Source organism: Apis laboriosa, unplaced genomic scaffold (genome assembly GCF_014066325.1).
Source record: "Apis laboriosa isolate Shangri-la unplaced genomic scaffold, ASM1406632v1 scaffold128_cov155, whole genome shotgun sequence".
NCBI lineage: Eukaryota > Metazoa > Arthropoda > Insecta > Hymenoptera > Apidae > Apis > Apis laboriosa.
In genome coordinates, this window is record NW_025221189.1 from 377,634 (window position 1) to 436,787 (window position 59,154).

The 59,154-nt window shown below is 30.3% G+C and overlaps 3 protein-coding genes across 5 annotated transcripts; 2 read left to right on the forward strand and 1 right to left on the reverse strand.

Moving 5' to 3' along the window:
- Positions 1-10,791: 10,791 nt before the first annotated feature.
- On the forward strand, positions 10,792-46,036 carry LOC122720353 (sodium/hydrogen exchanger 3). 3 transcript variants are annotated; one of them, XR_006347753.1, is made up of 20 exons: positions 10,792-12,042; positions 12,265-12,363; positions 12,460-13,829; positions 17,345-17,608; positions 21,306-21,502; positions 22,165-22,421; positions 25,962-26,179; positions 28,600-28,802; positions 34,684-34,773; positions 35,324-35,394; positions 36,295-36,510; positions 37,652-37,787; positions 38,797-38,958; positions 39,084-39,153; positions 39,242-39,346; positions 39,637-39,738; positions 40,103-40,264; positions 42,038-42,214; positions 43,174-43,237; positions 43,472-43,610. XR_006347753.1 is itself a non-coding variant. In XM_043946995.1 (19 exons), exons 3-19 carry the CDS (start codon positions 13,370-13,372, stop codon positions 43,708-43,710), a joined length of 3,129 nt encoding a protein of 1,042 aa, XP_043802930.1. In that variant the 5' UTR covers positions 10,794-12,042; positions 12,265-12,363; positions 12,460-13,369; the 3' UTR covers positions 43,711-46,036. The 3 variants fall into 3 exon arrangements, 2 of the variants coding, with proteins under 2 accessions (XP_043802930.1, XP_043802931.1); XM_043946995.1 differs by lacking the exon at positions 43,174-43,237 and having other exon boundaries at positions 10,794-12,042; positions 43,472-46,036; XM_043946996.1 differs by lacking the exon at positions 43,174-43,237 and having other exon boundaries at positions 10,795-12,042; positions 38,818-38,958; positions 43,472-46,036.
- A 3,016-nt stretch (positions 46,037-49,052) lies between these two features.
- LOC122720354 lies at positions 49,053-53,364 on the forward strand. The gene is made up of 12 exons (XM_043946998.1): positions 49,053-49,590; positions 50,149-50,226; positions 50,290-50,384; positions 50,466-50,543; positions 50,636-50,782; positions 50,869-50,944; positions 51,018-51,205; positions 51,324-51,468; positions 51,814-52,029; positions 52,451-52,569; positions 52,787-52,922; positions 52,995-53,364. Exons 1-12 carry the CDS (start codon positions 49,285-49,287, stop codon positions 53,295-53,297), a joined length of 1,887 nt encoding a protein of 628 aa, XP_043802933.1. The 5' UTR covers positions 49,053-49,284; the 3' UTR covers positions 53,298-53,364.
- Positions 53,362-56,474, reverse strand: LOC122720355 (uridine-cytidine kinase-like 1). Its single transcript, XM_043946999.1, has 10 exons — positions 56,105-56,474; positions 55,911-56,038; positions 55,380-55,550; positions 55,190-55,296; positions 54,946-55,116; positions 54,767-54,838; positions 54,410-54,661; positions 54,129-54,338; positions 53,862-54,047; positions 53,362-53,788 (listed from the first exon to the last, which is right to left on the reverse strand). Exons 1-10 carry the CDS (start codon positions 56,155-56,157, stop codon positions 53,471-53,473), a joined length of 1,668 nt encoding a protein of 555 aa, XP_043802934.1. The 5' UTR covers positions 56,158-56,474; the 3' UTR covers positions 53,362-53,470.
- Positions 56,475-59,154: the final 2,680 nt, after the last annotated feature.

The following is a 59,154-nucleotide window of genomic DNA, read 5'->3' on the forward strand; positions in this document are numbered from 1 at the left end:
GGAAACATTCCCATCTAGATTTCGAAGGCAACGCTTGCGAATTCCTGTTCCTCCTCCTCCTGTTGTCGAAGGAATTTCGACGTGTCGGCACGCGCGGGGATGGCCACCATCTTGGAAAAATAAGCCTAACAACAGTCCAAGGCTGCACGCCTTGCCTAACGCGAAATCGATATCGGTGGAAACACGGCCACGCGGCTCCTCCTCGGACACTTTTTATCGCCCGCTTGCTCCGATTTGTCTGCACCCCCCCGATAACGAGGATGTAAGCGGCGAGACCGTACCCTTCAGCGTCATTCGCTGAAAAATCCACCACCGGAGAGAGGATCGTCCGTCGTCCATCTCCGGTTTTTCCTTATCGTACCCGATGTCGCTTACAAGAGGATCAAGGATCATCTTGGAATGGTTGAACATCGGATGTCTGGTTTTTTTTTTAACGATCCGTGAGGAATCGAGGATCTTTGAGTAGATTTATTTTTTATATCTATAAATATTGACGTATTAAAAGATATATTTGAATATACAAGATATGAATACAAGAATGTATAAGATATTTTTGAAGAGTGGATTTTAGAGATTTTGCAAAATAAATGTAAAAAGTGATGTACAAAAAATTTATTTATTAAGTTATGAATAATTTGAGAGGGAGAAGAGATATTGAGTTAAATAGATAATTTTAAAAGTCCTGTTATAAATGAATCAGTCCTTTTATTTTTATAAGATCCTCAATTAAGATTGCAGAAACATGCTGAGAAATTGGATGAATGGAGATCTGGAAGTTTGAAAAGATTTTGATATTTGAAGATAGAAAGAATTAAAAGAAGTTAGTTTAAATTAGTTGAAGATAAAATTTGAAGAATCGAATGAATGAAAGTTTGAAAAGGTAATGATAAAAGTAGATTTATTTCTTCTGGAGAATTGGAAACGTTTAGTAAAAATTTAAAAATGGAAAAATATTAAAGGATAGAAATATTAAAGAGATAAAGAATATTAAATTTTAATTAATCATAAAAAAATTTAGAAATATTTGAATAGATAAAAATATAAAAGACTGGATATTTTTAATAAAATTCTTAAAACGAGAGAATTAGAACCTCAATAATTGCAGACAAATAACAATAAATTTAATGTACAAAATACATTAATAGAAATTGATTAGTAGAAATGAACAATTTTGAATTAGTAGCGATGAAAAAAATAGAAAATTTCGATGCTAAAGTTCAATAAAATCTCAGGATGGAAAGTTTACGAAATGGAAGAATCATATTCTTATTAATCACAAAAGAGAAAATAGAAATTAATAAAAATATGAAGAATCGAATTGTTTAGCAAAATGAAAAAATTCAGGGGTGAAAAGAATTGAGTTTGAACGAAGAAAATGTAGAGCATTTAATAGATGAAGATTTCAAAGGCTGGGAATGTTTGATAAAATTCGAAGGAAGCAAGAATTAAGGGGTAGAGACGTTACGGAATGAGAATGTTCAGTTTGAGTTAGTCGAAGAGGAAATTTGGAGAAATGAAATGGATGAAAATTTGAGAAGCTGGGGGTTCTAATACCAAAGGCGAGCAAAATTTAGAAATGGAAACATAGTGGAATGGAAGGATTGGAATTTTATTAAACATGAAGAAAATTGGAAAATCGAATGGATTCACATTTAAAAGATGAGGACATAGTATAGTATACAATTCAAAGATAAAAAATATAAGATGGAGAGAAAGGGAATATAAGAAAATTAAAAAAAAAAGAAGTTATATCTTTAGAGAAAATGATATAACTATATAATGAATATATTATTAGAGAAAATTAAATTCTTTTTTTTCTTTTTTTTAATAAATTTTCTTTTTTTTATTACAATATTTTAAATATAGATATCAATAATATTTCGATTAATCTTGAAATATTTCTAGAGAATAGTATAAATAAATATCTATATAGGAAAAAGAAATGAGAATTCAAAAAAATATTCGATTTTTAATTTCTGTATTGTTTTCTGCTAAACAATCAATCAGATAATAACACCATTACGTTTGAATTATCTTGTGCTATATTTTTATTAAATCTGTACCCTTTGTAACTCGAATGACAGTACAATGGAATCGATATACACCTATTTCGGTTTCGATGTTTTCCCTCTGTTACCAACGAACTCTGTAACATTTCCCGGACGAAATTAAGGCTGTGTCGCAATATCGATTGGTTTACAATTGGCGCAACGTGTCCGCAAGATATACGAGGAATTATCTTTCTAACTGCTTTATCGTTACCTTTAAATTCGAGAAAAAAAATATATATGTATCGCATTATAAATATCTTAAAGTTCTTTTCCAATTAAAAATAAAATTAATAACGTAAAAATCATAATTCCATTATTATTTTTGTTACGTTAAGAAATTTAAAATGAAGTATCTACGATTTGTATGCATACACAGACTTATATAATTGAGGTGAGGGAGAGACACTCTATGACATCAGAGCTTCCATTTCTCAAATTCTATCAGCGACAGCAAGAATCACCTGTCGCGTAATACAAGAACTCTTCTGCATTTCCATATGTACATCCCGTAGAGAAATAGCACAGGCGTGTTTTAGGTACGTTCCACTTGCTCCACGAAAGAATATTAAATAATCTCAACGTTGATTTTCAATAGAAGATTATATTTAACAATAGAAAGCTTAGAAGAAAAGAATTATATATGTTTCAAACTATTCGAATTTAATCAGATATTCGATCTATATTCTTTATCTGTTTAATTTAATTATAAATATAAATATTACATAAAGAAATATTTTAGATATTGAAAAAGAAAAGAGAGATAGTTAGATACAGTTAGATCGATTAAAATAAAATTCAATTAAATAATTAAAGTTAAATTAATCGTAGAATAATAAACAATTGCAATAAATAATGTAATAATTGAAAAAAGATAAAGAAAAATAAATGAAAAATGGAATGGAATTTAATAATAAAACTAAATTAAATAATATTTAATGCACGTTCAATGAAAAAGACAGCCGAAAAGATAAATCAAATCAAATCAAATGATACAATAAATAGGAAGAGATTCTTATCATTATGAATTTCAATCCGTCAATTGATAACCAATAAATGACACCAAGTCTTCTTTTATCTCGATGCAATTAGCACTTGTCGATTGGAAACTGTATCTATCTGATTGGTGTTTCTCCGATTCGATCAAATTTAAAGGTATTGTTATGTAATCTCGATTGATCCATAATGGTTTTTCACGAAGTTTAAATTTCCTTCTGCAGTATTTCATGCAATCCACCCATTGTCTCACTGAATTGTCTCGAATGGAGAATTAAATAGCATCTGACTTAAGATTTATCGTTATTCATCCAGGTGAATCCATTTCTCTCTCTTCGATTCGATTTCATTCCTCATCCCCATCTCTTTGCCCGATCTATAAGGATTGAAAAAATATTACTGTCTCTTATTTTTTACTATTAATATATTTATAATTAATAAACAAAATTAACATCAATATTTTCGATTTATTATTAAATTCCTGACGATAAAATATTTGAAATATATAAATCGATAAGAAACGTGATAACTGAATCCAGTATCCATTTGAAAATCTTTTGAAGGAAGGAAAATGATAAATTTTTTAATTTTACGTTAATCATAAGTATAAAGGAAAAGATATATCTTTTTCGAATCGATTTTACTTCTCCATCTATAACAATCGAAGAAATATTATTTCTCACTATTAATATTTATAACTATATGGAATTAAATAATATCTGATTTCAAGATTTATCCTTATTTTCCCAGGTGTATTCTCATTTTTCCTCTCCTCGAATCGATTTCATCCTTCACCTCTTCATCCTGTCCAATCCATAAAGATCGAAGGAATATTATCGTTTGTTATTTGTTATTATTCCACAAAGACGAATCGAAGTTGGTCGGAAAGTTTGCCAGGTGGTACAACGTCCCAACGTGCTCGAAGCAAAAACCTTTTGATAAACGCGGTTCCGCGAACTTCTTGCCTCCAAAATAACCCTTATCAGTTCCGTCATGAATCATACATCACGTACCGCAATACGAGTATAGTACTTTAAGCCACACAGAGCTCAAATTATTCCCGTCCCTGTGTACATCTGTGTCGGACAGATTAAATAAACATCGGCGTAAATCATCGTAATTGTTACATGTATAATTTCGAGAGGATTTCTCGAGCGGTGTCCCATTAATATTAAAAGTATCACGATATTTGATCGTTTCGATGAAACGACAATGTATCGATCTGTTTCTGCGGATAAATCGGCAGATAAGCCTCGCATTAAGGCTTTGTTTAGACGTGGATCGATTGATATCACGGGCATCCTTTGTATCGGGACAAAGGAAATTTTCGAGGGAGGATGAAATATAAAATTAAGCAGGGAAATTTTTGATTAATAAATTTTATAAAATTTAATATCGCGCGTGTAACAATTTAGAACGAAGTTGGGAATGAATATTATTTCTTTCATCTTTTGAAATTAAATTTTTCTTTTTTCTTTTTTCTCTTTTCTTTTCCACTTAATAATGAACCACGTCCGATTTCCATTGTTCGGAATTATTGTACTTGTCTGTATGTAGGGGGGATGTTATTTATCGCATCGTTGACCGTGCGCAAAATGATAAAATCGATAACAGACATAACGTTTTCTATTTATTATTTACAAACGGAATGACGATCATTAATTTATAATAATCACAGTTTGTAATGAAGGGTGTGGAGGGGTGTGATGAAAGCAACGTTAACAAAATGAGAAAGCACAAAGAGGGTTGGAAACGCATTACAGAAGGTACAAAGGGCAGAAGAATATGCAAATAAAATTATACAGCTGCTCGAGTGAATTTCAAATAAACTGTAAATCAACTTTCATTATTGGATAAACTGTTGCCTCCGATTTTACATAGAAAATATCGATTTTCGAGGATTGATACTTCGTAATTAGGATTTCTTTAACTTAGCGAAGTCTTTTTATTTAATTGCTGCAACTTTAAAGAATTTGTTACATTAAGAATTAATAGAATTTACACCTTACAAATATTCTCTTTCCAATGTAAAATTACAATCTCTCGATAGAAGAAAATTTTTTTTAAAGCTATTCGATTAATTTTAAGATTTTAGAGGAATATATTTTTTAAAAAAGTTCAAAATTCTTTAAAATCTTTTGAAATTTCAAATTCCTTTCAGATCTGTATGAATATAGGGTTTCACTGAAAAATATTATTATCAAGAATATTCCTATTCCTATCATATTAAAAAAAGAAAAAGAATTTAATATAATTGGTAGAATCGCTTCGTATAACTGATCCTTACAATTTTTACAAAAATCTAATTTAAATTTCAAAACTTTTAAACTTTTAAACTTTATTATCGCAAAAATTAGCTTACGAAATTTTTTATCGTGCAGAATGTTATGTATGTATTAAATTTAAAAAAAAAAAAGAGATTTGTTAGTTAGATCTTTAATCACAGCAAATCTTTAAAATCTCTCGAAAGTCCAAGTTCAATTGGCAAAAGGCAATGAACGAAACAAGGTTCAAACCTTTTGGCCATATCTCACCCCTTCGACTTTTCCACATGCAACATAGAAGAACACCCTTATGATGGAACGTTTCGTTGCTTAAGCAACGCCGCTCCTGGCAAAGGCAGAATTATTTACGAGCGGGAGGAGCCGGTTCGAAATCGAAACGGTCTCGTTTACCGCATGTGCGCCGTTCAAATTGCCGCCATCAATAGCCACCCAGCACGATCCAATGGCTCCAAGAAGAAATACCATCCCCCTGCACACCTTCCCTTGTAAATAAAACGCGTCAATCGAATCCCTGGTAACCGGTTTTTCTCGTTGATAATAGATTCGAGTTTGCAAGTGGCTCGAATAAGCCTTTATCCGGAATCTCTCCGCCCTCGAAACGATTTGGATGTGTGCGTATCTCGACGTATCTTGATGGAATCGATCATAAAATTCGAGTTGATGCGTGTTACGCAACGCGTTATCAATGAACAGTTGGTGGAACCGGTCGATTCAACCGGATAGAATTAGATTTCGTGCTAGGCCGATTATCAATAGGCTTATTATCTGGATAGATATCGACCGATCCCATGTTCTATGGTGATAAGGGAAGATTATGTGGTATTGATATTTCTTCCAGATTGTGTATTTTGTTCTTTTGGATTTGATCGAGAACTTCTATAGATTTTGATTATACATTTATAGATTTGAATTGGATATATAGGGTGACTATAATTGTTCTATCGTTTGTATTTTTTTGGAATTTAAAATAAAAATTAAATTTTTTTTTACAAATATTATATAAGAATATACACATATAGAATATTATGTGTAAAATTATGTGTTAAATCTTATGCATATCTTAAAGACAAAAACTGCAAGAAGAAAAGGATTCGATATTGGAACAAATTAGTCGTTCAGAGTTTGATTTGAAAAATTCATTAAACGGATTCTGCGGCAAAGTGCATCTCCCCGAAGAAAAAAATTTGCAATAAAGATAGTCTCATCAAATAAATTGATAATTTGTACCGATCTTTATGAAATTATATTTTCAGAAAAAATTCAATACAGAAAATCAAATTATTTCAATACGAAGAAACATTGAAAGAATATTTTAATAACAGGAATGAAAAATTTTACAGCTATGGAATAATTAACTCGTGAAGCTTTCTGAAAAAAGTACCTAGTATGATAGAATAGCGAATTGAGTAAATTGCCTTTGAAGCTTTTCAGCTCTTCCATTATAAAATAGAGAAATCATATAATAAAAATTATAATAGATATATATTGTAATTAAATATATGACAGTTAATTAAAAATGATTTCTCAAAAAAAATTCTTCATTTCTTCTAAAAATTACTCGATTGAAAATAATTCTTGTTAAGAAAAATTTCAATGCAAAGTGATACCAGATTGAAAGAATTTTTAACAAAATGGAAAATTCTACAAGAACGGAATAAATAAATTGCAGTCATGTGACAGTCATAAGTAACATTTTGGATTTTACATTGCTAGGTAATTAATAACAATTTTGTTCAAAAATAGTAATTCCTTTTTTTTTTCTTTAAAGAGGAAAAAACGATAAAATGTAACATTTTTCGTTCTCTTATGTATTTAACTTACTTACGAAGGAAAAATGGTATATCGTGTCTTAATGGTAATGGAACTTTGAATCCTTGACTGTTCACGAGGTGAAGAAAAGAATGATTTATTACATTTTATTTTCTGCTTTAAATAATCGATGATTAATTATGTCTCACATGTAATAAATAATGCGGAGAAAAGTGGAGCAAAGTTTTTATTAAAAATTCAAAATAAATACGATATGAACTTGACAACCTAATGGATACGATAAACTAAAGAAAAATAGCTTTGGAATGTATTGTATCGATTTGTAACATTGTACGTTTCACGTGTATATTTATATAACGACTATATGATTCCGGATTATTGAATCATTCTGTAAACTCGGCCAATGAAATTTACGACAATTTAATTTTACATGAATCGAATACAAGAACAATACAGTTTTATTTAGATGTATAACGATATTCACAAATGCGATCGAGATGGTAATGGTAATAAAATGAATTCTTTCAATTGAGAGATTCACAATCAAAACGATCCTCTTTCAATTTTAATAGCTACGACTCTAATTGCATATATTATAGTTTATTATAGTTAATGTAATTAACTATAATAAAGGATTCTTTTTTGATAAATTATCTTTAATTAACTATTATTTTTTAAATATAATATATAATTATTTTTTGAATAATAATAATAATAATAATAATAATAATGAGAAAGAAAATTTTAATATTTGAAGTTTTCAATTAAAACAACTCTAATCTTAATTATAAGATCCATTATTTCTTATGCGATTAGATTGCAATTTATTCAGATTAATAATATGCAATTAATATGCATTAGATATTTCGTTAAAGAAAATTTTAATCTATCAAACAAAAATTGAAGATTCCAGATTAATTTCTTTCTTCCTCGAAAAAAAAAAACAAAAACTGATAACTCTCGTAACCACCGCAATTGCAACAGCTTGTTAAAACAGATACGATTAGCTCGAACGAAGTTCAAGACGTTGGTATTTTTAAGATTTCACGTAAAACACGGGGTGTAATTAATCAAAACCGTTGACGTCGGTTTTCTACGGTATACGGACACACGTGTGTCCCCATTTTCATCGTTTCGAGATTTCGAGCGCCACGGGTTGAAATGAGAATTAATAGCTGCAGAAATAATTCGAATACCGAGATTTAATATCAAATTTATTACCGCACGTTCTACACCCCGCGACGCAAACTTGTCCGTGCCACCTTTCGAAAAACAGAGAAAGGAACATATGTAACGAAAAATCGTTATATCATGATCCCCTTGACATAGCCAGCGGACAATATTCGTTTAATCATTCATTCGCCAAGTATTTTATCCGGTTAACCGACACGCGAAACGAAGCGTGAAATCAATTATAAAGAAATTATATTACCTTCCCCCGATACGTTCATAAGGGAAACGTGATTATCCCCCTTTTCAATCGTTCGAAATCCAAGAAGAAAAAAACAAAGAAAAGTCGAAGTTGGAAAAAAAAGGGAGGGAGGAGAGAGGAAGGGAAGAGATTATCGCGAATTCCTCGATACGCGGAGGAATAATTGAAATGGCAGCTTACATCCGGTAATTACGGTCGTTCGTTATACCGTTCCTCCATTTTTCCAACGAAAGAAGCTACACACGGTAACGTAGCAACCAATTTCCATTTTCGTTTCAACCGGACGAAACGTTGTTACGAATAGCCGGGTCCGTTTAATTATCGCGTTGTTATCGACCGTAAAGGGAACGGTATAGTTTACGATTTTCCATTTGTAACAAGAGGGAGGGAAAAAAGCTCGATACCCACGGTGCACAGTTTCGTCGAGTGGAATACACCCCGAACTGATCGTGCATCCTTCTCCTCTGTCTCTGTCGGATCGACACACGTGGAAACCGTGGTATATAAGTAGGCTAGAACGAGCACTGGGTCGCGGGTATGATCGAAAAGGTTGGCAAGTAGCGAGCTTGAATGTCGAGGCAGCCGAACATTTTGCTAGCGCAACAGCGACAAGGTCAAGGTTAAAGGTGTCTCCAAGATCCGGCGACGTGACGGGGCTGGTTTAAGGTCGCTCTCACTTGGATCCTCCTCGTTGTGTACGTAGGCGGTCGATTTGAGCGTCGTGTGCACTTACTTATCTCTATCTAAGGCAATTTTGGAAGTATCGAATATTTTTTTAGAAAATAGAGAGGGAGTACATGTTCGATCGAACATATTATTTTTTTATTGGTATAGGATTTAATAATATCGAATTTGGTAGCGAATGATATCAAATTTGTTGATTCAATATTGAATGACGTTAAATTATTATATAAATGATAATTGATAATATTAAATTTTGCTTTTTAATGATGTATATTGTTAAATTTGTATTATCTTGTATTGATCACTTGTAATTGAAATTGTACAATTTTTGGTTTTAATTTAAACTTATGAAATGATATTTTATTTTATTGTAAATATCTATAATAATTTATTTAGATTGATTTAAGTTACGAGAAGAGATAATAACCGATACGAAACTTTTTTCTTCATTGAATAATGATTTTTTAATATAGAAGTACGATAGATATTATGTTATATATTATATATTATTTATTATATATTATAATTTATTATATATTATTAAAATTTTAATGATTGAGGAATTTTTTTTTCTATAAAGCAAATGTATTAATTAATTAAATATCAATTATATCAATTAATTAAATATCCTAGATAAAAATTTTTAATTGAATATTGGCGCAATTGATGAAATTATTATTAATATATTTATCGTATCATTCGATATATTATACTTTGATATTTAAATTTCGTTCAAGATTTTTTTATATTCAAATATCTAAAAATATCTACTTGTCATGAGATAAAATTAAATATAAATTTATCCCGGTGACCTAGTTTGAAATTTAATCTGCAGCAATATTAAAAAATGAAGATGCGCAACGCGAAACATGGAGAAACAAAGACTGTTCTCTGCTTAATGTAATCGAAAGAAACATTAAAGTGACCCTTTGAATCGTGCAATTCCCTATAGACGTACTGTTTCGTGCCCGATTCTCATTGGGGAGAAACGCGATGCATTTCATTAAATATTCTTGAGAGAATTTCCCCTGCAAAGCATGTCGCAAAAAAAAGTCACAGGAATAAAAACAAAAGCGTGGAAATCTACATATACGTTCCCTCCTCTAAAAATCGGATTTCGATCGGATTCCATAACGTTGGTTTACATAGCTGACCTATATCTATCTATATGCAACTACACGTGGAAACTCTCAACATCCCATAATTGGCTTGTAATCCAATTGCATCGATAAATACAGCATTTCTCGCCTGAATTGCCTAAAATTAATATCAGAGGTAATGTAAAATTTTGTTAATTTTTAGATATTTGTTTAAATTAAGATACTTTAATGATGATTATTTAAATAATCATGTTTTTTTTTATATAGTTTTCGATTTTATTATTCTTCATATTACAAGATTATTTTACTCGAATGAAATTTAAGTATAAATTTATTTTTCTTATTACTAAAAAAAGAGACAATAAAATAATCGAAGTAATCTATTATTCGAAATTGTTATCTTTTATCCGTATTTCAAATAAAATTTGTTCAATTTGTTACAATTAAAGGGACGACAAACAGTGAAAAGTATAACTATTTCGTCATTTCGTATAATCAACAATTTTAAACCACTTAACTCTTCGATCAATATTCCTATCTATACGGAGATTGATATCTGCGGCATTAATTTTGAATTAATATCAAAATGAGGTACAGATCGAACACAGACACACATTCAAACACGGATCAATAATCGTTAATCATCAGTCGCGCGTATGATTCCAATCATAAAAACGTGAAACCTCTCGTCAAAATTATCACTCTCGTCCAATATCCAGTTTCAAATCTCATGAATTCGAAGATCAGACGCCGCACTTTAACATCGTCGAGAAACAAATCCGCGCGGAAGGAAGGCAAAGCACGATCTCCAATCTCCCTCCATCCGCTTCTCCAATTCCCGCCATCTGCAAACAAAGCTGCAAACCCGCCGCTGCAATTCAATATCCCATTCCGTCTATCTATCCCTTTATCCATACACCCTTTATCCATCCCTGATTATCGATCATTCTGTGTCATGCACAATTCCAGTAATCCCCTTTTCGCACGCAACATTGCCCGATCTCGAGAGCGGTGTCCACGACAACAAAACGATTCGCGTCGAGGCGGCGTGCGAAGCACACCCAGCAGCGACGTCTCTATATCGGAGCGTCGCGACGCCTGCGCGGGTTCCGCAACGATCAGCTGGCTGGAGGCGCTTCGACGAGGGGCAAAGGAGAGACGGAGCGCGAGAGAACGCGATAGAACGCGGTAGAGGGAGCGAGAGAGGGAGGTGGAGAGGCGGTGGAGGGAGCGAGAGGGGCGATGCCGAGGCGACGAGAGTTAGAGAAGGAAGGGCTGCGCACACGTCCATCGGGTATCAGTAGCGACGTCGAGGGTGGCCTCGTCGCCAGCTACACGCACGTTTTTGGCAACGTTCGTGGCTGCCCTTAGCCGCTGGTGTCCCACTCGTCGCAATGGTGTTGATCGTGTGCACGACGTGGACGTGAGCTCTTTCGAGAGCCGGCGCGCGGCCCCACGATCACTCCTCGCGCAGTGCTGCCGTGACGGTCGATCGAAGCGCACCGTTGAAACCTGGGAACGAGGAAACCTTCCATTTTAACGACACCACGATGTATCTGGCCGGCCGCCACTGCGTCGTATTCGCCCTGTGTCCACCAGCGTCCTCGCCGAACGATCCTCAAGGGGACAAGAGGGTGGTGCATCGTCAGGTGCCAGCGTGAACAAGGTTCCTGGAGAAGGTCTGGACCAGCGATTGACCCGCTGCCTCCTTTCCTCAGCCGTGAATAGTACGTTCGTGTAGTTCCATGTCTTTTTTCGGAGATTGTTTTCGACTGGGCTGTGAGAGATCTCTGAGTGGATGTTGAACACAAGGGTGTATATAAAAATCCGTTGGGGGAGCGTTCGTAATGGCGAGACCATCTAGAGAAACATAAACGCGATGGTTATAATGTATAAGGATAAGAGTTGTACGAAAGGCTGATTCCTCTTGGTCTGGTTCTGTGTTGCAGCTGCGTACCGACGACGAGGAGACTCTCTGTCGTCGATAACCGGCCAATAAACGGCGCGTAGAGAGCACGCTCGCGAGAGAGAAGCAGCGTCGAACGTGGGTGAGTAAGCAAAACAAATATGCCGTCGTGGATACCTCTCACCCCTTTTTTTTCACTCTGGAACGAATATGGATCTCGATTTTGCCCGTCGTCTAGGTCACCTCCCACTCTCTCTCTTGCTCCCCCCAAGCGTATCGAAGGGTTCGTTGACATCACGACTGGAAAATTGGCTAGAGAACTCGTGGCCGAGAAAGGTCAGCGAGGATACAAATATAGAAGCACTCGGGCCGACACAATCGAGAGAAGGATGGAAAATTGCTAGCTGTTTCTCGCCACCAGGATCCCAGCTGCGTCTCGTGGAATCGATATATATATACACACACACATATATATATATACGCGAAATATTCCGGGCCGCTATTAACAAATCCAAATCCAACGTTATAATCTGGATCTCAGAAGAGGAAGAATATCGAGAATATCGAGTGCATACATACTGTTCAAACAAAAACTCGTAGTTCCTATCGCGAATCGTGTGTGTATTTTCTCCGTCTCTATGTTATGATTAAATCAGTGACAGAAAACAGACCGGCTAATCCGTGAGCCGTAAAATACCTGCCGTAAAAGCAATAAACATTGGCTCGTCTTAATCTCGAACTTCGTTGAACAAAAAGTGTATAAACAAATCGTATTGTCGTATTTAGTGAAACGATCGTCTTCCACGTGTGATACAATAAAAACTCAACTTCTTAAACGATCAATATTAGTCAAATTAATAATAATAATAATAATAATAATAATAATAATTTTCGACGTTGAATAACTCGTAGAAATCTTGGGAACGTGTCGCGAGCGAAATAGTCGTGCGTTGAAGGGAGTTGAAGGGTGAGCTCGAGAGCATAGGAGGGTCCCGACTCTCTGAACAGCGGGAGCCTTTCAAGGTGTAGGTTCCTCGTGGTTGGAGGTCTCTTCTGATGGTACTGAGGGTGACTCAGCACCGGTGGACGAGCGCGAACGAGCAGCGCGGTCCCCGCGATCAGCACCACAGTCGCCGTGTCACGTCGTCATGGCTACACGTGTTGTCACCTCGACGATGATCGCGTTTGTTCTCATCCTACTCGTCGCTGGTTGGCCAACAGGCGGACGGACAGGCTTGGTCAAGTTCTACGAATCTGTGCCCGATCATCTGCAACCGAACAGGCGAATACCCATCAATGATTATGCGATGCACGGGCCCATCGTCGACGACCACGACTTCCCCAGGGATCTCAGGAAGCCGTATCCAGGCAAGAGCTTTGGACCAATGGGTCCTATCGATGGCTCCCTCCCGGATGACGTCTCTTTTCGAAGTCTGTCGTCTGGACAGGAGAAAGGGGAGAACTCGATCGAACTTCTGTCGCCTCACGCTGTCGAAAAAATCGAAAAACATAAGCCGGAGTATAAGATCATGTCCGTGGAGTTTCATCGCGTGGAGACACCGTTTGTCATTGGAATATGGATCTTCTTTGCCAGCATCGCGAAAATAGGTATGGAATCTTGAACTTGGAACTTGGTTCTGGTTCAGGGACTCTGATGGTTGTTTGTTGATGTTGTTGGATGGTTGACGCGCGAGGGAGGATCGATGAACCTTTATGGATTTTAACTTTGGATCGAGAAATCGTTCGAAAGGGTTAGAATTTGATTTGCAAATAATATTTCGCGTTTTTTTTTGTTTTTTTTTTTTTATAATATGGGAACTTGATAAATATATTCTAAGAGATGATACTTGAAAGATAGAAAAATTATTGTTGTTTGCTCGAACAAGTTTTCTTTTCATTCCTTATGATAATATTGAGATTTGTTGGATGGAAGATAGAATAATATTTAATTTACAATTGAGGTTTCGTTATTACCTGATATGGATTTTCTTTTATTCCTTGCGATAATATTGGGATTCGTGAATACGGTATAATTAAAAAGTGATAAATAATTGGGATTGATGTTTTGTAAAAGCTAATAATTAAAAGAAATGAAATCGTTTGCTTGGAACAACGTGGATTTTCTTCTCTTTTAATTGATGACAATATTGAAATTTTATTAAACGGAACATAAAAGATAATATTTGATTTACGACTTAGCTTTTATTATTGTTTCCCATCGATGATATAGATTTTCTTTTATGTTCTTTCTATACGATAATATTGAAATTTATGAAAGATATATTTGAAAAATAAATTTCTAAAATAATTGAGATTAGCTAAATATTTTATAAAAGAGAATAGTTAGAAGACAGAAGATAGATTTCATTGTTTGGTTGAAATAACTTCTCTATAATTTCCGGAACACGATATATAGTTGATAGATAATTTTTTATAAAAACATTGAAACAAAATTGCAGCAAATATTGAAAATTATCGAAGTGGAAACGTACGACCGAATTTTAATCCGATTTGTTCGAATATATATTTCTCTGTATGTTTATTCGTATATTTATAAAACAATGATAAAATCGTAGCGTGTTTTCTATTGTTTGAAAAATTCAAACGAATGCAAATAAATTTCACGGATAAATCCTATAAATTATTCAAATATTCTTTTATTTTTCTCTTTTTAACAAATAATTTATAGAAAGTACTTATCCGTTTTTATTATTTGGAATAATTTTAACTATTTAACTTTGTTAAATAGATCAATTGTCTCATGATTTGTATAAAGTCCACTCATGAATGTTACCATTGATTATATAAATGATTATTGGATATTAGATTCATATTAAACTCTATAAATAGAGGTACATTGTGTTACATTCTACTATATTTCGAATCGGTGTAAAGCATCCCCATTGCGAAATAGGAGAGAATAATACAACAGTATCGATAATACACTGTTCAGAGACCTTAATAGAACATCCACAAACTGGAGATTCAAATAACAGAGGTTCTACTTGTTTCTCAATCGATCGTGTTTGTAACGTGCACGTGAACTACTATACTCATACACTATGGCTTTTTATAGATTCTATATATTTTGCAAGAATAAAAACCAATAATTCTACCTTGTATTTGACATTAATGTCTGTAAGATATCACGTATGCACTTTAAAAATGCATTTAAATATTATTTTTTAATTGCTTAATTTAAAATGTTCAAAAATAAATATTATAGTGGGAAAATATACGTCACATTTTTTTAATTTTTATAAGAAATGAAAAAATTTAAGTTTATCGATCAATTTCATTATCAAAATTGTATTTGCCATGTAGATATATTTATTTGATTTTTAACATTATATAAATATTGTTTGTTATAGCAGTAATTATATGATTATATGTCTTCTTCAAAAGTTTAGACTTAATTTATTGAAGACTTGTATCTTTGACCCTAAAAGAATGTTCCCATTTCCAACTAGGTCATATTAACCTTTTCACGCTTGATGTTGCGTACACGCAACATTATACACTACAAATATTTATTAGTCAAACGACGAGAGCATTTATTTTTTTATTATTAATATAGATTCAGTGAAATGAGATTCAGAAATAATGCATTTTTAAAGTTAATAAATAATAAAAAAACGATTCTTTTTAAAGATGGAAAAGAATTCAATTTTAAAAAGATTAAAGCATTAAATTTTTTTAATTAAAATGGCATACGAAAATGAAAAAATTGACAAAAATAAAATCAATAAAATATATCATGCTTTTTTTCACGTGGTCTTGAAATTAAAATTCAAATAAACGAAACAAACCAAACACAACAACAAAAATAACGAAAAATCGAATATCTTTTGCACTACAATTACGCAAGTTATTGATTAATAATTTAATTTTTTAATGCAAATGTTTTTTGTATCATATATCAAACGAATTCGTGATCTAAATTTTTATAAAAATTTTAAACAAATAATAGAATAATTCATAATTGGAATAATACAAATAACGAACGTTGTAAACACTAATTACGTCGTAAATTGATTAAATTATAAAAATATTCAATATCCCAGTTGCAAAGAAAATTCATTTGAAATACATTCATTTTTTCAAAATAGATTTGATTGAAAACTCATTCAAATCATTCCAATTGATATATAGTGTCATCTCATTGAATATTTATCAGTTTAATAATCATTAATATAGGTAATTTTAAAATAGACTTATACGATTTTCAAAATTTAAACCATTTATAAATTAATCAATTAATCCTATAAATCAAACATCTCTGAAAAGAGTAATTGATTAATTTGACTTTTGAAATTGACTAGTTTAATACAAGCACTTAATCTTTTATTCGCTATATTTAAAATTTCACTCAACTGGTTTATATTATTATTTCAACAAGCTACTTTTCAAAGTTATTTATAACTTGGATGAATTTTCATATTTTCGCAATCAATAATGGAACTATGTAGAAATATTCGTATCAAATTAACATTTTCAATATGTGAGAAATATAATTTCAGTAAAACTTTAATCGAATGAAATTAAATTTCAAATTAGTTCGGCATACAATGAATAATAATAATACATATACCTCATAAATCAAGAGAATAAATTTGATATAATGTATATAAACATTCGCATAGATTCACGGTAGCCATAACACATTTGATTGAATATTCATACTTTCATAATCAATAACACATCTATGCTCAAATATTTCTATTAAATTAATATCTCTAATTATTTTACACGTTGAAACGTTCGATCGACTGAAATCAAATTTCAAATTTAACTCTCCATGGTGTAAATAATAACAGATGCAATATACAACAATATAACAAATATTTGCAACCACACTCAACACCATCCAACGAAATTTCCACTACCCCAAACCATCGAAAAAGGGGTGCACCAAAAACCAGAGACAAGGAAACCAATTTCCCCGCAACAGGCGGTTTAAAAAGTAGCTTGAGCCTCGCTGTTCTCCAAACGAGGGTTAATAACGGAACCATTGTTTGCATCCTACCACTATGCCCAACCACCAAAAGGGTTCTCCACCGTTCTTCCCTTTCTTTCCATTTTCCATCGGGCCGCTGAACGAGTGTTAAATCATGTGTTTACAGGCTTCCACATGACGTCGAAGCTCAGCAAGATCTTTCCGGAATCCTGTTTGCTGATCGTTGTCGGCGTGGTGGTTGGTGTCCTACTGTTCCAGGCGAGCAGTGTCCACGTGTCGCCTCTCACTCCTGACACATTCTTCCTCTACATGCTGCCGCCTATTATCCTGGATGCTGGATACTTCATGCCGAACCGACTGTTCTTCGACCATCTGGGAACTATACTTCTGTTCGCCGTCATTGGGACTATATTTAATACTTTGTCGATAGGTTGGTAAAAATGGATTCTATACACTTTGAAAGTATGTGCATGATTTTATTTTAATATTTGCGAGGAATGGAATGCGTTTAATTTTAACAATAATATTTAGATTACCATAAGAGAAGGAATTATTTTTATTTTAAAATAAATATGGGTATAAATTTTATTTTTACCCGATAATTTCTTTATTCTTCATTTATGTTTCATATTTGAAAATTAAAATAAGCTATTCTAAAATTAAGCAACGTCATCTGAATTGGTTCATCAATGATTCAATATTAATTATCAGGTAACGAAGAATTATCAGGTGCGAGAATAAATCTTCTCTTCTTTTAAATAAGGAGTAATAATTTTAGTTGAATTGATCTTTTTTTTTTTATTTTCAATCTCCACTTTGGAAAACGAGAGGATGAGTTAAAAAGATCATGGATGTGAATGTTCTTTTCGAATATAAATCGAGAAATTATATATAATACTTTTTTAAAAAGTAATAGTCAGATTTTTTTTTTTAAAGAACTCTCATTGAAATGAGTAAATTTTCTCATTTTCTTTACTTTGTATTTAGCTTCATAGTAATATTTCCCTTTTGGATACTTTTATAACTTCTATTTTATTTAGCTTTTCTGTCCTTCATGTTACTTTGGTAGAAATGCATGATAAAGAATGATTCTGAAAACTGCTTGTGAAATTATTGATGCTGGTCCAGGAACACTTCTTTCTCGAACATAAGCGGCTTTTGATGCGATAAAATCGTGCAAGTGCACTTTACAGAGCTAATTAGTTCTCGTAATGGAATAAAAGATTCGTTCTTGATTAAATGGTAAAGTCTGTCAACACTTCACTAACAGCATCGTGTATTTTCACGTCATCTGAATGATTTACAGGAATTTTAACAAAATCAGTAGCAATTTTATCAGTAGCAATTCTTTTATATTCACGCTCTTCTTATCCACATCAAAAATTCACTTGATATTATAAAAATAGTTCGATGCAATTAAATCATACAATTCGGTAAATCCTTTCAATATCAAATTATTTTATTATTATTATTTTTGTTAGCTCGTCTCTCACAATGACTCGATAAAATAATTCTCACTTTCGATCAATTATTATTGTGTATGCATCTTGTACAAATATACACATATTTGTTTATATTTATATATATTTTTTTTTAATTTACGATCTTCTTGAACCCCCTTCAGGAAAATTATGTAGGAAATTTTAGGGTATATTTGACTAATCATTGATTATTTTAAAGTTTAAACATATCAATATCAAGGGGTTAAATCATAATTAACTTCGCTTTTTTAATAAAAAAAATCAACCATCATTTCGTTTAATATATATTTTACATATGTTATATAATATTTTATATTAAATATATTTATCCATTCAGCTATGATTTTTACAATAAGAATAAAAAGAAGACTTCTTAATAAAAATTTACAAATTTTCGTTTAAAAAATCAAATTTATACTATTAAATTAATTGACATGAAGTCTTAATTTTTTTTTTTAAATTAATCCTCTCTTTGTTCTATTATTATTCCATCATAAATATCTGTAACAAATTACAAAAACAGTATACAGTACAGTATACAAAAACTCGTAATCCACACGATACTCGTGGTTCGACTTAATATCCGATTATTTTCTGTATTTCAAGCTACTTAAATCGATCACTTTCGTACGTCAATATCTTTGCAAAGTTTAGTCGGTCGGTGTTTCGTAATCACCCAATGTACAGAGAGTCCCACATCTAGATCTGTATCGAGAGTGAAAAGCGGACGTCGAACCGCCCACGCAATTTCTGTTTGTGGCACGTGTCGTTCACGAAACGGCGCTTCATCGTTACGAAACGTTCTCTTACACGAGAGGACGATGATGTCCGCGATAATTAAAGACTCCACGTAATTGGTGAGATTTCTTACGGTATTATTATCATCGGTGAATTAACCATCGAAATATTTTACAGTGACGATTTTTATTCTGTCGATTTACTGATTCATCGATTCAATGAAATCGATACGTGGATATCTTGTTTAGAATTCGTTATATTATATAGAGTCTAATATGATTCATGAATAGAATTGAGGAAGGATGATTGGTAGGTTAAGAATATGATGAGGAAATATTTAATATAGAAAAAGAAGAACACTCGCGTTTGATATGTTTTGTTATAAATTAAAATATAAATCACTATTGGAATTTATTTCATCATTTGTTCGCTGAAACTTCGTCAAAGATAAAATAGAAAGTTTTAATCATTGAGGAATTAAAATCATTGGATTAAGAATAGAAATGAGAAAATACTATTCGCTTATTATAAATTAGAATATTCATACTATATATCGTATCATATTCATCGTTACAGAATTCATTCTGTTATTGATAGACAGGAAAAACCCAATCAAAGAAAAAATTGGAAACAAATCATCGAATCAAATCGAAAAAATAAATATAACAATATTCTGAAACTGATATGAGAATCGAAATAGAAACATATCTTCATAACTATTTTAATAATTAAAAAAGAACTAGTTTATGAGAATAAAATTTTATTCTATTTTTGTGATTATCGCGTAACATTTTGCTAGTAATTTGTGTTTCAGTCATTAAAATCGCTATTTTTAGAAAAGATAGTAGATTGCACGCCCTCTTACATGTCAAAAATAATATGAAGATATAACGATAATATAACACGACAGTTTACGAAGTATGTACGTAAATTTACAACATGTATATAATATTTCTAGTCATGCTGAAAATTAAAATATAAATTAAAGAAAAACAAAAAAAGACTCGATCAAACGATAAATAATTAAAATAAAAATTTCGATTTTTAGTTTGATGAATATTAATAGACCTGATAAAGTCTCATTTAGATTAATCAAATTCTTCGAATTCAATAGATTAGTGAACTGAAGTGAACTGAATACAAGTTTTAATTCAAGTTTGAATTCGTACAAATCAAGTTATTCGATTGAAGTCGTTTCGAATAGAGATAACCTAGTAACTTCAAATAATGAATATGTATAATGTGTATAATAATACCATTAAAAAAAGTATTCAATACTAATATAAACTCTATTATAATGAGAAACATTGTTAAACATAATAAACTTTTAACAATTAACGAATGAACTATTAAAAGTTTGAAATAACTTTTTGTATCAATTTGTTGTTCAACAACAATTTTATGATACAGTTATTCTTTGTGTATTATAATATGTTGAACGAATATCTCTTCCTATTCGGAATTATCGTGTTCTCTACAATTTTAATTCCGTTTAAAAAGAGAGAATAATACGTCCATTAAATAATTTTTTCCAAAAAAAAAAAAAAAATAAAATACATATATTTAAAACGCAAACATATGAACATCTGTTATTGGCTCAAATCCAATTTTATCGAAAATTAATGGAATAATCTATAAAGTACTTAACATTCATAATTTAAAGCGGTTAAACGAGCTTACGAATGAAATATTTAACCAAATTATTGAAAATCCAACAACTTGCGTTTTGATCTTTTAATGAACTGTTTCTAAAATTTCAATAACTGTATTTCAATCGCATTTAATCGCATTTAATTTCAATTAAGCTAAATATTGAACGGATAAATATTGATTAATCAAAAATTTTAATATTTTTCTTTACTTTTCTTTTTTTTTTTATTTATAAGTATTCTTTTAAATTGTTCATAGGTGCTTCGTTGTGGGTGTTGGGTAAGAGTGGTCTTTTCGGATTCGAAACACCACTTTTACAAATGTTCCTGTTCTCCGCGTTGATCAGCGCAGTTGATCCTGTCGCCGTGTTAGCTGTCTTCGAAGAAATCCACGTGAATGAAATCTTGTACATCGTTGTTTTTGGGGAGAGCTTATTGAACGACGCTGTCACTGTGGTAAGTATTGTTTAAGCACGATTTAAACAATTTAAACCCTCTCAATGTGTTCTAATAAACTCTAGATTTTTTTTAAATATAGTTCAGTGATTATTCAAAAAAAAAAAATTATTCAAAGAAAAAAAGGAAAACAAGGAAGTAGAAACGTAATATTTATATAATAATTCATTATAAAATAATTCATAAATGAACAAAAATACTTAAAATATTATATTCTAAATGATGCTTCTCTTAACGCTCGAATAATTTCGATTGAATCATTCTGTCGTTCGATCATTTATATTTACAGTTCGCTTAAAATTAACCCAAAATAAATGGATTCGTAGAATCTGAAAGAGCTGGGATAAATAATACGCTTAAATAGATACAGAAAATGATACGGTAGAGAGCATGAATTCTAATCAAATTACTCGACTTACTCGAATAAAAGTTAAAATTGTTATTAGAACGAATTCAAATTTAATCTCAGTCCAAATTAGATAATCCTCGATCTGCCAATAACGATTATTATATTATATTAAATTGTACGATTTCCTTATCCATGAGACACGTTTTCATGACCCAATTGCAATCTGAAAAATTTCTAATTAATTAATTAACTTCGCGGAATCTCTTAATCATTGGAACAGCTTAATAAGTTACGGTTGTTTAATGACACACAGGTGCTGTACCATATGTTCGAGGCTTACAACGAGATAGGGCCGACGGAAATACTTTACACGGACGTTCTCTCGGGATTGGCTTCGTTCTTCGTGGTGGCGATCGGTGGCACGATAATAGGGGTGATATGGGGCTTTGCTACCGGTTTTGTTACAAGGTTCACCCACCAGGTTCGCGTGATCGAGCCCATCTTCATATTCGTCATGGCCTACCTGGCCTACCTGAACGCCGAGATCTTTCATATGTCCAGCATACTGGCGTGAGTAAACTAATCCTCTTCTGGTGAATACTTTTTAGAGATCGTGAAAGTTTAATGATCATTCGTAATTGGTATATTTTGAATGGGTTTAAGAGTGTGGTTTCTAATGAAATGAAATCTTAAAAGAATTTGCAAAGTGGGAATCATTGTTTCTATGGTTGGAAACTTTCGAAATTCTTTTAATTCTATCAAAAAGATGATTGTTATTAATATTGATTGACTAGGAAATCTCTTTGAATTCTAGAGATTAAAATATTTTATATTTTAATTTTTTACGAAATAATGTTTCTTAGAAAAAAGAAAAAGAAAAGGAAAAAATAATAATAGTTTTGAATTTCGAAAGTTTTGGATTGGAAGAAAATTAAATTAAGAGTCTAAATTATACATGTACATTATTTTAAAATTGTTATTTTACAAGAGGATGATCCTCTTAATTAATTAATTCAAAAGCAAGAGGAATTTTACGATGTATTTGAATATTACAAAAGAGGGTTGGAAATCAAAACAAATTGAGAAACACTTGTTTAAAGGAATAAGTAATAAATATTTATAAATTTTATTTTAGTTAATTTTTTTAATAATTTAAGATTTTCAAATTGAATTATTTCCATTTCCATATTTTAATTTTTGAGAATAATGATCATAAATTCTTTCAAAGAATTTCTCATTCAGTTTACAAATTTCCAACTTCATACTTGAATATTTTTTATAACGAAAGCTTGTAATTAGTATTGTTTGGAAACTTTGGTGACACTTGCAGATTATTTAGAGAAAACTACACGAACAAACAAGTATAACTTTCGTAATAACTATTAAATACAATTAAGAGAGAATCTAATAAGTAGTTATTTCTATATTAAAATTTTCGAAACTTCCTCGTGTAAAAAAAGAATATTTCTTGAGATTTTTAAACACGAAATATTTTTAATAAAACATTTCATGTTTTAAAATTATATATTTCTGAATATATATCTGAATATAATATATTCAGACCATTTCATTATTATTTCGCTTAATTTTTAATTTATATTTTCGTGAATTTTGACGACATATATATATATACTCCCCATTTATATAAAAAATCTGTTCGATTCTATCATCAATTATAACAATATTCTTCGTAATTTAAATAATAGAAATAAAATATAAAATATAAAAATATAAAAATAATAATATATCTCGAAATACTAGTTGGTAAACTTATATACCAGTCAAAGTTAATTGTACGGTCAATCTCGTACAGGTAATAAAACACAAAACTCGAGAAAACCAGTTCATCAACGAAACAACCCTGTAACATATGCAAATTTCCCTTGTTTACATCGATAAACCGAAAATGCCCTGCACGTGGCCATCGCGACCTAGAAATGTGCAACACGAGTGTGCCAACTCACTTCTCTCGACACGCTCTCGGCCGGCAATAAATTCCAAAAAGGACCTCCCAGCTCTCACGCGAATCGTTACATACATATATATAGCATATTCGATGAAACCTCGCCATGTTACCTCGCCATCCAAGGGCGAAATTCATCGATAGGCTTTTAATCAATCCCTTGGAACTGTTCTTTAAACGAAACTTCGAAATTTTTTTCTCATATTTTTTTCCTTTTTTCTTTCTCTTCTATTTTTTTTTTTTTTTTCATTATCAAATCGAACCGTGTCGTGGAAGGAAGAAAAAGGTTAAAGGGAAGCCTGACTCTTTTCGTGATCGTCGATTTACTCGATAACTCGCCCAAGGCTAAGTCTTTATTAAAAAGGAGAAAAAAAAAAGAAGGAGAAGGATGGAAAGTAACAGATCGTCGTTATAAATGCTCGAAAACCTTACGATAGCAGCACGATTCTCGTTAAGTCTATTATTTACACGTTTCCTGGGGAAGTTGGTAGCGATGATCGATCCCGATGCAAAGTACGCCCTGTGTAATAACTGTTCAAATATGCTTAACCCGTAATCGCTGCTTCTTGCTCGGCTATCGTGATTTTTTTTTTCTTTTTATATGATTAAACGGTGTCATGTGTTCGATTGACGAACAAAAGGATTTTAAATAAACGAAGGATGAGTGTGATGTAGTTATAGTGGAACGATGATTTATTTGTTTAAAGAGCTTGATATGTGCAATATTTGGACAACGAAGAGAAATAGATCGTTAAATGGAAGATATTGTACTTTTAATTTGCTTTATACATGTATTTACAGTTGCTCTTAAAAGTAAAGTAGAACACAGTAAAACGCGACACTTCTATAATACGAAGAATTGAGTTACCATTTTATAACGAGATTAAGGAAAATTTGGAAAATGAAGAATAGGCAAATTCTAAAACTGAAGAAAATTCGATTTGATGAAGAAATGAGACTAACATCCCAAAAAATGAAATATAATATATAATCTTATATTAAATTTAATAATATGCTCGAATAATTTCGCGAATTCAAACTGAATGAACTGTTTTCAAATAATCTTGTACCAATATTTTTAGAAGTGGCTGGAAATTTTGGAATTAATTTCATCAGAAATTTTTGAGAATATTAATTCAGAAATATATGATACAAAATCGAAAAGAATTCAATTATTTGTTATTATTTCTAGAAGGATCGAAAATTGGAATAAATATTAAAAGATATAAATGTAAGATATTTTTTTTATGATGGAGATATTTAACCCAAGTCACGTTTCATATTTTATCCCTACTCTACTTGGAGTTCTTACTTACTTAGTTATTTTAGAAACTGTTCAAAATTTGACTACATCTTCATATCTTCATTAAGATTTACGTGTATATTATACATGTTCCTATGAAATAAATTAATGAGCTTTATTTTAAAAGATTGTATTTTATATATTAACGAAAGTAGAGAGTTCAGCTTGATGTAAAATTTAAAAAACAAAAAATTAATGTTAAATTCTTTTATTCCATTCTTTATTTTATCTTTCTCTAATAATAATTTTATCCTAGTTTTATTCATTTAAAAGTTCGCAGATTATATTTATTTAATGTCCATATTTTTATTAATTCATGTTAACATCTACGAGAACGAAGAAGAATTAGTTCCATCTTTGAATAACAAAAATTATTCTAAATATAATTCATTATATACTCAACATTAAACACACAATTTCATTAAGTCAGAATTAAATTTCCTTGCAAGATAATGTAAGACATTCACAACTGACTAGACACATGTACGCCAATTTCCAAGAGGTTAAATCCCTATCAAATTTCCTCTCGCCACACATTAACAAGTGAATCATGGATGGATCTAAACTTGGATCCAAATAGTAGTCTCCAGTCAGACGTACGCACAAATTTCCAGTACGTATGTGTACAACGGTCGCATCCATATCGTAAATCGAATAGACGCCTCTAGCCGCCGATTTCGTAAACCCTCGGATCGTACGTTCGAATTAATTTCAACGACGTTTACGAAACGTACCGACTACGATCGATACGCGAACTCGAATCCACCCTCGCGCCATATTCGTCCCCTTCGTGTCGTCCACTTCTCCCCCCATCGATTAACCGTGACCTCTCCTTTGTCACCAGGATCACCTTCTGCGGCATCACCATGAAGAATTACGTGGAGGCGAATATATCGCACAAGTCGCACACCACGGTCAAATACACGATGAAAATGCTGTCAAGCAGCTCGGAAACCATCATATTTATGTTCCTCGGGGTGGCGACCGTGAACAACCACCACGATTGGAACACGTGGTTCGTCGTCATGACCATCGTCTTCTGCTCGATCTATCGCATCGTCGGTGAGTATACGAGCCACCCCATCAAGGTTGGGGGTGTGAAATCATCAATTGTCCCGCAGTTTGTCATACAAAGAACTCGTGACAGTAAAGTGGTTTCACGTGGATGCAATCGATGCGTCAAACTGGACGATACGAAACTGGATTAAGTGGGGTAGGTCTTGTTAATGGTATCAAGAGATAAGGGGGGAGTCTTAAGGTTTAAACCGATTCATGGCTTATCGCGTGTCACTTACTTAGCAAAACGGTTACGCGATCGTGCCAAGAATAGGCGTTTCTTGCGCTTTGGTATTTGCCTTTTTGCCGGATAACGAGGCGGGATGATGCCGGGAAACTTGGCACGTGCCACCCCTGGGCATTGTTTCGTATCGTTTCGGATAATTTGGATAAGCAGAAGGGGTGAAGATTAAGTAGTTCGGTTGGGATAGAGTTGTGTTTTGCGAGGATGATTGCTTTACCGTTTTGGCGATATTAGCTTCTTAATTCTGTGAAGTTGAAGTTGAGAGATTTATTTTGAGAGACGATGGTAATTTCTGAGGTGGTTTTTGTGAAGAGTATTGGTGATAATTTGGTCAATGAGTATTCGCCCATGATGTATAAATTTGTCATCAATATTCTATTAATAAATTTATACAGGATGGCTAATTTCCATTTAGATGGTCTACTATATAATATGATCTTGAAATATTGATGGAATAATGATTTTCAAGACGAAAATTTTTTAAAAATTGTTGAATTTATCGTAATTTTTTTGTGAATTTGTATATATAGAATAGATCTTCACAATTCCATTATAAATAGAACTTACACTATTTTTTTCAATAACTATCTTTAAAATTTAAGTAAATTTATACATATTATACATAATATAATATCATAATTACAATAAGTTTATTATTGTAAAGAATTGCTTTACAAAATACAATAATTAATTATAAAAAAGATAGCATAAAAATTTATAACATTGTATCCAACTTACTTTTTGAAAAGAATTTTTATTTTTATATTTATAACGAGAGATTAAACATATAAAATCAAACTTAATATTACAAAGGTAAAATTTTATGTTACTTTGCAACAAAAGAATTAAAAAATAAAGTGAATGAAACAATGAAAAAACAAAGAAGAAGAAAAACTTTTTGAAATATTAAATTTTTACATTAATATAGATCTTTTGATGGACATTTCAATTGTACTTTTCTATTTCTATTCTAAATAATTTAATTATTTAAGTAGTCAATATCGAGATTGACATTCGTCATTAAAATAAACGAAAAGAATAGTCTTGAGAAAACTCGAACTTTTCTAATCTATCTTCTCGGTTAAATCGTGAAATATCTGGAAATACTCTTAACAAGATTCGTCTAGCTTCTTCCGCAACCACCAGTTTACATCAGGGCTTACTGTCACGGGCTTATGGCTTCCTGTTCCATCGACGGTTTATCGCTAAATCGCTGGCCACTAGCTGCACTTAAAAAATTCATCGTCATCCCTATGCAGTCTGAAAATATCCTACTTTTTTCAAATCCAGATATTTCATTTTTTTTCTTATTTTTTTTTCTTTTTTTTGCGAAATAGGAGTCGCGATTAACTATAGCCTTTCGTTGTCAGATTAAAACAACGATTAACTTCAATTTTTCACTGTCACGTAAAGAATAAAAGCTGACATTTTTCGTGAATAAAAAAATTTCCTCTTTTTACAAAAGAAAATTATTTTTCTTTATGATAAAAGATAAACGATAGATTTTTTATCATTTGTCGTTGTAACATAAAAAAAAATGTAATGAAAAAGTTATTGGGAGTGGATTTCTTACAAATGAATCAATTTCTATAAAAAAAAATCTTTTCTATTTCATAAAATTGAAAATATTAATTATCAAAATATCTTTTTCTTTACAAGAAAGTTTACAACAATTTTTTCACTATCAATTAGAAATTAAAATTATCAATTATTATAAACAGAAATGTTTCTTTTTACAGAAGAACAATTTACAATCAATCACAGTTTTCCAATTTTACACGTAAAAGAGGAAACCTAATAATATTTATTGCAAACAGAGGTAGAACCTAGAAATAAATCTGTGGTCAGATGACAAAGCCTGATATGTCATGTTTTGCTAACTTTACAGTACAGTAACTTTAAAGTTTGTTCAGCTATGAAAAATCACAATGTTTCTCAAATATAGAATTTGTCCTTTTTCCTTTTTTTTTTTTTTTAAACTACGTGCTATCTTTGACAAACTAACATATATTATAGATATACATGGAAATGTATATCTCAATTAAAAAAAAAAAAAAATAAGATAGATACATGTATATCAAATTTTGGCATTTGACCGCGGAAATAATGGCTAGATTTCATGTAATTTCATGCTGTTTGTAGAGGGTTGAATGCGCTGACTTGGATTGAAATGGATTTTCAGGCGTGATCTTCTTGACAGCGTTGGCTAATCAATTCCGACTGCACAAGCTGAACAAGGTAGAGAAATTCGTGATGTCTTACGGTGGTTTGCGAGGTGCCGTAGCATTTGCTCTGGTCTTACTAATCGATCCGAAACACGTGTCTTTACAACCGATGTTCGTCACTACCACGATCGCAGTCATTTATTTCACAGTATTCATACAGGTAAGGATTCAATAATATTTGTAAATTGTTTAATTAACTAATTTCGAAGCATGATAACAAAAGAGATTGAAGAAAATTAAATATTACGTTTTCTATTTCCTATCAGTTAACTTTTAATTATGAAAACTATTGTTGAATCAGTTGAAGAATATCAATATTACTTTTAATAGAATATAATTTGATTTTCGATCAATTTCTTTTTACTTTTTTCTTCATATATTTTCCAAAAGATTTCTAATATATTTAGAAATGTTAAACTAATAATCTTCGATATTTTATAAATTACGAATAGTTAAATAAAAAAGTCATCATTTTGATAAGTTTCCTAATGCCACTATATCTTGTACTAATATTTTTAATATTTTTAAATATACTTCGATTCAATGATTCTTCGAACTTAACATCCATCGATTTTACAAAGCATATATTTATATATATATATTAAATATAACTAGTTTTAATATTTATTATTATATACCATTTATCTGGAAATGTCTCCAGATATCAGTTGAATAAGTGTTATTACAGTTGCGATGTTAAATGACAAGGATGGAAGCCGAGCCACAAAGTTCGAGTCAACATTTCCTTGTATTCGAAGTGGTAGGATAACGTGGAAAACTTTTCAAGGGTATTTGCCTTAAAAGAAGACATTTAAGCAAATAGAAAAGATTTGTGCATTGCGTTTTCTTTTGCGTTTTCGAGCATTGTTGCGTGTAATTCCCCATCGAGGATACAGAGATCGTTACGTTTCCTTTTACGTACGCCATTATAACTTCATGGTTGCTCTTTACGTTTTTTCATTTGCATTATTCCCAATACATACGTAGAATTGTTTCGTGCACAACACTGGTTGTTTAAACCAATAAGGTTGAACGGTGATATAAACTTCCTTCCTGCATCCGCAATAGTGAAAAGTTTAAATTAAACTTCATCGTAATGATGCATGATACTCTTCTCGAATCTCTTCTTCCAGTACACGAAGATACGTGAAAAAATAATAATAAACGAGATCCTCCCTCTCGGTTCAGCGAGGGAATGACACGATAACGCGGAACATCCCCTTTTTCTCTAAATCAACATTTCTCTCTCCGAGAGGGAGCTCGTTGTTCGCGGCAAGTAAACTTTGAGAAATGTTGATTCAGACTCGAAGAACCATTCATTGGCTCTGCCGGTTTGGCGAAGCTATTCTTACGAATTTTCTCAATTTTCTCGATTCTAATATGGCGGCCGATAAGTGGAGTTCACGTGATTCGAAAGTTTGTCGCGAATAAATGAATTTTTCAAAACTCTAACATTAATTATTATTAAGGATGGTTTAAAAGGTTCGAAAGTTAAATTAAAAGGATTTTCCAAAGTTCAAGATGGTGTCCTTTAATGTTTCTCCTATCAATTTTTGATCCATTCGCCCAATTAAATAAAGCTTGAACGAAGTGGGATTTTTAAATTGGAGATAAACGATTCAATGATTCTTTTTTGCAAGTAATTTTTAATTGTTCGTAGAATTAAAATACAATTTAAATTTAACGAAATACAATATAATTATTTTATGAATGTAGATTACGTATTACGATATTCATATTTCCTATCACCTATACTGTTAAATATTAATAATACGTATAAAAGATTCATTGCAAAAAAGCATTATTAAATTACAATTTACAATAAAACTTGGAAATTTTAAAAAATTTCAGCATCTTTTATTTTATTTGGTAAAATTGAAAAATAAAATTAAAATCTTCGATAGCTGAAAACAGTTCATAAACCAAAAAATTCTGTTCAGATGAAAAATAATGATGCCCAAGAGAGATCACAACTCCCGTTAAACTAAACGGCTATCTATAAAAAAAAAAAAAAAAAAAGAAAAAAAAATAGCATGCGCATAAAACAATATATCGGATGTTACACAAATCGATATTGGATTTGATCACTGCTCGTGGAAACTAGCTAATAATGTTTCATAAAAGGCTACCAACGATGCACAGGAATATACCGGAACCTGTTATCACAGTTCATACTACTATTGTACACGTTAGCCGGAAAATACGCGAACATTTACTACTTGTCTCGGTCATTTTGTCATCGTAGACAACTACGATCGAAATCTCCCTCGACTCGTACGATTTTATGACGATCTTCAAACATTGCAAACATACTATCCTATAATATAATTTTCTCTCGTAATATGGAATAACGCGTGGACAGATTCTCTCCTCTTTTATTCTCGCTTCATTATACGCTTGACGTATAATTGGATAAGGGATGGATATATTCCCGCTTGGTGTTTCGATCAAATTTTTTTTATTGTCGCAGATGACACGATTTCGATTCGATATTCGAATATTTTATTGCGATACCTTCAATTCTTTTATACATCAGCGAATTCAAAAGCAAACACTTTGTCTTCCTAGTGAATTGATGAAAAAGTTATGTCGATTTTTGATTCCGATAACAAACAAATGGATGATGTATTATCCTGTATGATAAATTTATTTTACAAGAATAGTATTTATTCATAAAATATAGTATTTTCGTTTGAACTTAGAAATTATTGTAGATCAAGCAATTGAATGATAATATTTTTTAAAATATATCCTATCCTAAATATATCCCTACCTTAAAAATATTATGGATATGTTTACAAATTACAAAATAAATCTCGATTTGATAGAACGTTTTTATTCAAAATTAATTGATAAAATTATAAATTATGACTGCATTAAATTGATTTACTTTCTTACTTTCTTACTTTCCACCAACTTAATAACACCGAACATATTATAGAAAGGGATTAACATGAAAGAGAATCTTAAAAAAAGAGAGACCTTTCAAAATAATATAACAAAACAATTTTTTAATCGATTCACCAATAAAGAAAATAATCGAGATAGTCTCTTTAAGTGTTTATACGTATAAGCACCTGGCTTAGAGAGTGCAGCAGCGCAGCTCCATTGCGATTGACGTGAAAATAATAAAGCGTTCGAATGGCGACGTCCCTCTTCCGGCGCGATTACTCGCTTCAATCCTCTGCAAAAGGCGTGCCGTGATTTTTTGTTAACTGCGTTATAAATACGCAATCAGCGATGACCTTTCTTTATGCCGACACTATCGATTCTCCCGGCTCTATTTTAAATGTGTACTACTAGCGCGGATATTGTGCGCGCCATAGATGCATGAAATCGTAGTTTTATTTGAATAGCGTGCATCGAGATATATAGACCGATTCCCATCGAATTGGTATATGTGCAAGTACTTTATTCCGATCGTTTCCGATCGCGGAAGGGATAAAAAAGTTTGAAAGGTGAAAGGTAGAGAAAGGATTATTAGAAAGGAAGATATTCAGAGTTAATAAAGAACTTGAAGGAGATTAATTTCATATTCCATATTCAATTTTCGATTCGATAATTGGTATTCGTTATTAAAAGATATCGGGCAGGTGAATTGCATTAAGAAATAATTTGTTACGAATGATTATTAATACAAAGAGTATAAATGTTAAGGGATGGAAATTTATTGCAATTTATTGATAATGTCTCTTGCACAAATGGTTTCTCGTTTTAATTTCGTTCTGCCACCTTTGTCGAGGAATTAAATCGTATTTAAAAAAAAAAATATGTACGGAGCGAATAGAGTACGAATGTAATTAGACTGCAAAGGGTTAAAACAAAAAGAAAAAAGAAGGAGAGAATGAAAAAAAGGTTCTACTTTCATCCTAAAGGCGCGTCCTGTTTGCTAAGGAACTGGCGGCTCTGAACTTCCATTAAAAAACACTATCGACCAATCGATTGGAAATTCGATATCGACACCAAGCTTCGTGATATCTGATCGATCGTAATAATTTGATAACTTGAAATACTTAAACGCTCTAAGCCTTAGAGTTTAAAAAAACATCAATGGCATTGTAAAATATGGTATTGTTAAATAAAAATTAACTAAAAAAAAATTAAAAACTCTTGATTCTTAATTAATCTAAATAATTAAGATTAAAAATTTAATTTGAGAATGTAATTTATTAATTAAATTGAAATCAATTTTCTTTATAATTTTTATTACAAACAATCTTCCTTTCTTTTAAATAATAATAAATACGATATTTATTAGTATGGAATACGAATAAAAATCGCGGAAATACAGAAAATGATGATATCGATTATTATTAATGGAATCGTGTTCCGGACACGGAATAGAATGGACGTGTTATTCTGCTCATCATAGAATATTATATCGTTTCGTTAAATAGTTGTAAATTATTATTATTTATTTATTTATTTATTATTATTATTATTAATTATTATTAATTAGTTTAGTATAAATAGTTATAAATTAATTTATTATTGTGATTGTAAAAAATTGTAAATATAAACGCATTATGTATTAGTCGGATGCAATATTTTTTTTTGTTTTTATAATTAATAGAAAATATTATCAATCATCGGTTGCAAAAAAGGAAAAAATAATAAAACTAAATACAAAAATATCGATAATATGCAAATATTACGATTTAAATATGATTAAAATAAATTCATAAACTGAACAATTCATTTATTCTGTATTATTCTTGCAAAATCAATTTATTTTTGCTTTATTATATTATGTGGATAGATTCATATAAATTTATCGATAGATGACAATTTTATTCATCCTCTTTCTACTTCTTCGAGGGATTACAATAAAGGGATCCAATAATGTATCGAAAGTGTTGAATACACAAAGTTTCATGAAGCTATAATGTATCATTGAAAAAATAGTGAGGGCCATTTGAACTCCACCCTGACAATTAAAGGTTAAATATCATTGGCCTAAAACTAGAAACGTGTGCAAATTTGAATACCTTTTAATCTATCATTAGTATCATATTACGAGTGAGGATCCTTTTCAATTTTTTTTAGACACATAATTAAAATATATATGATATATATTTTATTTATATATTTACAATTTTTTACAATCACAAAATTAATTTATAACTATTTATATGAAGCTAATTAATAATAATTAATAATAGTAAAAAATTAATTATTAATAATAATAATAATAATTTATAACTATTTAACGAAATAATATATTCTAATGACAAGCCAAAAGAAATATGTCCGTTCTGCTCTGTGTCCGGAATACGATTGCGTTAAATCGATATTTTGAATTTTAATGATAATCGAATGTTGCTATTTTCTGTCTGTATTCGTACCGTGATTTGTATTTATATAGTATTCCATATTATAGCTGTTAATGCTCGTATTTATTATTATTTAAAACAAAGGAAGATTATTTATAATAAAAACTTAAAAGAAATTATAAAGAATTTAAAAAATTGTAAAGAAAATTAATTTCAATTGAATTAATGAATTAGTTTAGTAAATTTCTATTACAATTAAATATAAATAATATAATATAATATAAATAACAAAACAAAATCTTTTTAATTTTATCTAATAAAAAATATTAACAAAAATAACTAAACATAATATTAAAATAATCATTCCTTATAAATAATAATTTACAATAATTTAAAATTAGTATCATTCTTTTTTTTAATCGCAAGATATATAACAAAATCTCTAAAAAATTATATTGATCCAAAAAAAAATACAATGAAAATAATCCTTTCTCATACATATATAATAATAATTTTCTTGTATCAATCTCCTTCCTTAATTGCAACTATACATTATAATATGCTTAAAAAATTATTTCAATCCAACGCCACGAAAACAATTAAAATCAATATATATCAAAACTACCATCCCCTTCTACATACATCCTCCTACAATTTCCTCACATATAATTCAGTATTACTTCTTATCAATCGCAATTACCACTTACAAGTTGAACTGTTACTCTCCAAGTTGAAACATCCGCTGCTATAAAAAACATCCGTTTCCAGGGAATCACGATCAAGCCCCTCGTAAAGATCCTGAATGTGAAACGAGCCGAAAAGAAGAAGCCGACCATGAACGAGAGGATTCACGAAAGGGTACGTGCCTCATTGTCTTCGTTCTACTGTTTGCCTACGATGATGTTCGCGATCGTTCGTAACGAGGCATAACTTCAACGTCGCTTCGCTCGTTTCGATCGATCCGTAAAATAAAAATGTACCGAATAGGGGATGGTTTAAGTCGTGGAAGAAAAAAGTCGGTGCACGAAGAATGGCGAAGCTGGATGTATAAATTGTAGGGAACGCGTGGTTATACGCCCTTATCGTTCGCGCAAATATTAAAAAAAAAAAAAAAAAAAAAAAAGGAGAGAGCAGCGAACTACGATACGCGAGAAAATCAATAATCGTTCGTCGCTTAGTACGAGAGAAGATTGCACTGATTTTCACCGGTAACCATTAAATGAACGTATCATAGGAGGAAGAATAATGAGTCTAGAGTAGATAAAAACCGTGTTGCATCGTGTGAATTCGTACGTTTCGAGTCATTTGCGCATGATGTACACGTGTGTATACGTTGGTAAAAGGATAACGGAAATAATGTGCTTGATGAAATCGGCTGAGTAAAGGAAAATGGCGTCTACGTTTGCAGATAATAGACCACGTGATGGCTGGGATCGAGGACATTTTGGGCAAGCATGGCAATTATCACGTTCGGGATAAGTATGTATTATTTCACGTGTTTTATGATCGATAATATTTCGAAATGGATTTTCTCTAACGTTTTCGACTTCTTGATGGAATGATTCGTCTTATTTGATGAAAAACACTAGGGAGGTTTATCGATTTTTCGCCTTTCCCCTAATAGGATGACTCACGAGTCGTTCGAGATGTTAGGTGGGATGCAGATGATTCTGATCGCTGGTTTATTTGATCGTAAATTATTTATTACCGTTTCGCGTCTAAGAAAGTATTTGGATTTTTACGATCTATATATTTTAAAGATAAAAATTTTTATTTAATAAAGTATTCCTAAAATTTTGTTCTTTTAAACGATCTTTTAAATCTATAATTCGATTTATTATTTGCTTTAATTTAATATATCTTCAAAATTTAAAAAAAAGAATATTGTTTATTTATTTTAATATCTATAAATTTTTAATATCTTTCGTACAAAAATCGATAAGTTAATAGATAAAAGATGCATATTTCAATATGTATCTTTTAAAAATAATAAATATAATATATTATATTATATATAATATAATATATAAAGAAATATAAGGCGAATTTATTTTGAATTATTAAAAAATCAAATGAATAGATAAATGTTATAGTATACTAAGAATCGAGAAAAGTTTCAAAAGAAAAAAAGAAAGCTTCCATATTTGTCAAGAAGGAAAGAGATTGATCTTGTTACGCGATAATAATATCAATTCTACATTCTAATAGTGACAACAAAAATTAAAAGAGCTTAAATGGAAGCTTTTTTCTTATTCATACAATTTGGTATTCATCAATTATTATCTTAATCACTTTCTCTCCAAAATCTTAACGCAAAGAATAAAACTATTTTTATACCATAACATTTTTCTTCGTTTCTTTTCTTGTCCCGTTTTACAGATTCAAACGGTTCGATAATAAATTTATTCGTCCGTATCTGGTGAGGAATCACTACGGTGCCGAGCCGAAAATATTGGAAACGTATTCGAAACTCGCTATGAAAGACGCTCTGGATTACATCAGAAGGAACGCGTCCACCATCGGCAATATCAGTGGAACTGAAAGCATGTCCGCTATATTTCGCAACTATAGCAACACGGGACAATTCAATGGAAGGTAGAATTTTCTATTCCTTCTTTTTCTTCTTCCCTTTTCGCATCATCTTCTCTTCGCTTCAACCCCACCTCATTGAATCATCTTCTTCGTACTTGACCTGTTTATTTTTACAATAAGAAACTGGAAGAATGCTTCTTTAATCGTAACAGGTGTAGAACAAAACACTCTTCGGACACTACGGTGAAAATATATATTAATTATCAGCGGAAATTGGCTAACAAAAAGTTTTCCGTCTGAAATCGTAGATGGGACGAAAGCAGTAGTCAAAGTGTCCTTTGAGCTCGATATTCGCAGTTCAGTGCTTTGTTTCCTTTAATTTAGTGTCACGGAAGATTGAACGGAAGGGAGATTGGCGATGATGTTAAATATACCGGGTGAGTCATTGAGATATTTAATGGTCTTTTTAAGAGAAAAATTTTTTTATGATATGATAAAAAAAATCGCGATATATGATGCAGTAATTTATTGTGTTTATAAAAATTCAGAAAAATTTTATCCTTATTATATTTTTACTTTACTTATCATTTATTTTATTTAAATTATTTCACTATTAATATTCAAATTTTACATTTAATCATTACAAATAACGATTAAAATAAATTTCTTCTTCTATAAACAACTTTATTCAAACAAGAAGAAAATATAAGGAATTTTCATTGTTCTAAAAACTTTTATTTCTATCATTTTCTAAATTTATTATAAATTTGAATTAAGACACAATTAAAATAAATTCCTATTTTATAAAAAAAAGACAATCTATAAATCTTAAAAATAATCGAAAACGAAAAGATATGATATCAATTACAAATTATAATTAAGACACGATTAAAATAAATTTTCCAAAATAATCTTCCGAAGAAAGTTAAGCCACAAATCTTATAAAATCTCTTAAATAAAGAAGATAGAAAGGATATGACCCAACAGTCTCCTATCCAATAGTACATTCACCCGGTTTACAAGTTGCTTTGGGAGTGTCGATGCTCTATGACTCACCCTATATACACACTGGCCAAGGAGCATAACCGAAGATAAGTCTGCATTGTATCTCGATTGAACAGCGAACCCTCCTCGAAAGCACCGAGTATCGATCTTCAAGTGGCAGCCCGTCATAAAAATGCAGTCTCATTCTTTCTCCTTCCAGTCCAAGTTGCAGCCAGCTCGAAGCGGGCTGGAATATTGATCTCCAAGAATTGGAGTACAACCCTTCCAAGAAGGACTTGACGGACGCCAGGATCCACCATCTATTGGCCGAAGAACTTTGCAAGCCGTACAAGAGGGTAAGAAACCCCACTTTGCTGAGCACGAGAATTTTACGTGTATTGTATTGTGTATGCACGGCCCTGAAAACTTTTGCTGATCGCGATTCTCTTTCGAACGACATTCTGTCGCCGCTTTAAATTTCATCCATCAATTTTACACTTTAATTATCATTATATGAGCCTCTCATAAATGATCGATTCGACTATTTTGATTAATCTTTGTAATCTATATTTGGAGATCGTAAAAATAAATTTATAATCTCCAGATTTTTATTTCGAATAATTATTTTTAAATGTATTCTTGTTAGAAGCCAAAATTTGTGAGGACTTAATTAGTTATAATATTTTTCAGAAAATATAATTTATTTTCATAAATTTATTTGTTATAAATAAATAATTTTGAATATTATAAGTAAATTTAAAAGCATAATTCTTATAGCATCGTTGTTTTGAACGGTTCATATAAGAGAAACGGCTTGAATTAAATCTCTCTTGAAATGTGGAATACATTAAAAAAAAAAAAAACAAATTATATTGAATTTTTATCAAACGAAATTTTGATTAGTACTCGATTAAGTAAACTTCTATCGATTGAATCCATTCATCGAAACGTGAAATTTCTATTATTTGAACGAAAAATTGTAACTAATGAGAAGAATAACTGAATTTCCTTCATTCTCTGTCCTTCGACAGATTCGATGAAATCGAGTTTTATTATAAATGCACATACTTTTCAATTCTTGTAAAAGAATTGACAAGATTTTTTAACCATTTGATTTCATTTTCATTATATCAAAAAAAAAAAAAAGATTTAATTTCTCATCAAATTTGAGTTGCTCATACAGGGCATTTGAAAGATGAACGATCGTTAAGGGACTTTCGAAGCGCCTTGGATTATAAAATTACACTATGCTTCTTCAATGTTTCAATATGTATGTAGCTCGTAAATTTGTTGTACATCTGTAACAAAAACCCCTGCATATACGAAAGAACGAAGGCAAATCAGATTTATAACGTTTCTCTACAGCATGGAACAAAACTGTTGCAGCATCGGCGTTTAAGCTACAGCCGACACGCGGTGAACGATCGCGACCTGTCAACCCAAGTCAATTACAAAATGCACATGAACATAAGACGGATGATGGGAGAGCACAAGCATCGTCACAAGCGCAGTAAAAAATTGCTCAAAGTAAGAATGTTCCTCGCGTAAAAAAAAAAAAAAATGAACACATGTGTCGCATTCCTCGTTGAATCGACGATTACTACTGATTTGCAATTAAAATAACTTTACCTTCCCTCCACCAACCTGTACAGGATGGTAAGCAGAATCACGTGAGTTTCCCTGAGTTCCAGCAAAACGGATCAACCAAGTTGTTCACTCAAGGTAAATTGGCAAAAGGGATATCGATGAGCCCTCCTCACCGATCAAAAGGTTCTTTTCGTTTGAATACGTGAACTTTTATTACTCGTAGATTACATCAACGGTGTCCTGTACGAGCTGGAAAACGGAGATACTTCAAAGCCTTCGAGCAAGGAGGACTGGGACTCTGCGATTACCTTCACGGCTCGCACTTCCGGTGAGAAGATGATTTTCTTCTTCTTTTTTTTTCCTCCCCTCCCTTCTTAATTTTCTCTCTTTCTCTCTCTTTTTAATTTCAACGAAGCTTTCGGTTGTTAAAAAAGTTAAGGAAGTTCTGGACAAATTATCTCCAGTCGTGTGGATTCTTTTGAGAAATTAGCTTCAGGAAAGGATAATTCAGAGTTTCCTGTTGAAGCGTTTCTTTGAATGTAAAACGGGATGAAAGGGGTAGAGCTAATTTTTGGCTCGATTCACAGTTATAATTTTCTCGACGCTCAATTTCCATAGATTCGTTGAACGTGAATACGGATGGCCACCACGGCGTCACCACCACTACCTCAATGGACACCATAAATACCGACGATCCGGATATGAAATTAGGGCGAGACGGTGAGTTTATCGCGACGAGTCTTGTCGATGATATCGATTTTTTATATTAAATTTAATCGACTTCAAAATTTCTTTCAATGGATATAAATATTCTTCGATTCTTTAATATTATAAGAAAGGAATAAAAGAAATAATTGAAAATTAAATATAAAAGTGATTGGAAACGTCATTTCAATTTTTTTTATAATATAAAACTCTTTTGTGTTAATTATTAAGACTATAAATTATTAATAAACAAATGAGTTTTTTATATTTTTCATTTACTATTTTGGTAATAAAAAAATTTTCTTAAATTCCACTTTTTGATTCGTTGAATTTTATAGAGTTTGTTTTCAAGATTTTTATCTTGTTTCTTAAATTTTAGAAAGTTACAGGGTAACAACACCAACAGCCACAGAAACTATGTTGCCATGGAAAAGGGAGGACGACTACGATTCCGGCCATCCGATCAAACAAAATGAATTTCCTGCTTGGTGTTCTAACAAAGAGTATCTGGCTTATAGTTCTCCCTCGGCGACATTTTTAGGTATGATTGAATAATTAATTTGACCAATATATAGAAATATACATGTATCATTTTACTATGGATTAGTGTATTGATATAAATTCGCGATAATAGATACACTAATTTCATTGGCTGCCACTTTATTAAGTTTTAATATAATTTTTCATTGTATAAATAAATTTGTTGTTAGGAAGATTGTTGGTGAAATAAATTTAATAAAAAATTATTTCTGAATCATCTTAATTAAACTTATTATCCTATTAAATATTTATATTCAATCTGACTCTCCTCGACACCTAAAATAAACTCTGACATGCAGTTATTATTTTTCGATGGGGGGGCTCGGGTAACCCCTCTCACGTTGCAGAGAAAACTTTTTATTTCCATAAGTTATTAATTCTCGCCAAACTTTCTAAATATTGACGCGTTGTTTCAGGTATTCCCTAACAGGTCTATTTTTCGATGCAAGGTCGATTTGATTTTTTAATCAACATCTAAAACAAGTAGAAATACACATGGACGTGTATTACCGTGTCTCTAAAAATGGCATCTGTTTGTAAAAATGTCTTCAATCATTCAATTTTCCCAATTATTTTATATTATCGAATGTTTTATAAAAATAAGATGGTTGTTTTTGTGATTCGATTCGGCTAATGGATAAAAAAAGGTACGTAAAATATTGAAAAACGCTGATTTACAGGAGAGCCGTATTTCTGAAGACAGGCCAGCTTAACGAGCTCGGAGGATACAAACCTCGGACTTCCGGCCGAAGAACATGTAAATTTTATATACTCAAGTCGTTCAGAGTTTTCTATATGTCGTTCTTTTACTTTTTCTCGATCTACAAATCTGCGAATGCGTTTTTTCTTCTTCGACTTTTGGGTTACCCAGTCCCCTTTGAAGCTCGCATATACATGTGTACACGGACACACACATATACACACATGCGCGCACCTCATCGCTACGTACATTTGATTGTGCATCACACTGAGAAACGTGCATTCATTGAACTTACTTGTCGAATCTTTCGTGTATATTCTTAAACTCAACAACAGATTATTGAGTTGACACTTTTTGTGTTGTCAAATTCTTTCACGAGCACTTCTGTTTCACGTTTTCTTATGATGTATTTCGGTTGTTCTGGCCACCTGAAATAACAGTGTATATTAATAATAATGAATTTTCTAATTTTTAAAAATTTACTTTAAAATAGAGATATATAAGAGAGATATTCTTCTCTTTCTACCCATATTTTCTCTCGTTTTTTATTATATTTCTTTCTTTCTCATCTCTGTCAATTTTTCTTTTCATCATCTGTTAATTATTATTTTAATTATATATACGATTTTCAGATAATTTCTATCTTATATAATTTATTGATATTTATTAATATTCATTGATATTCGATTACCAAGTTTCTTACAACATCTCACTAAAGTGCTTAATAACGACCGTAATTTATTCAATCTGAAGATCCATAGATTTTTATTCACTTAGCGTATGTCCGATGAAAAATGAGCTAATATTCCCCATTCTATATTCAAACATTTCTCATACAAATTAAATTTTAAACGCAATTTTCCGCGTTTCATATAACAGATATGACATAATGAGTTTTAAATTAAGTTCCTATTTTATTTCCTAAAAAAAATAAGAAGATATTAATTCAAAAGTCGTTTCTGTAAAATCTCTCTTAACAGAAATATTTCAAGAAAGAGATATTCCAGGTGGCCGAACCGAAACATTTCATGAATCTTCATTAACCTCATTAATGACACTTCCTTCTAATTAAAGGTGGAATCGAGCAGCCAAAGGTCCAGTCAGTAATTGGTCTATTCCGTCGCGAGAGCGTGTGCACTCCAGATGGTATCGATTGCCAGGAAACTGTGGACGAGCGTGATGAATACACGTTGACGGGGACAGAACAGACCGAAGATTCACCTACAAAAACGTTTAGTGAATACGAGAAAGGTAAGATGAAATTGCTATATCATTTTAAATTTTTTATATTTATTTAAATAGAATTAAAAACTTTACTAAAACAACTTAAAGTTTTTAATCCTTTAAAAAACATTTCTTCATTCATCAGAAAAAATATCCTTTATTAATAAAATAATTTTATTTTATTAATAATTTTAAAATTTGATCGATCAATAAAGAAATAGAGAGAGAGAGAAGACTTTGAAATTTACAACTTATTCTATGCCTGGTCTTCAGTTATTCAAGAAAATTACAAAATTAAAATTTGTTATTTAAGAATTAGAATTATTTAGGAAATGTTCTGTAAATTGTATGCTAAGTAAATATTTAAAATCAATTTTCTTGAAAACAAAATTTCATATAGAAAAGAAATATTCTATCTCTATATCATTATTTTCTTAATTGTACAAAATACGATCTAGAAATGAAATATAATAAAATATAGAAGAAATATAAGATGAATCATAAATTCAGTATTGAAGTATTAAATATACTTGATATTGAATGAGGTGGAAATATTAAAAAGAATATTAGGAATAAAACGGTCATATTTCGTTGCAGATCATAAAATATTAGTATATTATCAGTCGTGATTTCATTGCCACTAAATATGCAACTTTATTATAGGATATAAACGTCGAATAGAATTTATGATTTTTCTACTAGTTACACTATTCGAAGGTTGTTTAAATAAAATAGCAAATATCGGCGTATTTTTCAGAATATTTTTATCTATAAAAATAAACTAAAATATTTTCTTTTATTATTTAAAAAAAATTACATTCAATAGGTTGAAAGTTAAATTAAATCTGGATTAATATTTAAGATTAAATGGCATAAGATAAAATTATAAATATGATTATCAAAAAATTAAATTAATCCCTAAAGTGAAAAGAATATATCCGAATAATTTAAGTGAAGAAAATCAATCAATAAATATTTATATACAGGAAGTTAATATATTCATGGGACATCTTTGGAAGATCAATTCTAGAAGCCAAAATAAATGCAAAAGTTAGTATTATTGAAGCTTATTTATTAATTTACAAGCAATTTAAGTTTGTTCAAAATTTTTTAATCATATTTCAAGATCATTAAAATTATTGAAATAAAAAGGAAGCTAATTCAAATACACCAATTAATCTTATTGAAATGTTAAAAGAAAAATATTTTATCGTAAAGTAGAAACATTTAACCAATTTTTTTCACATATAAAAAAAATAATCCTTAACAATTTCATCATTACAGATAACAAGAAAGGACCTACAAGACGCGTGTCCATGATGGAGCTAGGCTCGATGGAGAAGTCGCATTCAGACAAATGCACGGATGACGGTTCTCATTCCCTGCCAGAATGTTGGAACGCTCAACGAGTCCGGATGACCTCGTTCCCATATTCAGCCCAAGTTCCAAGCCTCTCGACCGCTCTCATCACCTCCTCCTCGGAATCGTCGGAGGAGATCGACGAGGAGGAAGAGAAAGCTTGACCTTTGGGGATCGTCGAGGGGCAGGCGTCATCCTACGCGGACGAGGAACGTCGTTTGCGTCGACCATGGCGACGGCCACCCCGACGTTCATTGCTTTCGTCGCTTCTGCGACGTCCCAGCGCTCCAGTTTGAATGAAGGCGAGTGTCTCGTATCTTTTCCTCCCTCAAGAGGAAAGAATGAGCAACATTTCAAGGATTAATTCCTTCCCTCTGGACGATTATCGATCTCACTCCCTTCAAGATGAATATTTTTAGAAAAACAATTCAAGAGGAACGAAGAGCTGTTGATGACCAGAGAGCTCTTCTTCTCTCTCTCATAGGACCACGATGACGGAAAGTACCTCTCGTTTTGATTACCGATGTTTTCATTTGCACGCAGAAACGAGTGATTCGGGATTGTTATATATATTAGATAGTTCCGATATTATTGTCAAAAAAAAGGATAATAATATTTTATCGATTGGTTCGATCGTTGACGATACGTAGAAATGTGCGAAATTGTTCCATGATTCAAAAATTTGAATATCGGGAAAAATCGGAAATATTCGGATCGGATAAGATCTCGATATATTCGTGTTCTTTCGGAATAGATCGGACAAATTCGGTTAGGATTGAACAGGTACGAAGATATTACGAGAGTTCGCCCGATTCTGTCCGAATTTTTCCGAATCTATGATCTCGGGAATTTTTAATGTCAATCATTAGACAATGGATGTTTGTATCTTTATGAAAAATTGAAACTTGTAAAAAGGAAAGAACCAAAAAAGAATATGTACAATGTATAGTAAATCATGAAGTTATAATATTTAGAGACTGAAAAAAATATCTGTTTAGAATTCATTTCTTTAGTTACCAAAAAATATGGCACAAATATCCGTAATCTAATGATGATATACAATCGAAATGTGATTTCGATAACGATGTTACAATTTTACGACAAAATGGTCAGTTGAGATTAAGTTCTTTTTTGATACCTGGTGACCGCGTGAATCTTTTTTGAACATTTGACTAGACTGATGAGATGAGAGAATAAAGAGAGAAAGGGAGAGAGTGAAAGAAAGTGCGAACGAAAGAGAGAGAAAGAGAAAGAAAGAAAGAGAGAGAGAGAGAGAGAGAAAGATATTTTTTTAAACTGATACACCTCGTTTCCTCCGTAGCACGACTGATGATGAAATATTATATTTACCGATAAACAAGAGTACTTTTTTTTTTAGTAGTTGATTTTTCAAATGCTTCCTGAAGAAATTGCGGTTCGTCCAATTAGAAAAGAAATGTTTTCGATCGTAGAAATGAAGAAGGATGGAAAAGGGACCGAGCAACGATATTTCTTCGTCAATTTTCGTTGCTGCGTTGCTTTCTGCGTGCTAAGAAAGATCGAGAACAGGGAGAATGCGCGCCATTTTAAACTCCTAGACGCCGTAGCGTGTTTCCCATTTAGCGACGACTCGTTATACGATCGCTCATTAACTTGGTATCGTGGCCTTAAGATTCTACTAGAAGTATCCTAGCAGCAACTCTGAACCTTCCGGTATATTGTAAAAAAAAAAAAAAAAACGAAAGAGAAGAAAAAGGAAAAAAAAGGAGACTAAGATTGAAAATATTAAATAAGGGAGAAGAAAGGAGTGATTTTTATGAAAAAAAAAAAAAAAAAAAAAAAGCAAGCAAAACTTGAGGACTTGATTTGTGTTACGCTTAAATGGTAATTGAATAGACATGTGCACACGATGATTTTGATTCTTTTGTTTGATTTATTCGATGAAGACGGAAAATAGTCTTTTGAGAGAGAAAAATAAATATATACAAATATATTATACGTGTATAATACAGTTTGATATACTTGACGCGCAACGTTGAGATCATCGCGCAATCTGCTTTCGAGTTTATAGACGCAAGTCTAGATTTAGATGTGCCACGTGCCGTGGATATACACCCATGCAAGATGAATTTGGAATGATTAACTATTTTTGTTGACTTTAGAGGAGAAGGAAATCTTGTGAAGAGAAAATAAAGTGGTTTGAAATCATAATATAATTTTTTCATAAATGATATTACACAAATATTATTATTAAAGATATAACTGATTTATAAATCTATTATTTAATTTGTTAACAGTTTACATTTACTAATAATATATTTATTTTTATATATTAAAATTAGAACTATTATTTATTATTCTTACTTCTATAAATTACTTGATTTTCTCCAACAAGACTTCCGTATTCTTGAAAACAACAATCCCCCTTTAATATTTTTCATCTTGCACTCATACTGTATTTTTGCAGAGATTCTTGCAAATTTTTAACTACAAAAAAAGACACAACAATAACAATAATAAAAATGTATGTAATATTGTACCAAATCTCTACTTATAAATTTTATGTGAGGAAAATTTTCTATCTATATCTATCCGTTCTATAAGAATCCGTAAGAATCACTGCAACAAACATAATCACATTTTTAATGATAACAGTTCACATAATTTTTTGAAAACAAGATTTGAAATCGCATATTTAAGGCGAAATTTTATTTCTATGTAAAGCATTTTGGATATCATAATATCTATTTATTGAAGATTATGAAAAAATAATTTTTTAATTATCAATATATTATTTACTAACGAAATATTTATTAAATAATCTAAATATTAAAACTTATTTCTTAAGTTTATCACATTTTGATGTTGTATCTTAATATTTTAAAATCTTATTAATTAACATAGAAAACAATATTATATTGAAATAATTTTGAAACAATGTTATAAAAATAGTGAAATAGTTTTTTAATATGTTTCTATATGAAAAAATTGCAATTGTAGCAATTTATTATAACTTAATTACAACTTCTTTTGAAAAAAATGAATAAAAAAGAGAAAATAGTCAATAAATTGCCTCGTCTTAAGTTATGCGACAAAGTAAATCTCATCATAAGAGATATTTATACAAAATTCTAATAACAAGAATAAACTTAAAATTGAAACCTTTTTCACGGTGATAAACACACAAACACACATACGTGAAATTTTATTAAAATTGTTTAATAAAACGCTCCTTTCCTTAAGTATGGCCTTAAAAGAAACAAAAAACAAAATAAAAAATAACTAATTAAATAAATAATTAAAAATAAAAGTCTCATATGTAGAAAACAAAATGTGAAAATGTCGTAGGTATATACCTAACGCAAATATACATAAAGAGACAAAATAAGAAAATGAAAAAGCAGCAAAAAAACAAAGGAAAATAACCAAAAAAAAAAAAGTGAATTTTTCTTAGCAAGATAACGTAGCAAATTAATCGCGATGATTATTAATTACAATCATTTATCGAGACACGAGATGAGCAAAAAAAAAATGTGTCAAAGTGTGAAACTATGGCGGAGAGCTGCCATAAGAGAAAGTTTAGAGTTTCGATTTTTATGAGAATTGAAGAGATGAATTATCAATTACCCCTCGTATTATCAAGATAATTAATTTAATTAAATTGAATACAAAATTAAAGCATCCATTTTCTCTCGATTAAGCGAAATTTTATAAAAACAATAAAATTTAATATATATTTGAATTCCATATGTTTAACAATAATTAATAAAATAAATATAGAAGATATTATATGGTGCAAATAAAAGCTTTCTTGGTAGTTCGAGAATTGATTAGTTTATATTCAATTCTATTCTATTAAATAATTCTATTGGCACTCGTGGTTCATTAAGTGCTTATAGAATTGAATGAAATCACAGCGATAATCAATCCTTTAGAATTATCGATAATGCGTTGGACTGGTTAAAAATATTATCGACGAAAATTGAAGAGATTAAAGAAAAAAGTATGAAAATTCGTAAAAGTATGAAAATGATAAATATATTGAATTATTTTAATATAGAATATTAACAAATATATAATTCTTTTAGCAGAAAAAAGTTAATCTACAAGTGTTAATAATCGGCTGTAAGCAAGTTTTGAAATACTTGTTGAAACGAGATAAATTTAGAATTAATAATAAATAATTGTAGCATAAATATTTTATTCTATGTGTCTTAACTTGTATTTCAAAAATTGCTTTTAATTAATTTTAAAACTTTTTTCAACACGCGTATACGTACATTTTTTTAATTATAGAGATAAATATTTCCATATGTGAAAAATCAAATATCTTTTGGCGATAGTAATTTACTATTTCTAACTTAATGTTAGAAACTATTATTCTAAGTTTTAATTTCATAATATTTTTATTTAATCTCTTGAAGGATATTATTTATTGTTTTAATAACTTTTCAAATATTTTTTAAATTGATATTTAAAAATATATTTCAGTGTTTCATAATTATAGATATATTATTAATTAATATAATTGAAATTATTATTAAATATTAAGAAAATTCAATAATATTAAAATATGAAAAAATTTATATAAAAATTATCATTATAATTTTCGGACTTTAATTTTATCTCTCAAGAAATTAAATTTCAATCAATCAATTTCTTTTTCACTAAAATTAATTCGATTATTTAATTTCCAATCTTTGAACGTTCCATTTGTTCATGTTTTACTATTATATATACGTATGTTATATAACTCTTTTATACACGCTGTCGCGATGTTCCTCGTTGAAAATTCGGATGGAAATTTTTATATCGAAATACGTAAAAATAAATGACGTAAAAATATCGTCGATCAAGACTGCGATTAAAGCAAATACCGCAAAGTTTTTGTCAATTAAGGCAATACGTTCGTTAGGTTTTCCTTCGGACTCGTTGTTTAAAAGAGTATATTTTCACGCACATATTGCTTAAATAAAATACTTAAAACCGAGGGAGTTTGAAGAGAATAGAGGATCGATTCAATTTTCGTAAAAATCGAATGAATTTGAAATTTCCCTTCGTGCGATATATTCCTGGCGATCTCTAGTTACCTAGGTCAGACAAAACGTCGAGCTAGTCTCTAGAAGCTAGTCTTTACGCTGTTGATTTGTTAAAATAAATGTTTATTTCGTAAAAAAACAATTATTTTACAATTACCTTCACATCTGCTTCCTCGAAGTTTTTCATATTTTTTTAATTATTGTATATTAAATAATTTAAAATAATATTTATTAATAATGCTTATTTTATTTTATTTATTTATTTATTTTTTAATTAAATAAATGATGATAATATTGAGTTTAATGAAAATATTTTTTAAATCATTTTCTTTAAATCATCATATGATATTTCTAAAATATTTTCATTATTTTGCGATTGCAAAAATATTATATCATAAATTCATAGAAAACTTTATACGATATAAACGATTCGATTTCAATTGTCGAACAATACGGAAAAAATATCTGCAAATTGAAATCCATAAAAAATAAAAATTAAAAATCATCAAGAACAAATTATCAAACCTTCGATCTATTCAACAAAGTCACGCTAATTGAAAGCATGACAAAACAATTACAAAATAATTAGCAATTTGTTAATGAAACAGATGCATATACTTCAACGATCGCTTCGAAATCGAACGAATGGAGCATAACAAACGAAATCTCGCGAAAACCTCGTGAATCTGAACTAAACAATTGTCTTTTGTGCAGATCAAAATGCCTGGCGGTGTTGTATTTTTAGTTTGCATACCGACGTTCAGTTATGAACATGAATTAATCTTTGGCGTGCCTTTGAAACAAAACAAGAAGAATGAAAAACCAAGGAAAATTATAACTGGACCAAAAGTTGATGTGAGACTTAGAGAGACAAGATCGAAGACACATCTTTTAAGATTGAATGATAACGACGAGCGGGATGATATCGATATCGACGATGATTTGGCTGATAGACGATATAGAAATCGAAGACGTGGCATTTCCGGTCAACGGGACAAAGATCCGGTTTTCGTGTCGATGGAAACAGTATTTATAATTCATATTATATATTACATTAAATATTTAAAAAATATTTGCTACGGATAATAATTTAATTTTTTTAAAATATGGAATAAATTATAATAGCAAAAATAATTGAAAAATATGAAAAATCATTTACATCAATAATATACTTATAAGAAAATTTTGATATTAGAATACAAGAATTCTTTATAAATGGAATGAAATTTAAATTTTAAGATACGATAATTATATATATAAAAATATATATATAAAATAATAAGATACGAATGAATTTCTTATAGCTTCTATATTATTAATTTTACAATTAATAATATGAATTTTAAAAAAAAACTACAAAAGTTGAAATAAAATACATATTTATAATTGCAAAAAACAATAAACTAAATATTCATAAATTTAATAATTCTAATATTAAACAAACTATAAGAAATAATATAATTTCATTTTTAAAAATGAATTATATTGATACCGTTTCAGATAAAAAGAAAAAGATAAAAGCTATTATAATTTATTGCAACAAAACTATTTCTTTTATCTTCTCTGTCGTTATTATTCTCCAAGGTCTTAGAAGAATTGCTGAGGAAGCTGAAAGTAGAACACGTTGTCTGGTGCAGAGACAAGGAGAACATGTATTACGAGGTAAGATAAGTGCGCTAATTATTTTCATTTTTTATTACTCACTGACCTTATCCTTCTGGAAAGGTTATATTTCCTGTACCAGCCGGGGAACCATGCGAAAATTGCCTCCATTGCCTCACGGAAATGGGAATTGGCGTGAAAATGAACTCCATAGTAAGGTGAATTAATATCTCTCTATTTTCTCGCCAGGAAGCTTTTCCAAATGTCTTCGTTTACAAACATCTTCGAACAATTTCCAGTGTAATTCCGACCCAGTGCACGTATAGCGGTATAGGAGGTATTGGTGCTACGCCTATCAAAGATGATCTAGCTCGAAGGTATGAGAAGAAATTTTCTTAATGCACTAAATCTAATTAAGCGCAATAAATATATATTTTGAAATTGCAATTTTTTTTTTTCCTTTTTTTAGACGAAAAGAATCTGAAGAAAGGAATAATGCTTGGAAAGCTTTCGTGGAATCCATACGTTCGAAATTGACGGTTAAACAGGTCGTTGATGGGGTTCGTAGTGGAGGTGATCTCACGTTTGATTATGTATTGCTGGTACTGACTGCAGAGTAAGAATTATCGACATTAAAATTTATTTAATGTCTGAAAATTATTTTTCTTTATTTCATCAATTTAATTTTATAATTACGAATAGTTGTCTAGCAGCTCTAGGTCTCATTGAGAACAGTGCGACCAATGTTGTGGCTGCAATGTTAGTGTCTCCCTTAATGGTAAAACTCTATCTCAATAACTCTGATTATAATTGTTAATCATAATTAATTATTTTCTTTAAATATTATTAAGGGTCCTGTGATGTCTTTAACCTTTGGAACCATCATAGCTGATAGAAATCTTCAATTTATCGGTCTAAAGAGTCTCTTACTAGGTATATTCCTCTCTATACTCTTTGGCTTTATCTTCGGTCTCATTCTTGGTACCACGGAGATGCCTTGGGGTTACAACGATTGGCCAACCGATGAGATGAAAGGCAGGTACGTTTTCACATATTAAATAATGATATTAAATTCTGTATGTAAAACTAAAGAGATATATATATAAAAAAAAAAAGAAATTAATAAAGATTCACATGAATTATATATTTTCTCGCAGAGGAAATTATAGATCCCTCTGGATGGGCGTGTTATGGGCTTTACCATCAGGCACAGGCGTAGCCGTGGCATTGTTGCAAGGAAGCAATGGTCCCTTAATTGGAGTTGCTATATCAGCTTCTTTATTACCACCGGTAGTAAATTGCGTAAGTACAAAACAATAATCATAAATATACAGAGGAATAAAAATAAAAAAAATAAAATAAAATAAAATAAAAATACTTTTTATCAATCAAGTCAAAAATTTATAAGTTTTTCGTTGCTCATTTATTATTCACGTATCTGATGGTGAATCGAAATATATATATATATATATATTCGCACGAGAAACATCGAAATTGGACAGCTATCGTCACGGACAGACAGAATAATTCGCGAGGGAAGACAGATATGGTATCGGCAATCGAGCGGGGCGTTCTCATTCCATCAGGGATTGATTAATGGATGGCGATTAATCTGACCGTAACAATCGATGAAATTTATTCCCATAGGGTTTATTCTGGGCGCTTGGATGTATATGGTTAATTTATCGACCGATTAAAATGCCGCACATGAAAGGAGAGTCTTATACCAATTACAACACCTCATATGTCTACGTATATACTGATTACTTACCGGTCGAATTCTTCTGCAATGGCATAATCAGCGCGTGTCTAACCTTTGTTAATGTAATGTGCATCTTTATCACCGCGATCATCGTGCTTAAGGTGAGAAATCATTTGCTTATGTGGAATGCAGATTTCTTGACAATTTCAAATCATATTATTGTTGCGTGATTATGTAAATAAATATAATTAATAGGGGTAGAATATAAGATAAGAAGATTTAATATCTGCAATGGATATATAAGTTATTTATTACGTAGTTTCATTTCTTTTATGTTTTAAATGATCAATATAATTAATCAATATAATCAATATAAAAGAGAGATATTAATGGTACAATATCTAAATTAGAAACAATTTTTTAATAAAAATAATTCATTAATTAATATAAATCTATTGGGATAAAATATTTAATATAATTATATATAATATAATTGATTTGAAAAGATTTATTTAAAATAAAATAAATGATTTGAAATAAATACTATTATCTCCTGAGATTAAATGCGTCGTTTTTGTTTAGATTAAAGAAGTAGCCGCTCCGTATACTTCAACACCGGAACTACGTCGTTTTTGGGAGCATGATATTCGCTTGGTCCGTGATAAAAATATTTCACGAGATAACAGTTCTTTAGATTCGAGGTAATTAAAATTTTTCACATCATAAAAACTATATTTTCTAACTTCTACATACTTCTAATATAAGTAAAAGAAAATTAAGGTATTTCAAAAAAATAAATTCAATTCAAATATTCAAATTTAAATTCAAATTCAAATTCATACATAAAAATTATTTATTTAAAATCGCAGAATATTTATAATTTCAATTTAATGAAAAAATAAATAAAATCTTTATTAGTTTTTACGGTGGATTAAGTAAAACAAAACAACGCGTGCTAGAACAAACGTTAAATGAAGCGGTACGTGAAGCCATAGATGATGAAACATTCCGCAAAGTCCAAAGATCAAGTTATGGTCAACATGGTCCAGACGAGGTAACGTAAAATTTCTAATTAATGTAATTATTTATATATAATACATAAAACATAAAATTGTTTTTCGTATAGTTTACACCAAAATTTGGACCTTATATGAGCAGTGGGACAATTAATGTTACAAATGAACAAAAAGAACAAATTATATCTAATGGTTTTAATTTACCGGAAGGTTCTGGCAGTACGAGCGAAGATTTGGCTGCTCTCGATAGATTAATCACATATCTTTTGGGACAGTCAAATAATCCCAGTTCTGGTCATTTGGATTCTTGGCGTCGTTCTTGTAGAGCAAGTGCTCGAGGTTACAGACAATTACGCAGTACAGATGCAAAAGGAGGCGCTATTGGTTCTAATATCGATACGACGTCACTTTAATCATATAATAAAATGGATTAAAATGAATATTATATTAATCGATAATAATAAAAACAATCGAATATTGCATAAATTTCTCAATATAACACAAATTTTATTAAAGATAATATGAGATTACTGTATTTTGTATAATAACAGATTAAATAGCTTTGACGAAACTGAGATCAACTGTACTAATCATCGATCGAAGATGGCTCGGTTCCAAAATATCGGTCGCCAAAATTACCGATACCGGGCAATACGTAAAACTTCTCATTTATCACAGGATCTAAGGCAGATGTTACGATCTTTACGCGCGGAAATGCATAAGCAATCGAATGCACACCAGATTCTGCCATAAGTAGAGATACAAGCAACACATTTTCTTCTGCAACGTCGTGATCCAATAGGACTCGAATAGCCATAATAGCAGCAGCACCTGTTGCTACTGTTGCATCCATCAATATCACTTTATAATCTTTAATATCTTTTGGCAATCGTAGATAATAAAGCTGAAAAAATATTACGATAATTTTTATATTAATATTTTAATGAAAATGAAGAATTTTATAAAAGTACACTTACTTCTGGCTCTCCAGTCTGTTGATTCGTTTGTATAAGTATTTTTCCTATTCTAATATCTTTGCATACATCTCTGACAGCTTGTTCCATCGTTTCACCTGCACGCAAAATGGAAACACCGCATATTTTATCCGTAGCAGCACGTTTTCCGTTATATAATACTCCTTGTGGTGTTTCTACTGTTACATCCTATAAATATATATATAAAATAATATATTTAAATAATGAAATCTTATTTCGTTTATATTTCATTGATATATTAGCATTTACCTCGAAAGGTAAAAGAGATAATGCGTACTCAATAACTAAACGTATCAGACGCTTAGAATAAAATATAAATTCGTCTCTGTATGTTTCCTTGTTTCTTATAAATGTGTGTAAGCCCTTTATCTGAGGTGTATCTGGAAGCAGGTAGAGAGAAGATGGCAATGGCTGACCGATATAAGAATGAGCTAATTTTTCTCTGAGTTTGAAACCTCTCTAGAATAGGAAATGATAATAAGTAAATATTGAATAAAAGATACCAACATCTAAGAAACCATTAATTTTACCAATTGAAGCTGTGTATGTACATGTTGTACAATGAGTTCTATCGCGACTTCGTTATCTCCGCCACGAGGTACAATAATATCCGCGTGTACCATTAATGGAGCTATATAATAATAAAAAGCAGGTTGTACCATAGTACTATACTGCTTTAATACACCTTCCAAGTCTCTTCCTCTTTGTGATATATCTCTACGTAATCTCCGAGCAAGCCTCACATCAGCATCAGTATCAACAAACACCTTCATGTCGCACATCTTGACCAATCGAAGGAAGTAGATCAATGGTAATTTGGTTTTTACTTTCGTACCTTACGTGTTCAAACCCACTCATTCTGCTTTCTTGACAGTAGGTCGGCTTACCTTCAACACGTCGACATTGTAGAATGTGAATATTCCCTCAAATATAATCACATTGGCACCATACATTGTTTTCTTTGAAACATAAAATAATATAATATATACAAAAAATATATTATATATATATATATGTATATATATGTATATATATATATGTAATATTTTTATCAATATCAACATACAGTTCTACTTTCTCTACAATGCGTTACAAAATTATAGATAGGAACTTCCACCATTCTACCCTCTTTCAAACGCTGTAACGTTGTTTTAAGTAACTCAAAATCAAAAGCATCAGGATGATCAAAATTATACTCGTTGCGTGCAGCCATTTCATGCTGTTTTTCATTCAATACCTGTACCAAAAATTACATACTGTTTATTTGGATTCATTTTTAAAGAATAGTACTTATAACAAATCTTTCATACTTTATAAAATGAGTCCATACTAAGAAGTGTTACCCAAGGTACATCTAGAGATTCTATAATTTTTGTTGCAACTGTAGTTTTTCCAGATGCACTACCTCCACAAATACCTAAAAATCATAATATTATCAATTAATATAATTACACATATAATTTCCTTTAAAATAATATATATATTTTTATTGTTACCAACCAATTACAAAAGGTTCTACTTGTTGGCCAGCTGAATTATACCATGGTGGCCTACCAGCTGTGTATATTGTTCTTGTTTTACTTCTAAGAATAGACTCTGCAGAAGTTTTTTTGCTAGACTGAGATAAACTAGTAGTACGTTGTCTCCTCGATCTGGGTGATCTCTGTGAACCTAATAAACAAAACAAAAATAACTCTTTTAATTCATTTTTAAAATTATACAAAATTGTATTAAATTAAAAAGATATATAAATAAACAAAAGAAAATTTAATAAAAATCAAGAATAAAAATTTTAATCTATAGGTGGTATGATGAAGGATAAAGGTACTTTTGGAAGTTTTAATTGATTTCTTCAAATTATAAAAAGACTCTACTTCAGTAAACCAAGTACATCCTGTTTGCCAAACACAGGTACTCCAAATCAATGATTCTGTAAATAATTAGTATATCACTTATTCAATCACCAAAATAAGTAAGAAACTCAAATAAAAAAATTTATGTTACAAAAAATGTGAATAAAAAAAATCTCACCTGTAGAAGGTGGCCTCGGAGACTGCGGTGTAGGAGTCCCAATATCAGAACGTCTATAATGTTCAGCATCTTCGCATAATTCATCAACAAGGAAAATTTCTTTTTCACCCAAACAAACTTCATCATCACTAAATTACATAAAATTCAATGAATATACATTGTAATTGATGAAATATATAGCGAAATACTATTACCTTTCTGAGCTGGCCGAACTTGGTGGATCAAAATGCTGCATTTTAGCTGCCATGTTCTCAATCACGTGTAACACAAATTAGAGTGCATTCACGGCATATGGTAAATGACACTGCAAAACTACAATTCACAAAACTGCATTCTGTCATGCATCCAGGCTTGCAGCACAAATTCCCACATTGAGAATAACGAGGAAAATTGATATTATTCAGTAATATGATTCATACAATAATCAAATAAAAGTAGGAAACGAAATAGCAAATGTTTTATCGAACCATATTATAAAAATCTAAATCTAATCTAAGAATCTAGATCTTTTTAATCTTTCACTATTCTTAATATAAGAATTCATGTGATGGATGACATATGTAAAGATTTTTTATCGCCACTTATATATAGTAATAAATCTATTGTAATTTATTTATGAAAAATCAGAAAAGTACATTAATAAAATAAAAGTACATAATGGATCTACACTGTATTTTATCTATGGTTTATCTATATCTATAGAGATATGTAAACAGAAAGAACTATCTTAAGAGATTATACATCTCATATTTTAAATTTAAAAGCATTCGTGCAAAAAATCAGAAAATTTCCAAGAATTTTATATAATTTCAAAATTTCGGATGAAAAATGCTTCGTAAAAACATATCTAAAAGAACATAAATGAAGCATAGCATAGACGTAACATTCGATGTATGTTTTTGTTTCATGCCTTAACCATAGACGAAATATGGAATAGATCTAATATTTAATATATTTTTTATTCCATGTATCCGGAACTAGACTATCATTCTAGAATACTAATTATAATATATTTCATAATTAATCTTGACAAAAATTAATTATAGATTATAAATTCTATAAAATCTAAAAATAAAATATTTTTTTCAAATTTTTGAATTTAATATTTTCTAAAATAATATTTATGAATATGAATTTTTTAATAATATGAATTTTTTAAGTATTTCAAAATCATTTATATATAAAATAATTATAAAAAAATAAATGATGAAATATTATATTACATTTTATATTTTTTTTTGTATTATGTATTTTTTATATTTAAACAATTTTTATTTTAAATTTTTAGTCTTATATTTCAATCATTTTTTTGGACAATTTTTATGTTAAATTATAATAAATTTTTATTATAATTTAATAATAAAACATTATTATAATTTATTATATATAAATATTATATATTACAATTAAATATAATTAAATAATATTAAATAATATTAAATTATATTAAATTGGTAATAATAATCTCTTCTTATTATATTTTTAATATTTCTAATTTAAAAATTTAAATATTTCTAATTATACTTTAATTTTCGCGCAGCTGAAATGAACTGTATCGCTTCAACCAATCAGAAAGCGATTAAAGTCTAGTGGCAAAATTAATCAAAGTACATCATTGTGCGCATATCACTTATTTCAATTTACAATTGAAAATCATGATGACAAATTGCGTTTTATCGGTAATAATACGTAATTAAATAAAATTTATTGATAGAAAATTGTATTGTATAGTTATCAAACTTCATAAAAATTCATAATATAAATTATTAACTCATAATTTAATTAATATATATTTGCGTAACCATTATTATACTAGATTTAAGTTTCTATGTGACATTATTATTTGATTGGAATTTTGAAAGCGGGATAGCTTTGAAAATTAATAATTTTTTGTGTATATATCATGGCAATTAAGAAAAAACAACAACTTTCATGCAAATATGATAAGATTTTCTTTAAATTTATTTATTTTAAAATATAATAGAAACATAAGTACTGTAAATGTTTTTGTCTTTTTATTCATATAGTAATTAACAATATTTAATATTAATAAATAATAGTAATAAATAAATAATAAATAATTCTCACATACATATTTTACATATTTTTTTCCTAAATGCATTTCTCTTATATTACTTCTCTATTATTAGTTTTAATTTTACGCTCAAAATGCTAAAGCTGAAAATATTTCATATAATTTGGTCTTTCGAGAAAATTGACAGAGAAAATTTCAAGAGAAGTTCAATTATATTACGTCATCGTAATACAAATCGTAATAGAAATCATACCCAATTATTTCGTTCGCTATTTTCCATCCGGAAAATTCCAAGAATTACACCAAGACATTCACCAACATTGACAAAAGATGAAGTTTTATATATCATATTTAAAACTAGGACTTAAATCAAAAGCGCACATATTATCAAAGCGTATCTCAAAGCGTATATTATTATTTATTACATCAAATGTAATATATTATAATGAATGCATTAACTAACTAACAAATATCTGTATTAAAAATATTTTGGTTTCATTTAAAAAAAGAGAATAAAGATAATGCTAAAAAAAATTTTATTAAAAATTAAAAAATAATACAAAAACAAAAAGGATTAGCCAGAAAATCCTTGTATAGATTTTATTAGTACATTTAGTCTAGTCCATTAATAATTAATTAAAATAATTTAAATCAATTTAATAATTTAATAATTTAAATCAATATTTTAGACTAGACTGAAGATGTGCGTAGTTCTTGGCTTGCCATCGCTTTTCAAAATCTATTAATGATGAAATATAATTTAAAAAATTTCGAAAAATATCTAATGGAATATTCATAAAATACTTTTTTAAACGAAAAATACGAAAAACGATGCCAATTACCGGGTCTCACCCACGAGGAGGTGACTACGCATCGAGACCCATCTGGGGGTATTATATTAATTTATTTAACAAAATGATTAATACATTAAAATGATACAATTTTATATCTAAAGATTAAATCTAAAATGTATACTACTTATATCGAATGCAACAATGTACAATAAAAATATTAAATTATAAACTTTAATACTAAATCTTAAATCTTCCTTATATTATTTTTAAAACTAGGACCTAAGTCTAAGATGCATGCATCTTATGATTTATATCGAATATAATAAGTTATTATAATAGTAGTTGAAATCTGTATCCTATGTTGATCGTCACCAAGCGTCACCAAGCGTCGTCCAGCGTCGTCCAGCGTCGTCCA

What these genes read in the sequence shown, in the direction of transcription:
- LOC122720355 (XM_043946999.1), bottom strand. Translation starts at nt 56,157, where the DNA reads ATGGCAGCTAAAATGCAGCATTTTGATCCACCAAGTTCGGCCAGCTCA. An exon ending in AGTTCGGCCAGCTCAGAAAG is followed by an intron (nt 56,039 to 56,104) that starts GTAATAGTATTT and finishes TATGTAATTTAG; the next exon opens with TGATGATGAAGTTTGTTTGG. An exon ending in ATTGTAGAGAAAGTAGAACT is followed by an intron (nt 54,839 to 54,945) that starts GTATGTTGATAT and finishes TATGTTTCAAAG; the next exon opens with AAAACAATGTATGGTGCCAA.
- LOC122720354 (XM_043946998.1), top strand. Translation starts at nt 49,285, where the DNA reads ATGCCTGGCGGTGTTGTATTTTTAGTTTGCATACCGACGTTCAGTTAT. An exon ending in TTTTCGTGTCGATGGAAACA is followed by an intron (nt 49,591 to 50,148) that starts GTATTTATAATT and finishes TTATTCTCCAAG; the next exon opens with GTCTTAGAAGAATTGCTGAG. An exon ending in GTCAACATGGTCCAGACGAG is followed by an intron (nt 52,923 to 52,994) that starts GTAACGTAAAAT and finishes TTTTTCGTATAG; the next exon opens with TTTACACCAAAATTTGGACC.
- LOC122720353 (XM_043946995.1), top strand. Translation starts at nt 13,370, where the DNA reads ATGGCTACACGTGTTGTCACCTCGACGATGATCGCGTTTGTTCTCATC. An exon ending in ATTTCACAGTATTCATACAG is followed by an intron (nt 28,803 to 34,683) that starts GTAAGGATTCAA and finishes ATCCGTTTCCAG; the next exon opens with GGAATCACGATCAAGCCCCT. An exon ending in CTTCACGGCTCGCACTTCCG is followed by an intron (nt 39,347 to 39,636) that starts GTGAGAAGATGA and finishes CAATTTCCATAG; the next exon opens with ATTCGTTGAACGTGAATACG.